A 72,089-nucleotide genomic window follows, 5' to 3' on the forward strand; every position below is an offset into this window, starting at 1 on the left:
AGTACATCCACATCTAGATTACAATAGAAAATCCTACAGAATATCAAATATGATAGATTTATATCACATTTATATATAACTAAAAATGTTGCATATATATTATAAGTTTTAATACTTGGATAGTCAGCATGAGCAAATGATGATTATCGATGGCAATAGGCCTGGACTCCTGAAACATATAGTAACACAAAATTTAAATATTAATCTAGTAAATTAGCAAATCATAATAAATATATTTTGCATGAGTTATGGATGATAAAAAATTTTAAGTTATGGTTGAATAAACCTTAAAAAACTAATGATCATGATCTGATGGATCTTGAGTCTCTTATGGCGGCGGGGGCAAATGACCTACGAACGTTCGCATATGAACCATGAGAGCATCATGATCCTATTTTCTCTTCCGATCATCCTCAGCTCGCTGCCGCTCAGCCGCCATCCACTCATTCATCTTCTGATCCATTGAGGCAACTTGAGTACGCAGTTTCTTGATTTTTTTTCCATCTTAAATACTGCATCTTAGTGGTAGAAGAAGAAGAAGAGGAACCATCATGACCCCTAGGAGTCCTCAAACGATCAAATACGACTTTGGCTTGGGAGCCAAGGCCGTAGAAGGTAGAGTGTTTTGTCCATCCACTGACAACACCATAATAAATATTATTTAGTGCCTAGGTGGATAGAGACTGCGCGCGCGCGGGCCCCCACCCTTTGTTGGTGGTTGAGATGCTTGAGCCACTCTATTTGTAATTTGATCTTGTGTGAAAAAATATAATATGAATATTATTCAATTTAATCATAATTACAAAAGTTAATAATGATAGAAAGTTAAATGTAATAAAGTAAATAATCTTATGTGTATGACCTTCGATCTAAGATCGACAAATATGCCATCTTTTTTCTTGTGAGTCTTTTTTCTCGACAAATATTCATCTTTTTTCCTGCATACACAAATAATTTGGGACAAAATTATATAAATTTAATAATAAATACAAAATTAGTTTAATTAACTTTAAATTAAACTCACAAGATCTATGACATGCTCAAGAATGGATCTGGATCCTGACGTATGCCGAGCAGTTTCGGTGTTCGGGCCACTTGGCTCTGTGTTTCTGTTTGTTCTAGCATTTTCTGCATTTTCTTGCCACCTCTATGCAACGCAGGTGGTCGTCCATGCACTCCATACCACCTCGAAAAGATACGTTGGTCTTGTGCCCTTCTTTCTAATGTAATACATCATGTTTCTGTACAGTTTGGCACAATAGCTATTCCATGTGGCCATAAATTGTTCTTGTTGGCCTTCTTCTCATGTATACCTTTTCTGCAATTATAAGTTGAATATTTAGTATATGAAAGGACAAATATAACATGGAATACCAAATATATTAAATTTTTTACTACAAATTCATTATAGTAAAACGTCTTCATATTGGAATAATCAACCGCATCATTCATTACATCACGAACCATTGATTGTATTCCAATATCATAAGTTGATGATTCAGGCGCAGTAAAAGTTGTACCAGATGAAGAACCACCAGAAGGCTCAATTGGTTCATACAAATCAGGTTACTCATGATAGTACCAATTGTAGTAATTTGGTACAAAACCATTTTTATATATATGTACTTTCACGATATTCTCATCACAAAAGTTCTATTTTGATATTTTATATGATTGCACGAACACCGCAACTCGGCACCATTCATATATTCCGGATGACTTTTAGCAAAGTTCACAAATTATTCTACTTCAACAATAAAATTATCTCTAATAAATCCTTGTTCTAATCGATTATACATCCATGCTTTGTTCATAGACATTGTCACCTAATGGCAATACAATTTAAAACACTATTAAACTTGTACAATTTAATTTAACATTAAATAAAGTAATCAAACATAATATAGTATGGGTAGTTTCCATTTAACAACATAATAGGTTAGATCACACATAACATTCACTTTCTATTGAACATTGAACTTAGTGAACCAAAACAAACCTAGATTGTTTTTCTATATATTAAACATGTAGTTTCTACCAACACTAAAATCACCATATATATGACTATATCATGTTATATATGAAAATACTAACTTAACCTACATCTAAATTCAACCATATAAATTATACATGAATATGTGTAGTCCAACCGGAGAAGAGCGGCAAATGTAATATACTACAAAAGAAATAAAATTTAGAGAAAATTAATAAAAAATATGACATGCTAATATAAAATTTAAAGGAATAAGCTGATGGTCGCCCAACCTACGCACCGGTAGCTGACAAAGAAGCCAACCACGTGTTGCTGGTCGCTATTGGTGCCATAACACCGGCCAGCCGCATGTTGGTGGCTGCCGCAGTCGTAGCCGCGTGCTAGCGGCTGCCGCAGTCGTAGCCGCGTGCTAGTGGCTGCCACAGCCGCAGTCGCAACCACGTACTGATGGCCGCTACAGCCGCGTGCAGGCAACCGCCACAGCCGCGTACTGGCGGCCGCCACAGTCGCTGGTTGGCGGTCGTCACAGCCACGAGCTGGAGGCTGCCACAACCGCCAACCGCATGCTAGCAATCGTCACAGCTGCCAACTGGATGCTGGCGACCGGCACTGCCGACGTTGGGAGGAGCAGGAAAGAGAGGAGAAAGAGGGGATGTACCGAATCACCGAAGATCTGGATCGGAGGAGAGGCCCGGAGATCGGGATCAGAGGGGAGAAGAGAGCAGTGAGGCGAGCGCGCGAGAAAGGGAAAGGGGTCGGGTGCCCTAAAAATCGAGTTTACTGACAGAATTTAGTTTCCGTCAGTAAACACCGACGGAATTTAGTTTCCGTCGGTGTTTACCGACGGAAACCACCGACGGAATTTTTTTATTCCGTCGGTAATCATCGAGGGAATTTAGTTTCCGTCGATAATCTATAATTGTGCCGACGAAATTTAGTTTTCGTCGATGATTACTGACGGAATTATTTTTCGGTCAGTAATTCCGTCAGTATTACTGATTTTTCTTATAGTGATTCCTTGAAGTATGACAATTATTCCCTGACAGGAGGTTGTGATTCCTTGACATTGTTGTCGCCTAGTGCTTTCTGTTCTGACCAAGTTCAGCTACGAATAGCTTGGGGTGACTGTTCAGGTGTGACCCTTATCTTGAGTCTTGGTGAGGGAGATGAGTTGTGGCGAGGGTCCCATCTTTCACTCTTCGTTCACTAAAGGGTCGACCGACAGTTGGCTTACTGAAAGTACCAGACCTGACTTTGTAGACCGGGTTGAGGAAACTTGACCAGTCGGGGTAGGTCAGGCATTACTCCAGGCGACATCTTATGTCTTAGATCTGGGAATCATATCTATCTGTACCCGATCGGGAATTATGCGGCTGATGACGTCAGACGGTCTAATTCCTCCTTTCTCTTCTTAACTGATGACTGTCACGTCCCTTTGACTTCTGATTACCACGCCCTCTTGACTTTGGACTATCATTGACTGTCACATCCTCTTAACTTCTGATTGCTTGACCTCAGTGGACCCCACTTTTATGTACTGTATCATTATATATTTTTCAAACTCCAATTCAAATAATATTTTTATACAATTAAGTTGGGTTCGTTTTTAGATTATCTAAATGAGTTTCTTGATTACTAAGAGGTGCACTAATTAAAGAGTTAATCCATGTTGCTAACTCATCATTCTTGCAGTGTGGAACAACTTAGGAGTCGATTAGATATGATAAAATTAAAACTTTGGAATTTTTAATTGATGAGGAATTTTTTTTTTCAGCGTCTCCAATGGAAAGTTTATAAGGGATATATAAAATCCAAAAAATTGAATAAAATATCTTAAATCAGAGGTAAAGTGAGGTAAAGTTTGAGATTTGTAATTTAAAAACAGTAATGAAAATTTAAATCTTTCATTTATTTTAAAATTTATGTAATATGTATGAAATCATATAAATTATGCCATGAATGAGATAATTAAAAAAACAAAATCTATTTAGAACTCTATCTATTGAAGATATTTTAATAATTTTTTATATTATCGATGTGACATATTAAAATTATATAAAAAAAATATTTAGAAGTCTTATTATTAGAGTGGTCCTTCGTCACTAGAATTTTTTTTTTCCTATTAAATACGAGACTCTCATTCGAGGTGGAAGTGGCAAGGCAAAGCTCTTGCAGCATTATTATCATACATATTTGAATTTCATAAGGAGCTTTGAAGTTAGAAACCATAGGAGACTTCAGTTAATTAATGGATGTTTCCTAAAGTCCCTTATCTCATTTCATGCCCAAACAAGGCATCACTATATCTTCCTCACTTGAACAAAAGGAAGAGACATTTCTCAAGAAAAATTAATTGATCACCTCCATATATTCTCTATATAAGTTTCAAGGTTATTCCTGAAAATGTAATGAATCAGAATTTATAAATTCCACCATTAAAGTTGAGCGTCAAAGTTGAGCATTGAACCAGTCAAATTAAACTAATTGTATTTTTTTGTTGACCAACTGACCTGATTAAATTTTGTTAAATGAATAAATTGAATTGTTACAAAATCGATTAATTTCATCGATAATAAATTTAAATAATCTTTTAAATAATTATTTTTTTGAAAAAAATAATCGGTGTAAAAAAATAGTAATTTGTTAATATTTAAGAAACTCGATTAATTATTTTTGTAAAATCTATAATTGATATTCAATTGATTATGTCAATTAAATCGATAAAATTTCTAAATTAAATGAATTGAAGGTTTGCTCATCCGTACCAGGATAACTAGTTTTCCTATCATCAATGCTGGATCCCTTATCCTTTGAACACAGTCAAATCATCCTTGGAACTTGTCTCCTATCACAACTACTGTTCAACTTTTTTGCTTCAAAAATAAATAAATTATTCGACTGTTTAAAGGCATTTTAAGCCGAATTCTATTAAGAAAATTGTCGCCTTGCCATTATTACTGCCATCATAAAGAACGACTATTTTAGACGCCTCTGGGCCACGATTGGGAATGCTTTTGTCTGAAGTAAACAATTGTTTGGAATTTTTCTACTATCCTACTCTTCGGGGAGGAAACCATGAACATGACCAACATATGCATGGTCGCCCAGAAACACTGCAGAGAAAGTACCTTTTCGCTTTTCATTTATGATCCTCTACTCTACCATTTCTTAATGGTCCTTGCATTCAAGATGATAAATAACTTTGATAGTTTACTTGGCCTAGAAGTTTGTTTCTTTATGTTTAAAGGCTTGATTTTGGATAGGATATTTTCATCGATTTTATCAGAAATTATTGACTCTAGCTCCATCCTATAAATTTATGTGATAATCAATTCGATTATGCCAAAGATGACGGATTTCACTATTACACAGAATGGATTGAATTTGGGTCTAGTGGTTTCATTGCTTTCCTTTCTCCTGGATAGTGGTTGATTGCTGATTCAATTCTACTCCTTACTTTTTTTCTCCTTTACACAAGATTGATGTGTCTTCTCTGAATGATTTCACATGAGCCTGATGCAGTAAGAAAAAGAGCCCTCTGCAGGGATATGGCCTGATAAACTTGTCCTTAGAGCAACAAAAACAGGAGAGTGCAGTTTAATTTAGAAATTAGATTAAGTTTCCACAGAGTTCATTCAACCAACAATATTCCTAAATCATGGTTCAAATGCATAATATTTCTTACAACCAGACTAACTGTTTGACAAACACAATTATAGTCTTAAAAAGCATTGTTTCCTTGTCCACCTACCTCTCTTACCAGACAAACACAATTATACGGCCTTCTTGCTCAGTGAGATGCTTTAGCAATAATATAATTTTGTAGGATTTCTTTTGTTACTGCAGGTGAGAAATCCAATCTCTAATTTGGACACATGCTTTTCCGTGTCTCTCTGACAAAGGTCTCAGGGTCCAGCAGTGTTTATCATCCATCATGATCAAGGAGAGAAATTTTGGGAATGTCACATCTCCTGATCTTCCCTATGCCTCGAGTCTTTTCAGGTGATCCATTCGTTTCTCTCCCGGTTTCCATTGCAAGCTTGTAAGACTGTAAAGCATATCTCTCACCACAGATTCTCTCTAACTCATTTTACTTTGAACTCTGTGTTCTTGAGGTGAGTTGCTGGTAGTGAGAATGCGATCAAATCATTTTTTTTGTCAAACTCAAAAAGCAGCGTATAGACTGACCACTGATAGCTCTGTCCTGTCTTTGTAGCCTCCCATCAGTCTTCCATTTTTCTCTTGCATTGCAGCTTTTCTTTTCAAAAGTGATGGTGGGAACTATGTAAGATGCTACCTTGATCTTTGTTTATCATTTTGTTTGCCCTACCAAGGCAATGCCTAAGCATTTTCTTAGAATGTGACAATTGCTTTTAAGAGTGACCAATCAAAGCCTTCGGTTATGCTTGTGATTGCCAATTTGCCATTGCTGAGGAACGCAGTACTGATTTTTTTTTTTGTAAAGAGAGGCCAGCCTTTTGCAGTCCATTGTAGTCAGTCGAACGAAGAGTCTATGACTTCGATTTGGTTTGCATTATCAAGGAGCTGAGGTTCTCTCAACATTTACAGCCAACGTTTTGAAGCTCCAGGCTCTGTCAGGTTTTTGCCTTCCACTGTTCTTTCCTGTCAGTTCTCATTCATTTCTGTGAATTAGGATCAATCGAGGGACTTGTTTCCGTCTTCTCCTTCATCCCCAAAACCATTGCAACATTCATCATTTGCCCCGCTTAATCACTTGCAGATTGAAAGCAGATTTAAGCTTTTTATCCATGAGTAAGCCTTTTTCAGAATTGAAACTTCTGCTTCTTACTGTTGAATGACTCTCCTCTTTTCTTTCTTTCTCGAAGATAATTTGGTGTTCTCCAGATCAATAGAAATCTCTCTTTAGCTCAGTTGGTCCCTTATCAGGAACCTGTTCTATGCATTAGTCTTCTTCATGTTCAGATGCATAAGAACTGCATGTATGCCCAATCCTGAAAAACATAATAGACACACTTCATCCGCATTGATTAACCAGACACGACGGCGAACAAGGAGTGACCAGTGATACGATGAATGGTTTCGGAGAAAGTTCGAAGCCATGGGGCGGAGATTCCTCCGCTCCATCAGAACCAGCTTACAGCAAAGATGGCTCCTGGAAAGATCTGGGAACATCGATGAGCGCGATATCGTTTGGTTTAGCCGCCACCGCGATCTTGATCGCCATGTTCCTCGTCATGGCGATATTTGAGCATGTGATCAAGCCGAGGGCCTCCTTCCTTCGTCCTCGGAGCATCGCACAGGCCTCCCGGGAGGTGGGACAGCCTCACGGCCACACCATCGCCATCGAGAAGCTTCAGAATACCCACACAGTAAGCTCTCTAGCTCCTCTGGTACAATTTGGGTTCAAATGTAGTAGGCGAAGGAAGGTTAACGAACCAACTTTGGCAGGCTTTGGCCGTCGACTTCCCTGTTTTGATGCCGGGGCAGGCGTTTCCTACCTTCATTGCTCAACCTTCGCCTCTTCCGTGCCAAAGGGAGGGCATGCAGTGGCCTTCCCACGATGCCGGTTTGCATCGCTCAACCTTCCTATAAAGGGAAAGATGTTCAAGTGTTCGGTTCTTTGCCGCAATGTGCATATTTCCAGTTTGAGCTGCTTCTTGTAGCGTACGAGTGTCGAGTTGGCACAGTTCGTTTCTGATTTGATGCTTGTTCAGTGTGAAGTTGGACTATGAATCTGAACGAACGGATCCGACATGGTTCATGATCCGACCCGAAAGAATATTTTGGTAACCTCAGTTCTTCCTAAACTGCGCCGGGTTAATTAAAGTAACAAAAAAAAATTAACACTTAGGGCAAGGCGCGATCCGATTTGGCCCCAATTCTCCCGCCCTCTTTTTCGGAAAATCTGGATTCAACCCTAGTCGGCACCTTTCAATCTTCGTCGTCCCCTCGGCTTCCCCTTCTTTACGAGCCGCGTAGATCCGGGACTCAACCCTCGGTCTGCCCTTCCTTCGTTTCCTCCCTCGCCTCCCTCGGTCGGCCCCATGGTCGTGAACGATCGGCTGCAAAAGCGGGCAAAGCGGCGGGTCGCCGCGGCCCCCTTCGACCTCCTAACCTTCCCGGACGATGACGGCGCGGTGGGGCTCGACGGACCTTTTCGGGAGAACGTCCGGCTGTTTCTCTCGCTCCACGACCGACCCTTGGCGCCTCCTCCGATCCTCGCGTCCTCGTCCACCCCCTCCGCCGATGGGCCGCATCTGCTCACTTGGCGGGTGCCGTTCTGCGTCGGAAGCGTCGACGGCAAAGAGGGAACGCCGGCGCCGGACGTGGAGCTATACGTGTTGGAGGAAGAGGTCCTCCGATCCAAGTCGATATACTGCGACCAACGCCGAGTAGTCGGTGAGTCGATCTTTTTCTCTTCCGCCGTTTCTATTTTTATTTTTTACTAAATTATTAAACTTTCCAATTTTAATTTTAAATTTATTATTATTATTATTATTATTATTATTATTATAAATTATATATAAAAAAAACATGTTTGATTTTTGGACTTTGGTTGGGCAGGGAAGAGATGCCATTTCATAATCCGAAATGACAATGACTCTTTGTCGAGTGCTGGAGTGGCCTGCATCCGCTGTGGGACATTACTGTCATTCTCCAATTCAAGGTGGCAGCTGCAGCTTCTTTAAATTTGCTGCTTGGAGATTTTTTGCGATACACTTATCTGATATTAGAATATTACATTTGTAGATATTCAATTTTCAGGATTATAATGAAAGTTGAATGTAATTTGTGATGTTGTGTTATTAAATTATCAGCTCAGCACATGTATCTTTGCATTTTTTTAGTTGAAACTGGAAAGCCACTGCTTGACTAATTAAATGCTGAGCCATGGATTTGGTTTATCTCACTGACTTCAAAGAAAATACATACCCTAGTAGAAGCAGGTAGTTGTTAAAAAATGATGGTTTGTAGATCACGATCTTGGGTGTTACATGGATAAAAGCATTAACAGAAACAGTAGAAAATGAATCAGTTGAATAGAATACAATGACTTATGCAATTACTAAATATTTTTGGTGATGTGCACTTGAATTCTTATATGAATTCATGTTTCAGGTGTTTCTCATGCCATTGTGAGATAAGTTACGGCAGTTATGATGGCTGGGCAAATTCGCTGTTCAAGGATGATACGCACTTGCTGCATGGAATAGTGCATGCTAATGGATATGGCCATCTTCTCAGAGTAAACGACAGGGAAGGAGGTTCTAAGTATATAACATGATTTGATATTATGAGCTTCTGTGATCGCCTATGCAAAATGCTCCATGTCAGGTTTGTTCTACCTTCCTATCTATCACATTAGATCTCAAATTGTGTGTGTTTTATGTTTGGATCTCCTCGTCAATTGACATTTACTTTACTATAAATTGATCGTGCATTAGTGACACCCTAAAGCAATCCATATAGTTATATATTTTGTCCTTCAGATTTTGTCGCTATGCTTTGTTTGGCTGACTAGGCTATTTGTGTTAACAGGATGGTAAGCGTTATGGATATATCCAAGAAACATGGGATGGACTACCGCCTCTTCATGCTGTCATCGCTGGCCATCCCTGGTACGGAAATTGAGGGTACAAGTTTGGCACTGGCAGCTTTGCTCTAACGGCTGAGTCCTATGAAAAGGCAGTCAACACTCTTTCTGGACTGCAGCTTTCCATCTTCCTTTTTGGCACCAGGTCCCCTCGGACACAGTTGCATAACACCATAGCCTTGTACTGTAGCCTCTCCAACCGTCAGCTATTGACCATCAGGGACCTCTTTGGCTACCTCATTTTTTTTTTCCATTCCCCTACCACTGGAGACAAATCAGCAAAAGTGGCCGCAGTTGGAGCCCTTTGTGCTTGGCCAAGGGAGCAAGTGGACCTAGCTAAGGCCACAGTAAGCAAATTTCTTCAAGCTGTTGTTGGTCCTCGATGGGTGGCTTGGCGGGCCCTTAGACAGGTCATGCCATGCTATTGTGCCACCTGAACTGCTCGACTATTGCCTCAAGGCCACCATTGGGAAACATGTTGGTGATGAATTGGTAGTTGTTGCACTCTACAATCCAGAGTCAAAGACAATAGAATACAGGTAACTTGAAATTAATTTTGTAGCTCTATCCTATGGCAGTTGGCATCATGCTCAGATCCATCTTATCCGGTATGAACTGACACCATGTGAATTTCAGGCTTGAAGCAACAATTTCCAAGACTGCCTACAGAACAGCCCGTCCATGACCTTAAATTCTTATATGACAGTTTGCTCAATCCTACTACCATGCAACCTTACGGGCCTCATGCAATAAGAGAATCTGCTCTCAACTCTGCAGCTAATCTTCTCGACGGTAAGCAATTTATAAGGCACTATGACGAGCCTGCATTAAGCATGTTGCCAACAAATCCATTTGTCATTGCTATATGGTGTTACGTTGAAATAGTCGACAGCCCAGATAATTACGCAGCCCTGCCACCAGAACTTTTGGTGATACCAGTGGATGCAACCATTATTGACCTCAAACTAAAGGTTACAAAAGCATTCCAAGAGATGTACCTGGTATTCCAAAGGTTTCAAGCAGAGAAACTAGTCCATTTCGAAGATGCTAGTGATCTGACCCCCATAAAGACTCTATTTGGTTCCCGTGGGGTGGCTCAGATTAGTGGAAGATGCTATAGCAATGACCAAAGCCTTGGGCAATACAGAAAGGAAAGAGGGTTGGATAACTGGGTTGTTGATTGCTCTTGTGGTGCCAATGATGATGATGGTGAGAGGATGATGGCCTGTGATGCCTGTGGAGTCTGGCATCATACTAGATGTGCTGGAGTTGATGATTTGGAGATGGTGCCTGTAAGCTTTTTTTGTGAAAAATGCACAAATAATATAAAATGCAGACGAAGAGCTTCTGAATGGCAATCCTCTTGGAAGATGCACGGATGAAATGGGATCCGCTTTCACAAGTTCGGATAGGTTGGAATGCTTGACAACTGCGGGCTAATTAGCTTTTTTGCTTGTACAGTTTGGAGCTACATGCATAAAGATCATGAGAGCTGGTGAGTTGAGCCCTGGTCTGTATTGTAATACATTTTTAATGTTAGTATTGAAATCAATTTCTGCTTTCTGGTATCTGGAAAAAATGGTTGGAATAGACCGTTATTGAAGCTTGTGGTATTTCATGTGATACTGTCTTAAAATTCTGTGAATACAAAAGGCTTTACTTAATTCACCTGCAACCTCGAGCATAATTTTCAGATCTGCTATAAGAATTTCTACAGTTCAAATAATGAACAAAAGAAAAGGTTCTCCATAATCTTGGACACAGAAAAGATGCCAGTTCCAAGGTAAAAGAAAAAAATGGTAACAACTGGGCAACTTGTTTAATAACCCTAAATCCTGAGCATGCAAGTGCATGATAGTAACACAAACTCTCAGTTATCTTAAAGCACTTGTCACATATAACACAGCTGAAATGAATCCCTAGACATTCCCGTCACACAAGAAATGTACTGGGTGTTATGCATATGCCTAGCTTCTGCATCCCTTTCTCATATATGCCCCCAGATTTAGTTTGGTGCAAACTACTCAAGTTGTCATTCCAGTGTTGTTCCTCCTACCGTGAAATCTTACATGGACTACTAGGTGCCCCCAGGACGTAACACAAACAATGGGTGCATGATATCTCCGGCGCAATGGTCAGGGGTCGATTCTCATAAACTGACGACCTGGTATTTATCCCACCATGCGTCTGTCATATTCGTGGGGTCGGCACTAGGAGGGCTGTTAATGTAGCGGATCTATATTTAATGTACAACTAGGTTGCCCCCGGACGTAACGTAGACGGTGAGCACATGGTATCTCTAGCGTAATGGCCAGGGGTCGATTTTCAGGAATTGACGATTCGAGATTTACCCCTGTCTATGGCCTGTGTACCTGTATTTACGTCCCTCCATATCCGTGGGGTCGACATAAGAAGGGCCACTAAGGTAGCGGATCTACTTTTTTTTTTTAAATAATATACAACTAGGCGCCCCCAAGGTGTAGCGCAAACGGTAGGCGCATGACATCTCTGACGTAATGGTCAGGGTCGATTCTCAGGAACCCCACCATGCGCCTAACACTTATGTATTTATATTTACCTCATTTCATATCCGTGAGGCTGATATTAAGGGGCCAATAATGTAGCGGATCTATATTTTTTTAATGTAGAACTAGCCATAGTACAGATGGTAGACGCATGATATCTTTGGTGTAATGGTCAGGGGTCGATTTCTAAGAACTAGCGACCTGTGGTCATCCGACCATGTGCCTAACACGTGTACATATATTTACCTCCTATATCTGTGAAGTCAATACTAGGGGTCCGTTAAGATAGTAGATCTACTTTTTATTTTGTTTTTATGTAGAACCATGCCAATTTATTCAGGAGGAGAATATGGATTAGACAATGGAGAGAGAAGAAAAGGGAATAAAGAAAGAATCTAGAATCTTTTTTGTATTGTTTACTTTGGAAGACAAGAAAGAATTTGATATTGTCCTAGTCAATTGCACCCTTCACTCATTTGTCTTCCTCAACAAACAATGCTTACCCCATGAACCCACTACATAAATGCAATATTTTGTGGATTATTTGTTTTCCCACCACCCTTATCTCTTTTCTTGTAATTCCGCAATCATATTATCTCCATGTGTAGCTTTGTAAATCTTTTCCTGTCGACTCCTCTTAACTTCCCACCCAAGTAAACCAACCTAAGTTTTGACATTTTTCTAGCATCAAAAATGTACTATCTCCGGTTTTGCAATCTACTACAGTGTGATCACTCTTAAAAATCTTGAATAGTTTTGCTCTCCAATTCCAATCACACCTTCTGATAGGGCTTCCACCACAAGAAGTTGGATTTGAACTGATATACGTAAAGATGGAATAAGTTCAGCCATACAATATACAATTATCTCAATATCTCCAATTATCATGTCACTCCTTTGCCTATTTTGATTGCTCCAGTTAATGCATTACTCCTCTTTCATACTTTGATTGCTCCAATTAATACATCGCCTCTTCTCTTTCACTCCATTTTTAGTGCATTAACAGATAACATCAAAAGATGAATCGAGAAATTCCCTTGTTGGCAAGTGCAGTTTGTTGCATCCCCTCTTCCTCTCCTTGTAATTCGCCACCTTTAAATATATGCATACCGCTAACTCCTTGCAAGTCGTCACCTTTGAACATATGCATACCATCTAAATCTTTCTTTCTCTTGTTAAAGCTACACGTAATTGTTCCAAATAATATCTTTCATTCTATCCTATTAGGTAATGCAACATATCTGTCTTAACAATTCTTATCTCCATTATGCTTTTTTTTGGTACAATTGTTTCCTTACAACCACATATATGTGTAAAAAACAATTTTAAAGATCTGAAGATTGCTAGGCATATAACTGAATTCAATGGAGGGACAAAATTTCAGCACTATACACAATTAGTTGACACTAACATGATTGGATGATGATGACGATGAGATGCAAATGTCAGTCAACCTAACAGAAATCAGAAAATAAAGCCAATCTTTCGTCACTAAGAGAATTATATCTTCAGCATCACGGTGATTTTTAGTTCCTGATTAAGAGGTTGTGGTTCAAGCTGGGTAGATGTTTCTTGAATACTAATGGATAATTATTATTCTACGATGAGAAAATTAAAGGAAGAATCTAATGTTACTTTTAAAAGGTCCAGAGAGTTCCCATGTTGGACAATGTTAGCTTTCTAGAGATGAAACTCAGAAACTGTTGATTCCGTTATGTCTAAGTCAGAAAAAGATGTTACCGAGGATTAAAAAGACTAGAGACGATAGCAGCTTCAGTAGAGCGTACCTCGGGTCAAAGATCTTTTTCTGAGAGCAGATCATGTGTGGTTGGTAGAGGGGTTGAGGCGTGTAGGCAATCTGTTAACCCTGTTGTTAATATTTACAAGCTTGCTTTAGGATGCTCATCTTGACGTTTCTGACAGAAGGAATTATCATTCAGCGTCAGTCCGTAAACTGAAGTAAAACTTGCAATTTAAAGAAACCCAAGAAATCAAAATCCAGGCGATTCTCATCCAGAAGTCACAAGGTTGATAATATAATTTCGCACATCTATCAGTACAACTATAGTGATCGGTCACATTATTCTCTTAAAAGATACAATTCATGGTTAGGAACTATCCTGCACCATCATTGAACAAAATAAAAAGGAAAGACTTGTTCCATAATTCGACGCGAAATTGACACCGAAAATAAAAAATGTATATCTATCAAAACAGGCGAACACAAGGGGAACAGATCCTATGGCATATCCAAAACGAAATGGCAATCAGACAATCCAATAATCCCCTAAGAGCAATCACGTCGGAAACAAAGCCCTAGGAGGACTAGAAAAGCGCGACTTCCCAATCCACAGACAACCATTACCATCACCAGGAGCTCCACTACCAAGCAGATAACGAACGACGAGGAAAGATAATCGGAGGAGAAAATAAGAAAGTACCTTATGAAATCGAGAAGAGATCGGGCTGCTGCCGCCTCTTCAACCTAAGCGCGGGGTACGTCCGGAGGCGGAAAGGGGGATTCAATGAGTTCCCTCATGAATCTCCCCTTTTAATCCGTTCCACGCGCTTCTTGACCCGGGGCTCGTGTATAATGTTTCCGATAGCCTTTAAGTCCTGTTTACTACGGTGTAGTCGAGGTGCAATGGGGGCACACGGCAGACGCTTCCAAACACAAACCGTGTTCAAATTTGATTACGCCCGGTCCAACTGTAAACGAGCCGGGGCCGGCTTCAACTTGAACGCTCATTTTGAAACATTCGCCGTCCACGACTAAACTCAAACACCGTGTCGCATAGGAAAGAGGACGGAGACCGCGTAATTATATAAAGTCCTGTTGCCGACCGCTCCTCTGACCTTTCCTTTCTAGCTTCCACCTTCGCGGCCGCCGAGGAGGACCATGCGCATCAGTCGCGCGGCGGAGGACGAGGTCGCTGCCGAAGCAGATCCGGCGGCGGAGTGCCCGATCCAGCTCCTTCCCCAGGACGTCCTCCACAACGTCCTCGGCCGCCTCCCTCTCTATCAGGCCCTCGCCTGCCGACCCGTCTCTCGCCTCTTCCTCGACGCCCTCTCCTCCCCTCCTTTCCTATCCTCGCTCCCCTCGCTCCGCCTCCTTGTCCTCCGTCACCCTCGCGCAGCCTCCTCTCCGCACCCTTCCCTCCACGCCTTTGACCCCTCCTTCCGCCGTTGGATCCGTCTCCCGCTCTCATTCCTCCCCTTCCCCTCGGCCTCTCCCGTCACCGCCTCTCCCTCTCTTCTCTACCTCTGGGTGGACTCCGTCCCTTTTCCCCACTCTATCGATCCCGCCTCCAAGAGCCAGACCAAGTCCCTCGTTGTCTGCAACCCACTGAGCGGATCCTACCGTCTCCTTCCCCCGCTTGGCTCAGCCTGGTCTCGCAACGGAACCGTGATCGCTGGTCCTGGCGGATCCGTCGTCATCATAACCGAACTCGCAGCTCTCTCCTATGCGCCTTGCCCTGATCGATGGCTTAAGTTTCCACTGAGTCTTCCCTCCAAACCTCGGAGCCCGATCATGATGGCTGGTTCCGTCTTTGCCCTCTGCGACGTCGGCGCCCTCTGGAGAAGCCGGTGGAAGCTCTTCTCATGTGGCATTGCTGACCTCGGCAGGGCCCACGGCTGGGCTCCGATTGAGCGGCACGAGTGGGGGGACGTGTTCGACATCTTCAAGCGGCCACGGCTACTTGCAGGAGCAGGTGGCCGCCAACTTCTGATGATCGGAGGCCTGAGGTCGTCCTTCGTGCTGGACGCGCCGTGCTCGACGGTGCTGATTATCCGGCTGGATCTGGAGACCATGGAGTGGGATGAGGCAGGGACGATGCCCCTGGAGATGTACAGGTGCTTTGGAGGCGGCTTCTCCAGTCCATTAGAAGTGGTGGCCGCTGGGGCTGATGCAGCTGGCGCCAATAACAAGGTGAAAGTCTTTGGTGGAGATGGCAAGGTATGGTTTTCTGGGAAGAAAATGAGGGGAAAATTGGCAATGTGGGAAGAAGGGGTCGGAAAGAGTGACGGCGGCCTGTGGAGTTGGGTTGATAGTATCCCAGAGTGCCCCGAAGGTATGTACAGGGGTTTTCTCTTTGATGCTGGATTCACCTCAACACCTTGAACGAGTGGAAGAGACGGTGAGATCTTATACCCAGATCTATGTTTTCTGTGGTATACTTATTATTGATTTATGGGCAACTTGGCAAGAACTATACTTCTGATTTATATTTAGGAGGTCAGCGAGATTTTGATTGGACAAATTCTAAAATTATAATAAGTGGTTTATCAAGTGCTTCCATTTTCTCTCGGTTGTTTTTTATCTGATTCAATGGTATTAGTTGTAAAATGAATCTGAAGTTTGCAAATCTTCCTCTATACTCTTTAGTGGATTGGATTTCAATGTCCATCTGGATTTCCCTACATGAAAAAACCATGCTAAATCTGTTTTATTCATGTCATTGATTGTTAAACTATTTTCATCATATCATCAGAAAACACTGAGAAATTTGGTCTGTTATTCATTTGGAAAAAGATTATTGTTTGGGAATTCAGTGATATACTTGGGAAATGATGAATAATACAAATTTCAGTGGGGAACTCTCATTGTTCAAGTCCTTGACAGAGAGTTACAAATTGCAGCGGGGAACTCTCATTGTTCAAGTCCTTGTCTGAGAGTTAAGTTGTTAAAGTTTAGTAGTAGTAGCTATTATTCTCCTTTTTATTTACTGAATTCAATAGAAACTTATTGAGTTATCTCCCCTGGATGTTGTTCTGATAATAAAAACGAGACATTCTCTACGTGTGGGTGTTTTATATACCCCTTCTTAAGTTGGGTTAGGCATTGACAATCTGGGTCAACATTTGCTGCTCCTATTGATTGTGTGTAAAAATCATTCTGGTTGAACCAAAAGGAATCTTTTAAACATGTTGGGAACTTAGATCCACAAAGTGCTGGACACTAATCTGAGTTCATGTTAAATGAGTCGACAGTGTAATGATCTATTTCTGGAGTAGTCTGTGTCTATTAAATTTCAATGCCAATTGAAATGGAACAGATATTGCTATTTAGTCGTTTAACAAAAGTTTCATAAGGAACCTAGATTTTTTTTTTAATATGAATATCATTCATGGTTGGTGTTCTTCATTTGTTGTCATATTGTGCAATTAAATTAGAATTGATATCATTGCCTATATAATTGTAAAAATATTTTCAAGGTAAGAATTTGTTTAACCTATTTTACAATTTGTTAACTAAAGTTTATTATTCATGATCAGATATAATTCCCATTATGAAAATTCACCACAATTGCTGTAATGAATTTGAGTGCTTTAGTCCATTTTTTTAGGTGCTATATTCAGGAAATATTTTGCTAAATTTATTTCAATGTGCTAATTTGGCTGTCAAAATTAGTAAGTTGATCACGTTCTCAACGTTGTAGTTGAGGGCTTGATAGTCACTATTCTATGGCAAAATACATTACGATCCTGGTATTTCTCTGAATTTCAATCAATAGCTCCGTTTTTGCCTCCATGTATTTGTTTATATGCTTGAAATATGAAGTATCTCTAGCAAATGTCAGAGACCAGATCCTTAAGTGACATCCTTATTCTAGTTCAATCTTGAAAGTGTCAAGTCGGACAAATCTATTAGTCGATAATCTACTTTTATGGTTTATGGGTTTTTGAATTTATCTTGGTACGACGTTCTCAATGGATGAGTTGACGTCAATTTAGTGAGCAAATTACTATGATTCATAGTTAAAAAAATAACATTGATATTCATGAAGTAATCTAAACATTCAAAAGTGTGGTGCAGCAATTGATTGATAAAGTTCAGGATAGTATTGAAAATCAGATGGTTGTGTAAATTGATTTTTTTTCACATGGAGGAAGATAACATTATTACCAAGGTGTTTTATGTTAAGAACTTTGGATATATTGCCAAAGTTAACAATATATGATCATGTTTTCAGATGAACCATGCTTAAATAATTTTGGTATGGACCAATTCTAACCCAGGTCAGATGTCTGGCAACTGCATGTAATGATTTCCTTTTTATTTCTGCTTTGTGATTTCTTATGTTTAGAATATGGTTGTTATTTCAACTGAAATCATTCACAATATATTTTATGAGTAAAGTAAATCATTCAAAAAATATAGTGCAGATGATGTTGCAGAACTGTGTCAATTGATGTTTATATGTTGGTTACATAACAAAAATATAAATGCGCATCAATATTCTGGAGAGAGTAAAAAATGGCTGTACTAACTTTCAGTCCATACTAAAACGTTCAAAATGGCATTAGATTGGCATGAAAATACTGTTGACTGTTCTCAAGATATTCTACAATCTTGCATTTATTGGTCAAGGCAGTTTTATTTATTGTGTTATTTAACAAGAGTAAACATGTAGGGCTTAAAATCTAGTAGATCATATTTGGCTTATTGCGTAGCTATTTTCCTTAAATGTCTCAGTTGTGTTCATTTTGCCCGTGAATTGTATGACTAATGTGCCTTCTTTTTTCTCTTGTATGTTAAATGGGGTTCAAATTGACAAGATCTGAGTCCTGTACCTTTATCTTCCACCATGTTCCATACTTCTAACAAATAGCACCCAGGAATTAGCATTAAACACAAAAGAGCATAGTGGATACATGATCATATCCATCAGAGATGTTGATAAAGAAACGAAGAAGTGGTTCCCCTTTGACTAGTGCACTTAAAATTCCTCTATGAAGCATTGATTGTTTGATCCTTGTGTTGATTTCTTTGGCTGTTTCAACTCAGACATGAAAGAATGACCACTGTTATTCATTGGCCAACTTAGAATAGCCGTATGATTCATATTTTGCAACCGGCATACGTGAATATATGTTAGTCATGTATTGGATCTGTAATAATGTCTTTGCTTAACATAAAGTTCAATGCTTATGATTTTTTATTTTTGGCCCCTACGGATCGGCGCAATTAGTACTTACATCGTTGGTTGCTCCAATAGGCCTTAGGGTCAATTTCTAATTGGTACAAAATGTTTCATTGGATGCTTGATTTTCCTCGTGCAAAGAGCTGCTACGCTAGGGCAAATGGCCTCAATGATTTACTCCCTTCTAGCAGGGGCAGAGCTAGGATATTAGTTCAGTGCAGGCAGTCGCTTGTGCAATTTGACGAGGCAACGACATGACAGTACAAGGTAGAGGCCATCTCGCGAAGCGGAGACGGTTGCGTCGGCAATTGAATGGGTGATGGTTGATGAAGAACCCTGACAGGATGAGGGGCATGCAGGAAGAGTTGGCAGCTGTCATCGGCTTATCCAGGAGAGCAACCTTGAGAAGCTCCCCTACCTCAAGTGCGCAGTGAAGGAGACGCTTCGCCTGCACTTGCCTATCTCGCTGATGCTCCACGAGGCAGGGTGCTTGTTTATGGCATGGTCTTGGGTGATAGTCAACGTGTGGGTGATCAGGTGGTAGGTGTCGGTGTGGAGGCGGCGAGGGCCTTCCATCCCGCGTGGTTCACCTTGGGTGGCGTGGCGGCGATGACGACGACGGACTTCAAGGGGAACTTCTTTGAGTTCCTGCCCTTCGGGTTGGGGGCGGCGATCTTGCCCGAGGATGCAATTGGGGCTTTATGGGATGATGGAGTTGGCAGTGGTGTAGATGATCCATCACTTTGAGTGGGCATTGCCCGATGGCATGGAGCTCAACAAACTAGACATAGGAGATGTCTTTGGGTTGACCTCGCTTAGGGCAGTGCGGCTGGTGCCCGTCCCACTTCGTGCCTCACATGCTCCTCGATTGATAGTGAGGATATATATAGTTGCCTATTCCTTAATAGAAAATATTATAAATATGATTATTATAAATAGTAATGTGTAAAAATATATGTATTTTTTTTTTTGTAGCCCAGGCAACTGCCCACACTAGGCCCACGTTGGCAAAGTGTGAGGCTGTCCTGAAGGGGTGATTAAGGTGACGATTTCACCTTTTGCTCCGATACTTATGATTTTTTTTTTTTTTATTTCCTGAATTTGAATTTTTCTCTATCTTCTATCTTCCGGTTGCCGCCATGTTGTTTCAAAAAATTTTGTTTCTGAATACAATGTTCATAACCATTACTAGTAGAAGTTTACTTGAACATCCATTTTTTTTTTAATACCTTAGGCAACATTTAGTAGGAGATAGATGGCTAACTTTATTCGTTGCATTTATGACTCTGTAACGTTGTTGATCTTTGATTGTTTCATATTAACACCACTGCATTTATGCTTATATTATTTCCCAACTGTAATTTGTGGCAGTTTTTTTTTTTTTCAAATGATCATATTCTGCAATTAATTTGTTGTGTTCCTCATTGTGTGAACAGCTAATCCTCTGTAGACTAATTAAGATGTTTTGCTGGGTTGTAATCTTACGTTGAGTGATGTTTGACCACTGCTTGCTCTTTTTCCAAAAGAAAATCTTTGCATATAAAGACATGAACAAATGCAGATCCAGAAATGTTGCTTCTTCGGTTGTGCAAAGGGTGGTGAGTGACACATAATATTTTACTCTGTATAAAATGTCTTTTTTGATTCCTTATTTCATGTGAAGAATGATCATGTTCCAGGACAACTGAAGAAAGCGTGTTAGCTACATTTTATTATGGTATGTAGACAGTAGGTCGCCAGAGTTAATTGACAAAGCTAAACTTATTATGCAGGTTAGCAGTCGGATGAGTACAGGTTTAGCTCGATTAGACCGAGCTTGTGTGTGCAATTTTCCTTAAGTAATGCAGTCCAAGCTATGCTGAATTTGACCGTATGAGGTGAACGGTATCAAACTTGGACACTTCTTTGCCAAGTTGCTGCTAGCTTGCAATGGAGAAATGTAGGGCATGTGAATTCGTTTCTCTCGATCTTCTGGAAGTTGTCAAATTGACACTCGACAAATGCTTATCTGAGCTCCGTGTGCACCTGAAAAATCTGCTGAAGGCCTTTGGCTCCACTATAGCGCTACTAATTTACATCCATAGATCGAGTGTCAGTCATCATCTTTGCATCAAAGTGTCATCTCTTTTCGGATCTGCCTGTTTGGCCGTGGATAACCATTCTAATTTAAACTGTGGATGGAATTAATTTACACGTCATTCATCTAAGACAACTGATTGTTAGGGTTATTTCTCTCCCTCGTCTTAAGTTTTGATAACAGTGTACCTGAGAAATAAGAGAGTTCAAGGCGGGCATTACTAGCGTCGATTATGTAAACAAGTAGGTTTATCACCGGTGTCCAGACGATTTCGGCAATTAAAAAGAAGCCAACGGCCGGATAGCAATTGTCAACAGAATCTTTTGATAGTAACGCAACTAAAAATGGAAATTTCATATCTAAGTTGTTTTTCGCAAGGAAACGAAATAAGAATATTACACTTTAACGCAATTTATTTTGTAAACTTAATTAATTTAACAAGAAAAAGATTTACAATTTGGAACCGCATCTAAAAGTGTCCTACCGGAATTATGATCCAACTGTCCATGAAAACAAAGCTCCCACATCAATTCACGCAACAATATTCACAATCATAGAAATAATCAAAAGATAAAATATGAGTGCTCAAGAAACCATCCCAAAACAGCTCAAAAGAAATGATAATATTGCCGCCCAGAGCCATCACAAATTATATTAGGGCTTGAGTGTGTCTCCCTTGTGAGAGCAAACCTCAATATATCCCACAAGCTTTCAGGAAGCGGTTGTTGTCTTAAATGTGAGATCAGATAAAAAAGGATTTGGATAATATCCAAAGGAAAAACTCAATCAGACCCAAAATAATCCTGATCACGCTCTACAAGAACAAGCCAGCCAATTAAAATCTTTGAAAGAGAGCCAAGAATAGAGACACAACTAATGGAATTGGAGCAAAGAGAAAAGGGAACCCAAATAGCATTGGGGATGGTCACAAGGCCAAGTTGAACCTGCCACAAGGTCAACAAAGTCGTTAAAATAAGGTCCCCTAAGTGACTAAAATGTTTAAAATGGCAGAAAGGATGGAAATTACCCGGTTTCATTCCCATAAAATATTGGTAAGATCAAACTGGATAGGGATCAAAAATAGCAAAAGCAACCATATACTTCATGTTAAATCAGCCATTTCTAAGTGAGAACATTCAATTCCCGAAACACCAAAACCTTCTAGTTCCTGCTAAAAAGCAGAGATCCTGCTGAAGTCACATGTCAGTGTGCTTCTTCCACAGCATCTAGATTTTAGCAATATCCTGAATATCCAAGGAGCCATGCCATGCCATGACAAAACATCTTACCAAACCAGAGGCAAATGCACAAAGATATGTATCAAAAAGCATTAGTTTTCCATCAAGAACAAGGCACTTGTCGAAATAACATTAACATCTGAGTGACATTCAAGAAGCGAGGTGTGGCAAGAGTGGCACACATGACAATTCCTAGGAAAGAACAGTAGAACACCATAAATGAAGCCAGTACCGAGGCCACACTGCAACCTTAATCAGTTGGGATGTTTGAAAACTAGCTTCACACTGCATACTGCATAAACAAAATGTTAATACTTTGGAAAACTGTCAAAAAAAAAAAAAAATAGGCGTTAAGAAACATACCTGCAATGCAAGCAGTAATAGCATGCTAATATCTGTGACCACCACCTTCATTAGGACGCTCATATGGACCAGACCTGTCACGACCATAACGATCACCACCACTGCCCCCACGGCTTCCCCCATCTCTGTTGCGAGAACTGAAGCGGTCCCCATTACGATCAGGTCCATACCGATTGTTACTGCCATGACTACCCCCATACGAATCCTCTCTGCCACCATATCTATCCCCTCTTCCGCCATCACCTGAAGGGCATTCCCTTGCAAAATGACCAGGCTTTCCACACTTAAAACAGTCACCATCCGAACCTCGTCCACGGGCACCACCAAAGTCCTTACCACGACCCCTATCATAATCACGACCACGATCGCGTTCATAGTCGCGTCCTGAATCACGATCCCTGTTACCAGGGCCTTGAGGTTGTGCTCTTTCCACAGTAATTGAGCGCCCATCAAGATCTATTCCATTCATGGCTTCAATAGCCTCTTCCATATCAGCTTTGTTATCAAAAGTGACAAAGCCAAATCCACGAGAACGACCAGAAAACTTGTCGAGAACAATCTGCAGGTAGGAAAATAATCCAGCTAACCAACATTTATCCAAAAACAAGGTAGACTGATAAAACAGCAAAGTCAAATCCACAAGAACCCCTCAGCCCCCAAGCATCAAGCTATTTATCAGATTATATATCTGGTGATCATGACAAAGAGTAACTTGAAATTTCAAATCTTTGCAAAATATTACATAAGAATAAAAAAATGACATGTGAAACGAATATAACACCTAGCTATAATTTTTATAAATATCAATTACCAGAAACAGTATCATATAGATAGTATACCAGGTTATATTGAAAACAAGTACATTAGATAGAAATTTTACCAGACTACCATACCAAGATAAACTGAATACAATCAAGAAAAAAAGTGAAAATAGCAAACAAAAGCATCTTTAGCAGGGATACTGCATAAAAAATGTCTCCTGGTTCTGAAATGACAATTTTTGAACACTAGAATTACCCTATTAAAACACAAGCAAACAAGAAAACGAATAATGATATGGAATACACAGATGTTGAAAAATAGAAAATAAAATATTTGTGCTCCATGAAGGGTAATAAATCATGAGAGAGATTGTAACCTTTGCCTCAGTAAGATGGCCAAATTTTTTAAATGCATCCTTCAAACTTCCATCAGTTGTTGACCATGAAAGACTACCAACAAAACAGCGAAACTCATCTGCTTCAGACATTTTCAATCAATTGAGCTGTGGGGTGAGACAAAAAAGCAAGTGAAAAACATGTCAGCCACAAGCATAAAAATAGGACACGATTGAATAAAAAAAATGATTATGGAAGGATAGGAAATATAACAGATACATCAGAGTATTCAAGTTAATAGAATCATGATCCATTGGTTCACTTCCATGTTGCTTGGAATCATAGATGCAAATTAGATTTGATCATTGTAAGACTATCTTTTATCTTTGTGGATATCTAGATCCATATGAAACTAATTCTTCAAGTGAAAATAAATTAATTAACAAAAACCATATAGCAGATTAGGCAGCTCTGTGAGTGAATTAATTAAAACAAATCATGCAACAGTTAATATAAATCAGTCAATTGAAAATTTTGAAGACAGATTAGTCCCTCATGATGAACAAATTCGTAACATTGGAGTTGGATTAATCACAAAACTTCAATATCAATAGAATGGTCAGATTGGATAAGCATAATCAATATGGGCCAGTATAACCATTGAAAATTTAAATTAAAGAAAACAAAGAATGAACATTAGAAACGATAAGAATACAAAATAAAATGAGTTGATGGTTCAATATATCATAATCTTAACCACTGCCAATAAATATATTCCCACCTTTCAATTTAAAAAAAAAAAAATCTAGCTTAACCTATTTAAATCGCTCACAAATGTATCCCTACTTCAAGTTTGTCATCCAACTATGACTACAAATTGACAAAAGATGATTCTAACTCAATTTCATATAATCATGGATACCTAGATTAAATAGATTTTATTTTAATTGATTAATTTTTATTTATTTTTTGTGTCATGAATTAGCTAAAGATGAATAACATATACTTAAATCATAGAAAAACAAAAAAAACGTATTAGTGGTGGTATAAGATATCAGCATCATCAGTTAATAGATGAAAAACTTAGGGGAGGGATAGAATTTCTAGAGATTTAATAGATTGGAATAGATTTGCAAAAATTGCTGGCAGAAATAGATTTGTTGTCCTGGATTCTATCTAACTGAATAAATTGACTCTGGCTCTTTGTTGGTTCAGACTCTTGAGACAGAATCCATGACAAATGATCTTTCATCAGCAAACGGAAGGTGACACAGACATAGAAAGAACACAACCAACAGAAGCATCAAGTAAACGATAGAGCGCTTCTTCCTCTCTAACAGTTTGTCTCCGCCCCATGTAACTTTATTTTCTCTGTTGTTTCTTTTTCATGTTCTAGAATTCTCCGAAAAATCAATTCGCTAATTCATCAGAGAACGTTTGATCTCCAATATTTGTTTTATAAATCACCTACTATAAACTAAGAATTCATCAGCAGTAAACTTCAGATCCAACAGATCATACCAAATACAGGTCAAAACATGACATAGCATGAGTACGAATCCTCCCTAATACGGCGTCGATAATAGAAAGAAGAAGAAGAAGAAGAAGAGATATCTCGATCCCAAAAACAGCTTTCCGATAACACTTCTAGATTAAACCCCCAACAAACAAGATGAATTAGAAAATGATTCGGGGACGAATTCGAGCTGGTACTTACCTGAGGATGGAAGCGAACAGAAACCCTAGGCGAGGTCGGATCGGGCTCTCCCTGTTTCCAGGACTCGCTATTTATCATGCGAATTGACCTAGAATATCTGGGCCGAATGAAGATATTTTTTTGTGTGCCGGTTCAGAGACGTCCAACCGGACCAAGTGTAGAAATGTTGTCGCACACGCAAAAAATAATTGGTCAGGTAACGATCGGTCTGGATAAATCAGGAAAGTGATCAGGCAGTATACATAGAACCCATAGCAAATGTTTTTTTTTAATAATACATTACAATTGAATTTCAAACTTTAAATGGGAAGGATTAACCAGACATCCTATCCTCAGGACAACCTATCTTCCAAAAAATAATATCACAGCACAAGCTCTATTATATATATATATATATATATATATATATATATATATATGTTTGATATTGTGCACGACTGTGCGCGTCGCGCACAATATCAACGTTTTTTTGTTTTTTTAATTTTTTTTTAATTTGTAAATTACAAAATAATTAAAAAATTTTTTTACGATTTTATTTATAGGGTTCAGGCTTTGGGTATAGTGTTAAAGCTATTTTTTTTTTAGATTTTACCTATAGGGTTTAGGCTTTCCAATTAGGTTATAGTGTTTGGTTTAAAAAAAAATTAAAATAAAATTAATTTAAGTATTTATTGAGTATTGTAATGTGTTTAGGGGATATATTTATATATTAAATTTTAAATAAGGAAATGTTGAATTTTTTAAATTCAAAAAATTTTAAAAAAATTAAAAACAAAAAACGCTGATATTGTGCGCGACGCGCACAGTCGCGCACAATATCAAACCTCTATATATATATATATATATCATTTTGCTATCATTTTCTTTATTTATCAATGTATTCTATAAATAATTAAGTGAAATTTTAGTTTGAGTGCTATATATATATAAGAGTGTTATACTGCACGACGTTGTTTCCGCAGCTTGTGCGCGACTGGCACATGACGTGGCCCACACATTTAATCTCTCTTCCCTATGTTTCATTTTCTTTTCTATTCCTCACCTAACGTGTTGACTTTTTACTGTTTCTTGCTTTTTCATTTTTTCCACAAAGCACATCTTTCATCATCGCCTCGAAAGCCGATCGTTTTTTCCACAGAGCGAAAACTAGGGCAACCCTCTTGCTGCTGCGGCGTCGTCCTCACCGTGCGCCCTTGTTCCTCGCGTGAAAAACCTTCGACGAGAAGCTAGGGCATTGGTATTTTGTCGTCGTCGCCACTGTCCTTGCCCATTTTTGTCGTCGCGACGTCGTACTTGCCGCTCCATTTATCGTTTTTTCCACAGAGCGAAAACTAGGGCTTGTGCGCGACGTTGGATCTGCGCTGTGGTTCCGCCGAAGCTGTCCTTGCCTCTGCGCTGTTATTCCGCCGAAACTAGGCAAATCCTCGCGCCCCTCGTCGTCGCGACGCTGGATCTGCGCTGTGGTTCCGCCGAAGCTGTCCTTGCCCCTGCGCTGTTGTTCCGCCGAAACTAGGCAGATCCTCGCGCCCCTCGCCATCTCTCTGCACCATTGTTCTCGCTGCCGACCTCACGCCACGAAGCCCCTCTCTGTGAGACTCCTTGTTCACAGTTTTGCTTCCTCTTCTACTTCCCATTCTTTAATTTTGAAATTAACAACTGCTGGACAATATGATATTACAACTGTTGGATCTTGTGTGTGAGTTTCATCGTTTAAATATTCAGGACAGCATGTATCAAAATCATACAGGTTATGGTTATTCTTATTTCTAGTTCCATGAGTCTTCAGTGGATGCATTCTTCTTGTTTGTTTGTTTCACATGATAGTACTATGTTAGATTATTGCAACATTCTTTTTTTTTTATGTATATTTGATTTAGTGTGTGAGTTTCATTTGGATGCATTCTTTTTTTTTTTTATGGATCTTGTGTGTGAGCTGCATCGTTTATATGTTCAGGACAGCATGTATCAAAATCATACAGGTTATGGTTATTCTTATTTCTAGTTCCATGAGTCTTCAGTGGATGCATTCTTCTTGTTTGTTTGTTTCACATGATAGTACTATGTTAGCTTACTGCAATATTCTTTTTTTTTTATGTATATTGATTTAGAATGTTTTTTCTGGCTATATGATGATGATATGCAGACTCTCATTTCATATGAATCTGAAATTTTCTATCAATGGATGAAAATTACGGTGAAGATCAGTTATACATTCCACAAGTTGTAGATGCCCAAAAGCCAAAATATGGGATGGAATTCTCATCAATAGATGAGACATTTTCATTCTATAACCAATATGCACGTGAATCTGGATTTAGTGCCAGGATAAATAGTAGCAAGAAAAATAAGATGACAAATGAAGTTGTGTGGAAAACATTTGTTTGTTTTAAAGAAGGACATACGGATAATCAGCGGAATAAACAAGCAAAAGGTGATCAACGGACAAGGGAAAGAGCACGTGGCGAAGTTAGAACTGGTTGTAAGTCAAAGATTTCAATTGTCAAGAAATAAACTGGGCATTCATGGGTTGTCACTAACTTTATAGAAGGTCATAATCATCCACTCTCAACACCTTCAAAGGTCCATTTACTACGCTCACATCGCAATGTTTCAGAAGCAAAAAAAGCATTGACTCAACGATTTTCAGAGGCCAATGTACCAACTTGTCAACAAATACGATTATTAGAGATAGAGTATGGAGGTCCCGAGCAAGTAGGCTGCACAGAAAGAGATATTAGAAACTTTGAAAAAGAGCTAAGGGATCAACAAAAGGGTATCGATGCCGAAACACTAATCGAGCTATTTGCATCTGAGAAAGAGAAAAATTCAGCTTTTTTCTTTGAATATGAGACTGATTCAGATAACAGATTCAGTAGGTGTTTTTGGGCTGATCATGTATCAAGAACGACATATAGTGTATTTGGTGATGTAGTTGTATTTGATACAACATATAACACCAACAAATATGGGTTGATTTTTGCACCATTTTTAGGAGTTAATCATCATCACCAGACAATTATTTTTGGTTGTGGTTTTATAAGTGATGAGAAAACTGAATCTTTTGTTTGGTTGTTCAACAAGTTTATAGAAGTCATGCCTAAAGGTGCACCAAATGTGATCATCACTAATCAGGATCCTGCTATGACCAAAGCCATTGCCCAAGTTTTTCCTCAGACAGTGCATCGATATTGTTTGTGGCATATACTGAACAAATTTCCAGAAAAATTGCATCCTTTGACTTTTTGTGACTACTATCAAAGTATAAATAATGTAATTAGAAATTCTACAACACCTAATGAATTTGAGAATTCATGGGAAGAGGTTATCAAGTGTGCTAACTTGGAGAAAAATGATTGGTTGTCTTTGATGTATGAATTGCGACATAAATGGGTGCCGGCTTATTTTAGCCATGTTTTTTGTGCTGGAATGTCAAGTAGTCAGAGATCTGAAGGCTCACATGCATTTTTCAAGATATATGTCTCAAATAAAAATTCATTGATGGACTTTATTACCCGTTTCAATAGGGCACTGAGACATCAAAGACACAATGAGTTAGTTGCAGATCATATTGATTTGAATGAGCATCCCAGGGTTAAGACAAACTGGCGAATGGAAACTCAGATGGTTAAGATATACACAAAAAAAATGGATGGAGTTTCAAGGTGAATTGAGTGAGAGTCATGGTTATTATGTGCAACAATTATCTATGGAAGTTGACTCAGTAGTTTATCATGTGATGAATTTTCAAAGTTGTTCTTCCACCAAACCAAGGGTGCTTATGCATGACAAGCAAAGGGACCACATATTCTGTAGCTGTAGGAAATTTGAGTTTGATGGCATTCCATGCAGGCATATGTTAGCTTTTTTTCGTATCAACCAAGTATTTCATTTGCCTGATAAGTATATACTCAAACGATGGACACGAGATGCAAAGGTTGGAGCAATATATTCTTTGGGGGTAGAAAATTTCATTGATGATCCAGATAGGGTTTTGATGTCAAGGCACTCAAGGTTATCCTTTAAAGCTTCAGTATTAATTGATGATGCATCTTTGACTGATGAGGGGACAAACTTCTTAGATGAACAATTGGATTGTATCTACAGTAAAATTCAAGAGATGAACATTAGTAGAACATGTAACAATAGAGGCCAAAGTAAAAAATCTATGAATGAGTCCCCTAATATTATGGATCCTTCTTTAGTAAGAACAAAGGGATGTGGGAAGAGGTTGAAATCATCAAAGGAGAAGTCAACCTCAAAGTCTCGATTATGTCATGGATGTGGCCATCGAGGTGTGTCACATGATAAGCGTAATTGTCCAAATTTACAAGGGTATGTGTCAATTAATTCTCTATTTGTATGATAATTTTATTTACAAATTAATTACCTTTATTAAATTGTATAAATATGCTGATTAAATATGTTGATTGACAGATCAACTTTAGATAATCATCATAACAACGATGATGACACATACGAAGAAGAATTGACATCAATAGCAGGCAAGGACTATCCAAGTTTAATTTAAAATTGCTGGTTGATTGACTGAAATATTAATAATAATATTTGTCTTTATTATTGTAGGTTCTAACAATATGCGCTAGCAATTGACAGATCAACTTTGAAGGTTTCTTTTTTACTTTTGTTAATTATGTCTATTTAGTTCCATAGAAGATGCATGTACAATTTATTTTTAATTTGTTGGCTATTACACTTATGTTAGCTTTAGTTGTGCATATAGATGTTCATGGAGGAGTTGCATAGACAAACACCTGAAACTGAAGATGCTGTATCTAACGGTAGAGAAGACGATGAAGTCCCAGACCTCGTGCTTGGAGAGACATTGAACCAACTTGATACTTTTCACATTTGAGGAGACTGATATGACCTCTTTAATTATTTCTGTATATGTTTAAACAAGCTTCATATGTTTCACATTTGTGTATCTGTTGTGAACTCTCATTCTGTATCTGTTGTGAACGCCGGGATTGATTCGGCTAGGGTCCAAACCACCAATCTACTTAGTTTTAAAGTATGTTCAGTGATTTGAGACTAGATTTAAGCTCAAATTATGGCACTACTAGATTCTCTCCAATGGAATTATGACAGTTGCAGATTTTCTCTTGGAGGGATTTTGTATTTGTCCTGGGATGTTTATTTGCACTTGCATCTATGTAATTATACACTTAATCCTTTTTAAAGGTAAAATGTTGCTAATTGAAGCATCTCTCGTTTTATTTACAGGAACTTGGTCTCAACCCTCTGTACCTGTTCATGTTGTTCTACATGATTGGGTAAGGCACACAGATGGGAAACTAAGCTTCCTAGGATGTGTTAAGCTCTTGCATGGTGTCTCTAGTCGATCAACCCAATCCCTTCAGAAGGCTCAATAAATGTATGTATTCCTCTTCCTTTTCGTTTTGATTAATTGGCCTGCCATTAATGTCTCCTTGCTGATCAGCACATCTTAACGTCTTGCTTGTCGATGCCATCCAATTCCATAGTTGTGAAGTGATCAGAAAGTCTTGCTTGTTGATGTCATCCGATTCTATAGCTGTGAAGTGATGGAACCAGTCCATTTCTAATGTCTGTTTGTTTCGTTTTCCACAGTTGGGAGGTAAATATGCCTCCTTGCTGATGTAATTTGTAATGGATTGCAGTTAGATGGTTAATAGCTAACGATTTAGGTTGCAATTGTATGAATCTCAATTAACATTGAACTATCCCATGTGTATACGGAAGTAGAAAAAAATGTAAAAAAAAGTCGAATTGCCACCTCTATTGCTAATTGTATCCTGTTAATCTCAAATTGAAGGAAAGGTATTTGATTGTGTGACATTCCATAGACAATGCTTATTTTTATTTAATTCTCCGTTTATTTCTTGAACATACATTGCAATAAGTGATTGCTACTTGATCTTGGACCATTCTGTCTCCTATCAACATCATCATGGAGACTTTTATAGGCCAAGTAATTGATGGCTTATGGCCTTTAACCAATCAATAAGCAAAAATATATAGCTGTGAATGTGCAAGAGTTAGAGGAATTAAATGTGATAAGCTGTGGAATTCTTAGAGTGCTTTGTACTGAGGGAGTCATTTCACGAAGTATTTCGTCTTCGTATTGATATTATCTTGTGTTGTTGATGCTTAGGAATTCCTATGATAAAAGACATGTTCTAAAGTAATTGAAATGCTTTATCCTGTGAATTTAATGACATGTTGCTGGAAAATTGTTGGTATTTGATGCAAGTGAGCTGGAGCAGCTTTTTAAATTGCAGGATATGCTGAAATTGTCTCTGTAGGTTGTTGCTATTTGTTCGTATTTGATGTCGAATTCCTCAACTCTTGCTTTGGGTGTTGGTTTTTATAATGAGAAGCTGGGTGAAGTTCGCTGATAAGGCTGGGAGTCATTTGGCTGGTTGTTTTAAATATGAAGTCGAATAAGATGGAAAATATTATTTTTGGAAGTGTTCGGAGGATCAAGTCGTTACAGGTGGATTTATGCTGTTAATTATGTGGTGACAAGGTGTAGTGCTGGAATTTCTGCATTACTGTAGTGATGAATGCATGTGGCGGTCCCATGCTTAAAAAGCAGTTGTAATATGTTTTTGAAGCACATCCCATGAAGCACATCCACAACTTAATCACATTACTTATAACAACATAGATAAAGCAATTTAGATTGTTTCATCGTTTTAATTTCGATACAACACTTGTAATTAACAACTCAAACTAAAATCAATGTTTGAACGTTAAGTCATATAACGACTTCAAACAACATGTCTAATCATCATCATTATCATCACTGATCATAAGAGAATCTAACTGATGCTCTATCTCTTTTAATGCATCTTTCAACTTAATAATTTTTTCAGTTTTTAAAAGTTTTCTCTCCAAATCTGAACTTGGCCTTGAACTTGAAGTTGCACATGATATTTTATTTGGACTAGATGCAAAGGAAGTTGGTGCAGATCTTATTTCAAAGTATTCCTCATAAGCTTTTTGTGCCTCCTCTCTCGTTTTGAAAGATTTGTGTATGGCGCCCTTAAAGCCATTAACATGATCAGAAGGTTCTACCCACGTTTCATAAATTTCTGGTTTACGTCCAACAAATACAACATATGTTTTCCCTTGCATTTTAAAAAATATTCAGAATCTTATATAAACAAAATATTAGAACTTAAATCAAATGATTTACCATAGATTGTCAGTCAAAGTTTTGTAAGTTTCCTGTAAATTGTAGAATAAAAAGAATATAAGTTATCACTAGTTTCTTATACCAGGAATATTTCAACCGTTTGAGATTATAAAAAATTCTCTAATTTTCAATATGGTAGTAAATAACTAAAATGAAACTCACACACAAGATCCATAAAAAAAAAAAGAAGAATGCATCCAAATGAAACCTCACACACTAAATCAAATATACATAAAAAAAAAATGTTGCAGTAAGCTAACATAGTACTATCATGTGAAACAAACAAACAAGAAGAATGCATCCACTGAAAACTCATGGAACTAGAAATAGAATAACCATAACCTGTATGATTTTGATACATGCTATCCTGAACATATAAACGATGCAGCTCACACACAAGATCCATAAAAAAAAAAGAAGAATGCATCCAAATGAAACTCACACACTAAATCAAATATACATAAAAAAAAAAGAATGTTGCAATAATCTAACATAGTACTATCATGTGAAACAAACAAACAAGAAGAATGCATCCATTGAAGACTCATGGAACTAGAAATAAGAATAACCATAACCTGTATGATTTTGATACATGATGTCCTGAACATTTAAACGATGAAACTCACACACAAGATCCAACAGTTGTAATATCATATTGTCCAGCAGTTGTTAATTTCAAAATTAAAGAATGGGAAGTAGAAGAGGAAGCAAAATTGTGAACAAGGAGTCTCACAGAGAGGGGCTTCGTGGCGTGAGGTCGGCAGCGAGAACAATGGTGCAGAGAGATGGCGAGGGGCGCGAGGATCTGCCTAGTTTCGGCGGAACAACAGCGCAGGGGCAAGGACAGCTTCGGCGGAACCACAGCACAGATCCAGCGTCGCGACGACGAGGGGCGCGAGGATTTGCCTAGTTTCGGCGGAATAACAGCGCAGAGGCAAGGACAGCTTCGCGCGGAACCACAGCGCAGATCCAGCGTCGCACACAAGCCCTAGTTTTCGCTCTGTGGAAAAAACGATAAACGGAGCGGCAAGTACGGCGTCGCGACGGCAAAAATGGGCAAGGACAGTGGCGACGACGACAAAATACCAATGCCCTAGCTTCTCGTAGAAGGTTTTTCGCACGAGGAACAAGGGCGCACGGTGAGGACGACGCTGCAGCAGCAAGAGGGTTGCCCTAGTTTTCGCTCTGTGGAAAAAACGATCGGCTTTCGAGGCGATGATGAAAGACGTGCTTTGTGGAAAAAATGAAAAAGCAAGAAACAGTAAAAAGTCAACACGTTAGGTGAGGAATAGAAAAGAAAATGAAACATAGGGAAGAGAGATTAAATGTGTGGGCCACGTCATGTGCCAGCGCTGAAGTCGCACACAAGCCGCGAAAACAACGTCGCGCAGTATAACACTCTTGTATATATATATATATATATATATATATATATATATATATATATATATATATATATATATGAGAAATGATATTCATCTAGAATTTTCATCTAGAAAATTCATCTAGATAGACACATAAATGATGGGCCCACAAAAAGTGAAATGGTGGGTCCCATCATTTATGTGTCTATCTAGATGAATTTTCTAGATGAAAATTCTAGATGAGTATCACAACTCTATATATATATATATATATATATATATAGAGAGAGAGAGAGAGAGAGAGAGAAATGTTATGCTACGGACCATTATTTACGGATTGATACGGACTAAATGTCATGTCATTGTTTTATTATTTTTTTATAAAATTTTTTCTCTTTCTTCTTTGTTTATTTTTTCTTCTGTTTTGTTCGTTTTCGTTTTGTCGAGAAACAGTTCACTGTGCGCACCCGCCACCCGCCCCGCCGCCGGCCATCTGCCCACCGCCGGCGGCCTTCGGCCGCCTGGACCCACCCACACTATAGCCCACGGGGTGAACCCATCGGGGATCACGACATGGATTCCGGCTGCTGCCGCCTGCCCGCCGCCCAGATTGGGTTCCTTCTCAGCTCGATTCCAGCCGCGATCCAGCGCTATCGCGATCGTGTTGGGTAGGCGACTGGATTCCGACACCATAGCGACCGGATTTTGGCGCCATCGCGTCCGGATTCCGGCGCCATCGGGTCCAAACTATAACATGAATTCGATCCATTTATTCTTGTTGCGGCCGGAATCAGGCGCCATCTCGGTCGGAATCCGGTCGCTGCTAGACCCCGCTGGTTCGCAGCAGGATTGCAACCGAAATCCGACTGCGATCCGACCACCATGCTAGCGACCGTGATCGTGGTCGGATTTCGGCCGGGATTCTTGCTGTCGGCGGGTGGCCGCTGGGTGGTTGGCGGGTGGCGGGAGGCCGGAGGCAAGGCGATCGATGGGTGGTGGCCGGCCGGCCAGAGGCGAGGAGTGCTGGCACAATTGGCACATAGCAACAAGAATGACGATGGTAAAAAAATAAAAAATAAATTAAATATCAAATTGCATGTGTGGGCGGCGGACAAGTCCACATGTGCATGTCCGTACTTTAACAAAATCGTGTTATATATATATATATATATATATATATATATATATCAATTAAATATGATTAAGTGCTTATTTTGCTATCATTTTCTTTATTTATCAATGTATTCTATAAATAATTAAGTGAAATTTTAGTTTGAGTGCTATATATATATATATATATATATATATATATATATATATACACGATTTTGATATACTGCGCGATATGTACAGTGTGCAACTGTGCGCGTAGCACAGTATATCTTGATTTTTTTTATTTTGATTAAATAAATAAATAAATAAAATATAGTTTTTATGATTTTATTGGTAGGGTTCAGGCATCCTAATTGGGATATACTTTTTCAGTTAATTTTTTTTTAAAGATTTTACCTCTAGAGTTTAGATTTTCCAATTTAAAATATTAAAAAAATAAAAAACTATTAATTGATCTCCTGCGCAACGTGCACTGTGCGCGTCGCGCAGGAGATCAAAACTCTCTCTCTATATATATATTTCGTGACCCCTTGTCCACTATTGGATCGGGGTCATTCATAGGTGCGGTTCTATGGATCCCACCTGTTACATAGATGGGATCCATAAAACTCCACTTATAAATGAACTGATTTACCTTCTAGATTAGAAAGTACGATTTAGAAAATCCATACTCTTCTCAAATGATATAATTTATCATCCTTTTATTTCACGATAATAATTTTTTCTTAACTAGTATTAATTATCTAGCTCAATTGATTAATCTAAAAATTTCTTGATCGGATGGCTCAACAGTTTATAGTATCCATATCAATTTCTCTATTTTTATATTTAAAATTTAAAATAAATAACTCATTTTATTAAATTTAAATAATTATTTTTCACTACATACTACATCAATTACATTAAAATTTTCATTATCTTCAGTTTTATATTATTTTTTTCTATTTTTGTATTATATTTATAGAAAGAGGGGAAGGAGAGAAATTGAAAAGAAATATTATTTTATTTTTAGGATAAAAATTTCATTCCCTAAATTTAGAGAATCATTATTCATCAAATCTAGATTTAGGAAATATATAGAGTAACTGATGCAAGAATTTTTTAACTATCTTATCTAAAATTTAGAGTGAAATATTTATATAGGGATAGTTGATATGGATGCTCTATATGAACCATGATACTTGCGAGACTACATAAAAAAAAATATAGATCCGTTATATTAACGACCCCATAATACCGACTTCACGGATATGGAAGGAGATACATGCAGACACACAGACGTCAGACTCATGATGAGATAAATCCAGATTGTCAGGTCCTGAAAATCAACCCCTAACTATTAGGTATATTATGCGTCCATCATTTATACTCCAATTTGAGGCCGAGACTACGGCCATAAACTCTCGGAGACAGTGTTTCATTACAGCCATGAGAGACCGCATGAGAGACTACTCGACCGTTGCACCATAAGCCGGTAACAGCCTTTATTATGTTTCATTATGTTCAACAGAATAACTTCCAACAGTAGCTAGTGGTTCATTATTTAGATCTACAGAATGACCGGAGATGTTTTACAAATGTGCAGCCGCAATTTGTTCTCAGAGCTTCACGCACAGGAGCGTCAGCCTCTTCGTTGTCATCTTTGCTATAGGAAACGATGGTCGCTCCACAGTTGACTTACAACATGCTGCGACTATCAGTTGACCAATGCTCTAGTACTGCGTCCACCTCTGTGACCAAGAAAGTCTTTAACTCAACAAATATTTCCCTTGTTTACGATTCCTTGAAAGGGAAAAACCAAAGCGTGAAAATTTAAATGTACAAAAGATTATTGTTTAAAAAATATATAATCTACCAGTACTGAAGTTATTCCCCCAACGCATTTCCTTTCACATGTCATTCCGCCATAGGAAACTTGATCGCCAACAACTGAAGCATTTGCACCACTCATATAATCTGCACTCATTCTGCAGTTAGCATGTGCATGAATGATTCTGTGTATCCCTGCGCTTCAATCAACCTCACCTACTCTGGATTTCGTCAATCATCTGTGGGGATGGATAGCCTTGAAAAGTTCCATAACTTTGCATTAAGAACTTAAATTAATACACATTTTGCCTCATCCATCAGATTTCATGCATGGCTAAAAGATTTATTTAAGCTGTGGTTGCTGGGATCGACAACAAGTGGAAAAGGAGGGCCACAACTTGGTATACAAGTTTAAAGTTTAATCTGACAATTTGGCCTAATGACAAAGACAGATTGCATTATGTTAAGTATCCTTTCTGATTAACAAGGATTTAAAAGCTCTGTTCATTTGATCCTTAAAGCTATAACTCGGTCGACTTTAATCCATAAAGAAGCACAGGCCTCGAGGAGAATTAATGAGGCTTAACATCCGATGACAGTCAAACACAAGAGAAAAGTGTTCTCTTGTCACGATCTCTAATGAGATACGACGCCACGTTTATGGAATTTAATAAGGCTAATGCGTTTCATGCATGCATTAAACATATATATACCTCTAGGTGGAGTACAATACTAGTGCTGATAATCTACAATACTAGTGAACAATCAACAACACCTAGCACGAAAGTTCTAAAGAACAGGAAAGAAAGAGGGAGAGAGAGGTCGAGCATTGAAGGGCCAAAGATCAGAATTGAAGGACCAATTCTGATGAACAATGAAGCTTAATGATGAGAATTTTGGTGGCTGGAATCCATGCAGCTCACCTGAGTCTGTCACCAAGATACCGGAGAGACAGAAGCCACGAGGGATGCGGGTGATGAAAAAGGTTCACCAAGTCAAGCCTGGTAAACTGCACGCGATGCAAATCCTAGATAATGGGGGAGGGAGCAAGCAAGGAGGATTTGATTTGATTCCATCCGAAAAGGTCGTTTATTGTTTAGACGTGGTAGGAGTACGTGCAGGCAAAACAAAACAGAGGACAATAGAATACTGCAACTTAACTTTTGGGCATTAATGCAACAGGAGTAGAATGCAAGGGCGGCCTCGGGAGAAGGTGGCCAGGTTAGCCTTCTCAATAATGGAGGCAAACCTCCCTTCCATTTATTACTGCAACATTGCCTTGCCAATGCCAAGGGAACTCTAATTTGCCACCCATCTTCTTCTTCTTCTTCTTCTTCTTCTTCTTCTCCTCCTCCTCCTCCTCCTTAGGAATCGACTCATTGCTGTTTTCTTCAACTCGTCCCTTCCAAGATATATCCACAATTTACAGGTTCATGATTTCCTTGATGATTAGCCTGTAGACTTTCTGTGGAACAACTGTTGTCTTTCTTCGTGATTCGTGCCGTGATATTTGGTGTCCATTCTCGTGGAAGTTTCGATCTTTCTGGAGAAAGAGAGAATTGTTAAGAGCTTTTGCTGAATTGTTCTCTGCGCAATCCCTTATTAAATTATTGTTTTTCACATTTTTGTGTTGCTGCAATCGTTGTTGCAAAACTTCAACCATGTCAGATTGCCTAAAATATTATATCAGAGAGAAAATACATGAACTAAACAATCTGCTCACGAGTCACGAATGCTATTTGATTTCTTGTACCTTCTGTTCTTTAATCAGTCATTGCGATAAATTTCTAAACTTTGTTCTTTGACATTGACAGAGGTAGATATATTGACTGTAAAAGACGCATTGCTGGAAGAGCTTTCAATATGTTGTCTTGTGATCAAGTTTCCATTCGCGATTTTGAGCTTGATGATGATAGAGAAGACATCTTCTTCGACTCATTTGACTCTCTTGAGACTTCTCTGAATTCTAAACCATCTGCATCAAACCTGGTAGAAAAGCCAGAGTTGGAATTGAGAGAGAATATTTCCAATGAGTTCTTGGCGAAAGAAATTTCGGCTGTTCATGAAAGATGTAAAAGGTTCCTACGTGAAACAGGCTTCGATACATTATTCTTGTCGGAAATGAGATGCACAGAAGAACCCAAAGTAAAAATAAATACTTCATTGCACCAAACGGAATTGGAGATGATGTCTGATTCTTTATCGATCCCTGAATACAGTGGAGAGGAGGATTCCGTTTGTATGAGCGCTGAAGATACAGAAAATGATGTTAATGCTATGCTTCATGAAGTTGGCCCGAATAGGACCATGGCATGGCTTGAAACTGAAACCCAAATCGAGTCTCATGTTGATCAGCGATTGTTGGATCAAAAACGCACTGTGAAAGGAAACACAAACCTAAGAAAACGATGGTGGGCAAGATTGTCGACAAAGAGGAGTGATAGTGATTTGCTCACAAATGATGCCCTTTTGAGAAATTCACTAGCATCAAAAGCATTGGTGAAAAAAGTAGGTTTTCATAACAGTAGAGAAATCACAGAATTTCGCATGATACAGGAAATTGCTGCACACAAAGGTCTGATTAGGACCATGAAGTTCAGCCCATGCGGGACGTATCTGGCCACTGGTGGTGAAGATTGTGCCGTTCGGGTATGGAAGGTCAGAAAACTTAGTACAGATGATCTTAGAAGAAAAGGCTTCAACTTTTCTTCGACTCTTAGCCCAGATGATCTCCAGGTCGAGGAAGTTCCACTACATGAATATTTTGGACATACCAGCGATATCTTGGACCTCTCATGGTCTAGGTCTAGTGTAAGTTGCTTTTATTCCCAACCTTCCTAAATCACCTTACCCTGTTGGCTTACAATACAGTTTATTTTGTTCCTTGTTCAAATTGAGCATTTTGGTGGTACTATTTGACAATTGTGCATGATTTGTTTAATGCAGTGTCTTCTTTCAGCATCGAAGGACAAAACTGTTCGAATGTGGAAAGTTGGCTGCGAGAGCTGTGTTAAAGTTTTCTACCACAATGATTATGGTACATTCTTGACTACAAGGCTGCAGCTACAATAGCTTACTCTTTGTTTAAACTAAAAGGTTGCATGGCATGATCAGTGACCTGCGTTCAGTTCAATCCTCTTGATGATGCACACTTCATAAGTGGCTCACTGGATCGAAAAGTGCGCATATGGAGTGTTGACAAGAATATTGTTGTTAATTGGGTTGACACAAGGAGCATCATAACAGCCATATCTTACCAAGCTGATGGAAAGGTTTGCCTGTTTTTTAGTTTTTGCGAGTGTTTTGGTGCAATTTCTTCTCGTCTTATAATCTTTTTCTTTTATTTGAGCAGGGTTTTGTTGCCGGGACTCTAACTGGAAACTGCCGCTTCTATGTTTGTTCAGGTACTCTAGCCACGAGAATTGATCACTAGTTACCAGCCATCTCATTCAACCACTCAACATTAATAATTCCTTTCATTCTTAGGTACAGGCAACAACCTGCAGTTGGACAAAGAACTATATGTGTGGGGCAAAAACAAGTCATCTGGCAAACAAATTACTGGTTTGCAGGTACCGTAGAAGCTAGCATATGGCTTGCATTATTCCTCAGTATTCAATACAGAAGATATCTTTATTCTTCAATCTGTTCATCAACAGTGCACTGGAGATTCTAAGGTCGTGATCACATCAGTTGACTCTAAAGTTTGCATTTTTGACGGATTTAAGGTCGTACAGAAATTTAGAGGTGAATCACTACTTTCATTTTCTGTTCCTGATTAGTTACCTCATTCATGGAGTTACTTATGTTGAGGCAATCCCATGCAGGATCCTGGAAATCTAAGAGTCACGTGGCTGCATCTGTTACAGCTGATGGTAGATACATCGTTTCGGTTGGTGAAAAATCAAACATCTGCATCAGGGATCACTACAGTGACATGGGCATTCCTTCTAAAAAGGCGATGAAGTCTGTATTTTCCTGTGAGCATTTCTTTCCTGAAGGTGTAACAGTGGCTGTTCCATGGGTTACTGTAGAAGGAGGAGAAGCTTGTTTACATAAAAGCCAGATGGCTTCTTCAGTTCCATTCGAGCAAAACCCCGAGATATTCGTTAAATACCGGAATCAAAATTTATTCTCTCTTGGATCCTGTTTACGGACCACTGGTGCTGCAAGCATTTCAGCAACATGGCCAGAGGAGAAACTTCCAGCGTCTTCAACGCAAGTGAAACTTCCTGACTTGTCTGATTGCCATCATCAATCAGGCCAAGAACCAGCATTACCTGTGGCCACATCAAGTCTGGTTTTTGTTACTGGAAGCTGCAGTGGAATGATCAGGTTGTTCAGGTACCTTAGATCACCTGCTAAAGTCTGCTAATCTACAAATCGTAAAAACTTACTGGAAGGTGCAGTTAGTTCTTTAGCTAATAAGACATTGGTGGAAGACGCTGCTAGGCATGGTTGTTCTATACCCCAGTATTGGGGTTTTTTCCCCAAGCAAACAGTGTTCTTCTTTCGGCTTTGGTTGACAGTTTAATTTTCAGTGTTACAGCCCTGAGGTCACACAAGAAGTTCTACTTTGGTGATCAAACTTCCTTCCTGAAATCAAACCAGGACATAAATAGATTATTTCAGAAAATGAAATTGTAAAGTTTCTATAGATTGTCTTCACGGAAAAGAATTTTTCATCCCTTGTTAAGGGAATTGCCTGTGTACCTTGTAATCAATCAAGGCTTCGATTGGTTTGGAAGGACCATTTTGTATGTCTTTTGTGTACCTCACTGTTCTTGATTATGCTTAAAGGTTTTATAGGGAGTCTGTAGATATTGCAATAAAAAATAAAAATACTTTATTTCTACAATTAATACGTAGAAATAGAAATAATCAAATGTAGACATGCTACGCATATTCTTCCCTTTATTATGTGTAGAGACATTGTCTAGACTTGTGAAAATGTTTGTCGAGTGGGCATGTCAAGTTGATGAATCTAGGAATCAGACTTATTGGGGCTAACTTAATGTAAAAATAATAATAATATACCTGATTTGTTGAACTTATTTGTTTGAAGACAATACTCCAACCAATAAAATAGTTTGAATCATATTTTGACTTCCAAATTTTGGATCAGAACACTCTAATATATCTAGTTGATATGATTTTATCTTTAGTTATAAACGTCTTGTCTTATCTTATTTTGTATATGATATTCATATATCTATTTTTTTTAATTTAATCTCATTCACTATAAATAACTGATGATCATTACCAAAAAAGGAAAATTGAAGAAATTTAGACACGAGAATGAAAAGATTTTCACTAAATTAATGTTGCATTGTAGAGACGGTAGAAAATATTTTTTATTTAAGTAATTCAAGTTATATTTCTAAGTAAATAAATAAAATAACAATCAAATAAGTAAACAAGTAATAAGGAAAATGAAAGAAAAAAAGAGAATGAAAGTCTTATCTTCTTTTCTGACCGTCTTGATTAGTTATGATGACAAGAAAAGGTAAAAGAAAGGCTTCTCTTGTTGAAGAGGAAAAAAAGACTAGTATTGTTTTTGGTCGGTTGGAAAACAATAAAAGGAAGGGAAGAAAGATGATTGCTGCTCTTAAGAAGGGAAGAAGAAAAGAGAATTGATGTTGGAGAATGGAAGTCTTACCTTCTTTTCTAATGGTCTCGGTTAGTTCTGATGACAAAGAAAAGGCAAAAGAAGGGTTGCTCTTGTTGGAGAGGAAGAAAGATTGGGATTGTTGTTGGTTGGCTAGAAAACAACAAAAGGAAGGAAAGAAAGATGATTGCTGCTCTTGAGAAGGGAAGAAGAAAAAAGAATTAATGTTGGAGAATGAGAAGGAGAAGAGAAAAACAACTAAGCAACACATGGGAAGAAAAAAACAGGGAGAAGGAAGGAAGGAGAAGAAGAAGTTTGCGTGTGGAGTATATATATACACACAGAGTTGTTCCCCTATGGAACAACTCATGCGGAACGCTGCGGACTTGTCCCCGTGGAGTTTTCGCGTCAACTTCTTCTTTTCTCACAGTAGTTTTTTATCCTAGCCCTAATTTCTCTCATTGCGTCATTATTTTCTTCTCCTCCTCGCCTTTCTTCTCGCCGCCGCCGCCCTCAACTTCTCTCACTCGCGGGTTCTGCCCTAACGCGCACAAATCTTTCCCTCGCCTTCCTTCTTGCCTCCGCCGCCCTCTACTTGGGGTTCTGCTCGCGTGTCTTGCGTCGAGAGAACAGAAGACTCCGCCGCCCTCCACTTCCCTCCCTCGCAAGTCCTGCTCGCGATCGACACCGTCGCGGCCTTGTGTCTCCCTTTGTTCTACAGTCTGACTCCGCCGCCTCGCACTTCTTCTCACTTTCGCCGTAGGCAGAACAGAAGACTCCGCCGCGCTCCGCTTCCCTGGTTGGCAAGTTCTGCTCATGACCGACCCCCCCACGGCCTCGTCTCGGCTTGTGGAACGGAGCTAGGGTTCCCGTCCCTCACTTGCCGCAACCTTCCTCATCCAAAAGTCGTCGGTGTATCTAGGGTTCCCGTCTCTCAACGCGACGAGTTTCGTTGCAGGTAAAACCTTTATGTTAGTTCGATATTGATTTTACCTAATTTGACTTCTTCAAATTTTTCTAATGATAATATTTTGTTCAAGTAAGAGAATTTAATTGAACTTGCAGTTTTGATTTTATAGTAAGTGCATGATCAATGTGACATCAATTAACAATATCAGTGTAGATGAATCTGTGATTTGTTATGTGACATCATTTAAATTTTTTTAGTTCACACTGCATCATCAAGTCTAATTGAAATTAATTGTATCATATTATACATTAAAATGATATATAATTATTGAATTATATTTTTGTACTGTAAGGAGTGACTATGAATGACTAGCACATGAACTAAAGATGATTATTTCATTTTCAAATAAGTCCTCTTTAACATAAAAAAAAGTATGTTGTATTAAAAATGTTTCACTTTTTTGTGAATTGAAGGAAATTTTAGGCCTGATGTGATGTATGAATTGCTTATTTCCATCATGGTGACAACCGTGTGTTTCCCAACCTGCTACTTTTTTTGTTGACCGTAACATTTATTTTTTAGTTGGATAACATCAGTTGCCTGATTATTATATAGCATCTATTCATTATCATTTCTTAATCTTCCTGATTGCATTCTTCAAAATGACACTGGTCCGTTATCATGAATCTGTTACTGCTTCATGACACTTTTTTATTAATTTGTCTCACTATAAACACTGATATTTACTTATTACAAAATATGATGTCATAAAATTTAGGTATTTTAATACAAATTGTGGCTACTTTTAATGCAAATTGGTCAAATTTATCATAAAATTGTGTGATTTCCCATTACTTAAGCAAATTGCTATTGTTTAGCTTAATTGGGTCAAATTTTACATTTTAGGTTGTGATTGAATGACATCATCAAGTAACAACAACATCAACCAAATCAAATATGAAACTGTGCGATGCAGGGATTGCGGACTAAGAGCATTGGTGCTAGTGTCTAGATCGATCAAGAACCCAAGAAGACTATATTATGGATGTAAGTATCATGGATGGTTAAAGTAGGTGAGGTCTGATACTGGACTAAATGAAGACATTAATGATATACATTTTAGGATGTTGCCAAGAGCGGAGTCAAGGGTGGGGAGTGAACACATTGCTTATCCTGGTCATAATATGGGGAATTGAAATGTACCGCTTATGGTCTGGATATTAGTGATAGTGAACTTAATTCTTTTGGCTATATACTTATTTTGTTTGTTGGTTGGCCTAGTTAAGTAGTACTAGTGTTGTAATGTAATAAAGAAATGTAATTATGGATGATGTTGACATTTGTTTTTTTTATTTATGGATGATGTTGACATTTGTTTCCGAAAATTTATGTTGTAAACATGTCTCTTGAACTTGTTCAGATTGAATGAAGCTTGTGCTATTGAGCTTGGATTCCACCAACATTATTCACTCTAATATTGTGAAATGAGATTTTGACAACCTTGCATTTATCTTTTCTTTGGGAATTTGAGGATGAAATCGTAGTAATTGTATGTATTGATGGTATTCGATTCCTATCTATTTACTGATCAAGTTAGATTCATGTCTTTTTATTTCCACGAACTTAATACGAACACCTATTCATCTAAACCATCATCCCATGGCTTGTTCTCAAATATTTATTTATCTTGAGTTTTTATATATCTTAAAACTGAATTAAACATTTCACAAAGTGATTTTTCCTATAAAAATTGTACTGTCAGATGGGCATCAGTTATACGGTACAGCTCACTTTACAGTAATTGATACTCATATAGTATCAACTAGAACATGAATTTTAGCAGAAGTTGCAGAATATAACACTTTGCAACCACTATAAACTTTAGGGAAGTAAATGCAATGCTCCTGTGCTCAAACCATTTCAGCGCTCCCCAGCTTGCTTTCTTTTTTTTTGCTTGCGAAATATCAACACTCTTGCCATGTGGGCGGACCTCCTGACTGGCAATGAGCATAGCAGGAGATTATGAACACGCATGTGGAGGTGCTGGTTGGCAATGCTTGCAGAAACTGCGACCTATAACCTGAATTAATCAAGCATTATGAGATCAGATAGTTTCAGGGAAAAAGAGATTCTATTCTAAAAGGCCATTTCTAGTTAAAAGTTATCAGAACTGCCAAAATTAACCTTGCAATGTCTGCAGTTGAGATGAAGAACACTTCTTAATATCAAGCTTGCACTCTGCCCAAGCTTGTCTAGGATCTGCAGAACTTGGAACTAAAATATTCCTGATCTGCAGCGAGATAAACATGAATATATAATTAAATACACATATCAAGTGTCCAGGGGAAAAAGAGAAATGCTTATCATGGATTTGTTACTTGCCATGAATCATAGGCTGAGTTAAGTATGAAAAGGGGAGTGCTCATCTCAGGCACCACATTTTGTGGGAAGAAGCACCAGCTTGGACCTTGCCTCCAATTGCAAGTATAAGATGAAAACAAATCAGAATAAACATTTCATTGTGCCACTAAATTCAGAAGAAATCTAAACATAACAAAGACGAACAGACTAAAATTTCAGTAACCAGGATTGGTTTTCTGATTGTCTCCTAAAATGCCAGAGAATGAGAGCTCCTTCATAACTCTTAGATGAGCCTCTGGAATTACCTGTTCGTTCTACACACTCTGTAACGTTCCTGCAGCATCCTCCTCCCTGAAAATAGCAGAAAGTGTGTCATTCTTTGAAATTATTAAATAGAAATCGACTGCATGAACTTTATCCTTCCTTTTACTGAACTCTACAAATAGCTTATCAATATGTTATATGTTTTACGAATGATGCAGTAAAAAAACTAGTGTTCCATTTGCCCATCTTGCATGTCCTCTTATCCACCTCTCATTTTTGTTTTCTAACAATGGTATCAAAGCGCCAGGTTGACGTGTCCTAATTTACTTGTAATAGCAATCAATAGAGTTTCTTAACCCCTCATCCTCCATTTTCAAAAGAGAGTGCTATGAATTTTGGAGTATTAAAATGAAGACTCTATTTATATTTCAAAATCTTTGAGATTTAGTAGAAAAAAACTTTGACAACGAGGATGCCAATGAAGGTCGATTAAGGGAGAACAGGAAAAAAAAATTCAAAAGCACTATTCATTCTTCAACAAGCAATTCATGAGACGATTTTCTTAAGAATTGTAAATGTCTCATTTTCCAAAAAAGTGGAAAATATTATAGAAAGAATTCTAAAGCTCATTCAAAGTGATAACAGTGAAACTCCTGACTCTCATAAGTGAGTTTGAGACCTTGCTTATGAAGGATAATGAAATTTTACAAGACTTTTTATTTAGAGTAATTTTGATTGTCAGTCAAATAAGATCTTATGGAGAAAAGAGTACGGATGAATTATTGTTTTAAAAGTTTTGCGAAGTTTGACTCTAAATATAATTACATAGTAACTGCGATTGAGGAGACTAAAGATCTTTCAATTTTTTCTTTTGATGAACTAATGGGTTCTTTGCAAGCTCATGAAATAAGGCGAAATAGATCCACTGAGAAGAATGATGAAAAGACTATTGGTCCTCTGGCGGCCGACTAGAGGGGGTGAATAGTCTTGAAAAATAAACGAATACCCTTTCTCGAACTACGAACTAAGTTAGGCAAAATACTTGTAAAACAACAGAAAGGAAATGAATAAAATAAAGATAGAGGCAAGAAAGATTTACTTGGTTTGCAATCAGAGGATTGCTAATCCAAGACAAATAAAACTCTCTAAGGTCTTCTTCCAAAGGCGGAGTAGCCTCTTACAACGTTGAAAGCGTAAAAAGTAGAGAACAAAACTAGAAGTGTAAGCACATAAGTTGTTACAAGTGTTGTACTAACTACAGAAATCAGGACTACATTTAATTTATAGGCCTGATCCGGGTGTCTGAGTGTGAATAAAATTTTATCCGCGTTGCAACGAATCACAATGGAACGGGTCTGGATAAAATTTTCTATCCAGACGCCTGAAAGGTTCTGGGTGCCCAGACCTCCTTCGCACAGGGGCTCCTTAGTGAGGCGCCTCGGCTGAACCAGATCGGTCTGGATGCCTGGACCACAGTCAACTTCAAGTTGGCTTTTTGTCCGGGTCTTCCTCTCCGGCTTCGCTCGCTTGGATAATTTTGGTCATCCAAAATAGGGCTCACCCGAACCTATTTTTAGGCCTTCTCAAGCAATCTTCCGCTCCAACTTCTTGTCCCTTGGAAATGTCGTGTGCCTCCTTCTCATCCGCCAACGTACTCTTCTGCAGCGCCTTGTCCCTCAGACGCACCGAGCCCGTCGGCTTTCTCCTGTGCTGCCCTTCTCACTAGCTGCTTAGTTACTTCTTTCGCTCGACTTCCTGTGCTCCTAAGTTCTTGCACACTTAGACACAAGACATCAAAATAACAACAAGACCTAACTTGACTTAGTTGATTACATTAAAACCATCACGGGGTATTTACACAGACATTTCAAGCTTCTCAAGTGAAGGGGGAGATTGAAAAAAAGGAATACTTCGCTAGCAAAGGTCTTGGACGAGAAGGTTTTCATGGTAGAGGATGTGGCAGAGGAAGAAACCATTTTAATAGATAACAAAAACAATTTAATGGGAATAAAAAATAAAATAAAAATTTTATTCAATGTTATAGTTGCAGAAATGGCTCACAAACAAATAATGTGAAAGAAGAAAATGAGGAAAATAAGTTATTTAATGAAATTCAAAATGATATTCGATTTTTGGATAGTGGATATTTGAATCACATGACTAGCAATAAGTCATTATTTAAAGAGCTTGATGAATCATAGAAGATGCTAGTAAGACTTGGTGATAATAAGCAGATACAAATCAAAAGAAAAGACACTTACCGTGAAGACTAATGATGGTAAAGTAAAATTATTTTACAATGTCTATTTTATTTCTAGTTTGGGACATAATTTATTAAGTGTTGGACAATTGATGATGGATGACTATGCTATTTTATTTGATAATGGAACTTGTGTTATTTTTGACAAAGATTCTGGATAGTCTATTGTTAGCATGTAAATGATAGAAAATAAGATGTTTTGTTAGTGCAATATCCCCTGGGTCAAGGTTGATTAGGTTGACTGAGCTCGAGTTGGCTCAAGCTTGAGTCTCAGGGTTTCGATGTTTGATAATATATGGAGATTGCAGGTGTAATCACCCGAGTGGGGAGATTGATATAATTCCCTTCTGGTCAAGGTTTGACCAGGTTGCTGTGAAGAAGAGTCAAGTAAGTCAAGATTGACTAGATACTTGACTGAAAAGTCTTAACTAGAGGTTAGGCAAGGGAAAGTCCAACGGGAAGGTTGGCAGAAGATGAAAATCCAAGTGGGTCAATGTTGACCGAACACTTGGTGATGAAAGCCCTAGTGAGTGAAGCTAGGCAGAGGAAAATCCTAGTGAGTGAAGCCATGTGAACGCCCTAGTGAGTGAAGCTAGGTAGAAGGAAAATCCTGATGAGTGAAGCCAGGTGAAAGTCCTGGCGAGTGAAGCCAAATAGTAGAAATCTAGGTGGGTCAAGGATGACCGGACATCTGGTGAATGGAAGTCCAAGTGGGTCAAGGTTGACTAGACACTTGGCATGAGGATAAAAATCCAAGTGGGTCAAAGGATTGATCGGGCCCTTGGTGAAGAAGTCCTAGCAGGCCAATGTTGACCAGATGCTAGGCAGAAGGAGTCCCAACAAGTCACGGTTGACCGGATATTGGGTTTAGGAACCTTGGACTTGAGTTTTGACAAGTCAAGGTTGGGCCAATTGATCAGCTGATTGATTGACATAAGCTCAATCAATCAGCTGATTGATTGGGAGAGTGCTACGACAAGCAGCGACCCAATTGATTGGCCGATCGATTGGGAGCAATTGTCACGAGCACAGAGAGTTTCCCAATCGATCAGCCGGTTGATTGGGCAACATCAATCTATCAGCCGATCGATTAGGGGTTGATTCTCGTGAAAACGCGAGGAAGTCTAAATTGATTGGTTAATCGATTTAGGCCTCTCCAGCGTGAGCACAGAGGCGCTCTGAATCGATTAGCTGATCGATTCAAGTCTCCCTAATCGATCAGCCAATCAATTAGGATATGATCGTTGCACAGGATGTAGGTTTTGGACGGTTGGGATTGCGCTGATCTGACGTGGCAATCGATTGGGAGTAAGCCCAATCGATTAGGAGCCCTAGAAGCGTAAGGTATAATGTTATGGTGAGCCTTCATCTTCTCAACTCTTCTCCTGATTTTCACGAATTCTTCTCCACCGAGCTCACACACACACACACCAGATCTTAGAGGCTTAGAGAGGAGTGTTGTTGCACTTCCAAGCAAGTCAAGAGGTGTATTCAAGCTAGAAGAAGAGTAAACTAGGGTTTCTTCATTGTAAATCTTGTAAGATTTGCTATTGTATTAGCTTGTATTTCATTCTTCTTATATATCTTGTTGTGTGAGTCTTGTACGAGGTTTCTCGACCTCCGGTAGTTAATGAAAAGGAGTGTTTTTATTAGTGGAGTGTGTGTCGCGTATGGATTCTCGGATTAGTCACATCTTCTTGAAGTGGATACCAAGTAAATCTACGTGTTAGCGTTGTGAGTCTTGTTTCGAGTTCTTTTCGCTGCATATCAACAACACCGAAGCAAGCAAACGGAGCGTGATGAGCTATTCACCCCTCCCCCCTCTAGCACCAACTAACCCTAACAAGTGGTATCAGAGTGAGGTCGCTTTTCACCGGAATCATCGTCGGAAAGGGCAACAAGCTAGAGGGAGAAGAAGTTGAAGCAAATTTTAACAAGTCAAAGACTTCATCAAAAGATCAACTTCAAGATGGATTTTTGAGATGGACTTGGATATGATACAAGGGTGTCTCCACCATACGTATCCACAAGTTTCAAATTTTGGAATTCAAGAATCCAAAATTTTTTCATGATGGAGATAGAGCAATGGTTTGCTCTAATGGAAGGTTTTGAAGCTCTAAATAATTCAAAAGGTAAAATCATCAAGAAGAGCAAATGGAGTCGAGAGCAAATTCAAAGGAGCGAGGCAAATGACAAAGTGACCAAGCTATTGGCTAATTTATTGGCAAGCAATAACTTGACTCAAATTGGAGATTTTGAAGATGCTAAGGAGCTTTGGAGCAAATTGACTAATTTACATGGGGTTCCCTCCACTGTACCAAACCAAGAAGAATCCAAAGAGGGTAACTCATTGGATAAAGAGGAAGAAGAAGAGAACTCGGAAGTTGAGAGATACTCAACATCCGAAGAAGAAGTCCAAGAAGCTTCATCTTCAAAAGAATGCAACGAAAAAGGCAAAGAGAGAGCATACTCTTTGTTCCATTTACAAGATGAAGATGAAGAAGTCTCCACCTCTAGGATTGAGGGGGAGCAACATTCATTGACACCGAGCCAAGAAGAAGGAGAAGCTAAGCTTCTACTTCCGGGTCAAGTGAAGAAGAAGAGGATGAGGCAACCTCCACAAGTTAAGCGAAATTAATTGGAGGATCAAGTGTCATCCCTACACGTGAAGATATAATTAGTTCAATTAAAAAAAAATCATATTATATATTTTGAGCGTAGGGAACATGGGCACTACAAGAATAAGTGTCCTAAATTGGCCAAGAAAAAGGGTCAAGTGGCACCAAAGGGCAAAGAGAAGCCCAAGGAGACTGCCCCCGCGGCAAAAAAAAAAAAAAAAAAATCAAGGATCATATTGCGTGTTTTTCTTGCAACCAAAAAGGACATTAATGGAGCCAATGTCCAACGGGAAAGAAATCGGTCAAGCCTAAAGGAGGGATCTTAACTCAAGGGGGAGTTTATAAGAGCAAACCCAAGGTATCATTCATTGAACCAATTCCTTTAAGTAATGGTAACAAGCATGCTAGTTTTAGCTTATATCATTTTAATTCTATTTACCATAAAAATAGGAGGCATGATAGTGTTAAAGGAAAACATGCAGCTCTTTATGCCAAGACTACCTCACCTAAGGTTAGGAAGGCAGATAACAATCTAGGAAATAGCTCTAAGGACCTTAGGTATAAACCCAAAAATAGAAATGCTCAAGGATTTAAAGAAAAATCCAAAACTATGTATTTAATGATGGAAAATCAAGTCTTGAGGTCAAGACTTGATAAAATAGAAAAGACTCTAAAAATGATGAAAAATATCCTTAAGGGACAAAATGAGCACAAACTAGGGCTAGGAACACAAAGGTCATCCAATGATCATAGGGGTTTGGGATACAAACCTCAAGCTAAGAAGGATGTTCCTTCTTATCATGGAGTACCATACTTATAGAACAAATCCTAGGTCGAATGGTCAAGTCAAAAACACAAGAGAAGTTATCCCTAAAAGTGTTTTTGCAAAGAGTACAGTGACTAAGACTTCTAAGAAGTCTAACAAAGTTACTATGAATGTCACAAGGGAAGCTATCCCTAGAGTTGACTAGAGGAAGTGACCAAGGCTTCTAAGAAGCCTAGAAAGTTCATTAGGAAGGTATCTAGGGAAGTTATCCCTAGTGAATACCTTAAACATCCAAGGAGCACCAATAGGTGTTGGATTCCTAGGAGCATATTCTCTACACCTTAGAGGGTCAGAGAGTGTCAGCTCAAATTGGAAGGGTGGTTAACCCAACTTTAATGTACGTAGTTGGTACTTGGAGAGCATTTTCAAGGTTTTTGTAAACCTTTGAAAATGAAATGAATCATATGTTTACTCTTTGAAAGAGTAAAATGTGTCATACAACAACAACCAAGCCTTTTCCCACTAGGTGGGGTCGACTGTATGAATCTTTTTACGCCATTGAGCTCTATCTCCTATTATATCATCATCTATATTTAAACAAATTTTATCTTGTTTTATTGTTGCTAACCAAGTCTTTTTTGGTCTTCCTCTTCCTCGTTTGATATGCATGTTTATCATAGTTTCACATCGCCTAACTGGAGTATTTATTGGTCGTCTAAGTACATGTCTGTACCATCTTAAACGTGTCTCTCGGAGTTTGTCCTCAATAGATGCAACTCCGACTTTCTCTCTAATGCTCTCATTCCTTATTTTGTCCATCTTCATATGTCCACACATCCACCTTAACATCCTCATCTATGCAACTCTCATCTTATGCTCATGTGCTCAAGTCATAGCCCAACATTCAGCTCCATATAACATAGTAGGTCTAACAGCAGTTTTATAGAACTTACCTTTAAGTTTAAGAGGTACTTTACGGTCACATAAAACACCCGACACTCCCCTCCATTTCACCCATCCTGCTTGTATTCTATATAAGACGTCTCTCTCAATCCCTCCATCATTTTGTAAAAATGATCCTAAATATTTAAATCTCTCGGTTCCGGGCAACTTGTCCTCTCCTATCTTAACAATTGTTTCATTACTTCTAATATTGCTAAACTTAAATTCCATATATTCTGTCTTTAATTTACTAAGCTTAAAACCTTTCCCTTCTAGTGTTTCCCTCCAATATTCTAGCTTAGCATTTACTCCTTCACGTGTCTCATCTACCAAAATAATATCATCTGCAAACAACATGCACCATGGTACTGTGTCTTGAATGTGTGCAGTGAGTTCATCCATAATTAGTGTAAAAAGATAAGGACTTAGGGTTGATCCTTGATGTAACCCTATCTTTATTGGAAATGCTTCAGTTACTCCGCCTGAAGTCTTTACTCTGGTCGTTACATCCTCATACATATCCTTAATTAGTTCAATATATGTTACGCTAACACCTCTCTTTTCTAAAATTCTCCATATAATTTCTCTTGAAACTCTATCATAAGCTTTTTCTAAGTTAATGAATACCATGTGTAGATCTTGTTTTTGCTCCCGATATTTTTCAATTAATTGTCGAAGGAGATGTATAGCTTCTATTATCGACCTTCTAGACATGAACCCAAATTGATTTTCTGTCACTGTAGTCTCCTTCCTTAATCTTTTTTCTATTATTTTTTCCCAAAGTTTTATAGTATGACTCATTAGTTTAATACCTCTATAGTTTGCATAATTTTGTATGTCTCCCTTGTTCTTATATAAGAGAACTAGAGTACTTATCCTCCATTGATCAAACATTCTTTTCGTTTTCAATATCATGTTAAATAATTTTGTAAGTCATTCAATACCTTGTTTCCCTAAGCACTTCCATACCTCTATTGGAATATCATCTGGTCCAACGGCTTTTCCATTGTGCATCTCATTTAAAGTTTGTTTTACTTCTGAAGTTTGAATTCTATGCTAAAAATTAAAATTTCTATGCTCATTTGACCTAATTAAATTACCTAAGTTAAGTTGGTCACCTAACTTTCATTAAAAAGTTGATGAAAATACCTCTTCCACCGCTCTTTTATTTCTCCATCATTTACTAATACCCTATTATATTCATCTTTAATACATTTTATATGGCTAAGATCTCTTATTTTCCTTTCTCTCACTTTAGCTATTCTATAAATGTCTCTTTCCCCTTCTTTGTATCTAATTTTTGATATAACCGTTCAAAAGTTTCATTTTTTGCTTCACTCACTATTTTCTTAGTTTCTTTCTTGGCTATTGTATATTTTTTTAAGTTTTCCTCGTTCTTACAAATATATAATTCCTTATAAGCTATTCATTTTTCCTTCACTTTCTCTTGTAGTTTCTCATTCCACCACCAAGATTCTTTACTTAGTGGTGCATGTTCCTTTGACTCACCGAGTACACTCTTAGCTACTATTTTCAACTTTGATACCATCTTATCGCATGTTGTATTAGAGTCATCGTATATTTCACCTAGTGCTTGTACTTCTACCTTCTCCTTAAATATATTTTGTTTCCCATCCTTTAACTTCCACCACTTAATTTTAGGAATTGTATATATTTTCTTTCTATTGATACTATGTTTGAGGCGTATATCCAAAAATGTCAAGTTGGGTTTTGGCATTTTCTTGAAAAAAATTGGGCAATCTAGGATCAATTTTAGGTTTAGCATTTATTTAAGGAAACTTAGATAGATAATCTAGGTATATCATTTATTCTAAAACTTGCTATGATTGATTGTTCATCATATGTCATGACATCATAATTTGCATTCATTTTATTATGAAAAATATAAAAAAATATCATGTCATGTCATACATACATCATGTAATTATAGGATATTTTCTTTTGAAAATAACTCATTTTGATGTATGCCATACAAAATCATGCATTATTTTAAATTCTTTGCAATTAAGGATAATGACATTTACTAACAAGTGACATGTTAGGTGGATGTTCACAATTCACAAAAATATCTAGATAGATATGCATGAACCCTTAGTTAGGGCAAAAACCAAACTCTACATCTCACAAAGAATCATAATGTGACTTGTATGTGTTTTAGTACACATTAGATACAAGTGAGATACTAGGATGATGAACAAAACTCAAGATGTTGATTTAGTGCATCTTTTTGAGTTTTAAGTTCATCAAAACACATAGTTATGTGTTCTCTAATCATTGGAAAAACTAATGTACAAGTCATGTGCATTGAGCCCAAAGAACATAGTTGGAAATTGGTTTGAAAAAAGTTTTAAAAACATTTTGGAAAACCTTAGTGAAGGCTATCTTTTGATAGTAATCACCATTGCAAAATTGGACACAAACTAGAAGAAAACATTGAAGTTTTCAAGAGTTTTCAACTTTGTGTCAATCTTTGAAAATTGGAATTATTTTCTTAGAAAATTATTTTTCCATGATAGTATATGACATAAATAATGTCTACATGAACTTTCATGATTTTTAGAGTTTTGTAGAACTATTTATTCATTTCTGAATTTCGCTAAAATTTAATTTCAGGAAATCAGAAACTCAATCGATCGGCTAATCGATTGGGAGGTCTCAATCGATCAGTCGATCAATTGAAAAGGGACTTTCTCGCGAACAGAGCATCCCAGAATCGATCAGCCAATCGATTCAACTGTGTTGGATCGATCAGTTGATCGATTCAAGTAATTTTTCCATGAACAGAAGCTCGCGGAATCGATCAGTGGATCGATTGAATGGTTTCAATCGATTGAGTCCCAACTTCAATCGATTCAGAAGATTATTTTTGACTATAAATGTCCGATTTAAGCACTCTAAACCATTTTTAGTCTAGGTAATCATTCCTAACCCCTTGACATACATTTGTATACATTTAGGAGGAGTTTTCATGATGAAAACAAGGATGGATTGGTTAAGGAAGACTAAGTTAAAGTTTAGGTTGAGGTTTAGTTTCAATATTGGATTTTTGAACTTCAAAACTTCTAATTTTGGATTTCCTAAAGGTTTATGGATTCCAAGTCATTGTTGGTGCAATGATAGAAGTTTGAAGCATATTTTTAGGGGGAGCTACTCTTTGAAAACATGGAAATATTTTTCCAAAATCATTGAAGGTGGTTGATCCTATCCGAGAGTCGAGGCAATGGATGCTGAGGACGTGGCACTCCCGTTAACCGTTGATGGACTCCTCGTCAATGAAGCCTGCAACCATAGCAACGTCAGTGCTGAGCCGAGAGGGGTTCCCCGGCGATGGCCCTCCGATGCTCAAGTCAAACACCGGCGATGTAGAAGAAACGAGGAAGCAAAATGGCAGAGTAACTGTAGCTATAGTAGAGATTATGCATACCTCCGTTGAAGCTTGGGGGTCTTTATATAGGACTCCCTGGGAGTGCGTGCATGCTCCCTGATGCGTGCACACTCCTCATGTTGGTTGCTACTCGGAAAACCTAATGGTTCCACTGTACAAAAATTTTGTACAAAGGTCTGAACCTTTTCCTAGCTACCATGTGTTCTTTAAAATTAAACTTGGATCTCCTGCGGAACTTAACACGTTTGATCCTAAGTTTAATTTATTTGTTCTTTTAGGTTTAGACTTGGATCTCCTGCGGAACTTAACACGTTCGATCCAAATCACCTAGGTTATTAATTCCATTAAATATTAATTTCCAAAATTGGCTTCCAGGACTGCATGGCGAGGCACATGACCTTCTTGGATATGAGAACAACCACCGCCGCCTAGACAAAGTCTTTTAAGGAAAGCTAATATTTAATTTCCTTAAATAACTTTAGGTCAACCAAAAGGAACAATCAAATCACAAGGAAAAGAAAAATAAAAGAACACAACATCGAAAACTAATTCGAAATACTAGAATCACATGCCTCTTGTATTTGGTATTTTTACATGGAGATAAAACTAACATGATGCGGAAAACTATATTAGTTATACCTTACTTAGTAGATAATGACCTCTTGATCTTCTACCGTATTCCTCTTCTAATCCCGGACGTTGTGTGGGCAACGATCTTCCGAGACGAGAACCACCAAGGCACCTTCTTCTTCTTTGCAAGGTTCGGCCACCACATGACTCCAAGAAAGGATGAGGTTCGGCCACCACCACCAACCTCCAAGGGATGCAAGAGCGAAGCCTCCTTTCTCTCCTTTTCTCCAAGCTAGATCCGGCCACCACAAGGACTCCAAGAGAACAAGATGGTTCGGACACAAGAAGGAGAAGAGAGAAGAGGAAGAGGCCGACCACCAAGGAAGAGAGGGAGGAAAAGAATAATAGAGTTGTTCACCATAAAGCCTCCTCTACCCCCCTCTTTTATAATCCTTGATCTTGGCAAATAAGAAAATTTAAATAAAAACTTCCTTAATTCTTTTGCCATGAAAAGGAAAAATTTATTTAATTAAAAATAATTTTTCTTTTCATTATAACATGGCCGGCCACTTATTTCCCCAAATCAAGGAGAGTTTTAATTAAACAAGAATTAAAACTTTCTAATTTGTTTTCGGAAATTTATAAAAATTTCTCCAATAATTTTTATTCCTTCATGATTGGTTTATAAAAAGGAAATTTAATAAATTAAAATCTTTCTTTTAAATATGTGGATAAAAAGAAAGTTATCTCTAAAAATTAAAATCTTTTTTAATCTACAAATAAGGAAAGATATCAAATCTTTTCTTAATCTTTTGTAGAAACTTATAAAAGAGAATATTTAATTTTTAAACTCTCTTTTAAATCATGAACATGGTTAAAAAGGAAAGTTTTCTTAAAATTTAAAATCCACCTTTTAATCAACAAATAAGGAAAGATTTCAAATTTTAAACTCTTTTTTAAACATGTAGATGATTTACAAATAAGGAAAGTTTTACCAAAAATTAAAACCATCCTTTTAATCTACAAATAAGGAAAGAGATTAATCTCTTCTCTTAATCTTTTGTAGAAAGCTATAAAAGGAAATTTTTAATTTTAAACTCTCTTTTAAAACCATGATATCCACATAAGAAATAATTTTAATAAAAATCCTTTTTAATATTTTAGTGGCCGGCCACCTAAGCTTGGGACCCAAGCTTTGGCCGGCCACCAACTTGGCTCATCCATTTGGTCTTGGCCGGCCCTAGCTTGGGTTCCAAGCTAGCTTGGCCGGCCCCATTGGATGGGTAAGAAGGTGGGTATGTGGTGGGTATAAATCTCTATATACAAGAGGCTATGGTAAGGACCGAGAGGAGGAATTGGTTTTGGTCTCCCGATAAAATTAAGCATCCCGTGTTCGCCCCGAACACAGAACTTAATTTTATCAATAATAATTCATTCCACTAGAGAACTATTATTGAACTACCGCACCAATCCCAAATTACATTTTGGGCTCCTTCTTATTATGAGTGTGTTAGTCTCCCTGTGTTTAAGATGTCGAATGCCCATTAATTAAGTGAGTTACTGACAACTCATTTAATTAATATCTTAGTCCAAAAGTAGTACCACTCAACCTTATCGTCATGTCGGACTAAGTCCACCTGCAGGATTTAACATGACAATCCTTATGAGCTCCTCTTAGGGACATTCTCAACCTAGATTACTAGGACACAGTTTCCTTCTATAATCAACAATACACACTATAAGTGATATCATTTCCCAACTTATCGGACTTATTGATTTATTGAACTAAATCTCACCCATTGATAAATTAAAGAAATAAATATCAAATATATGTGCTTGTTATTATATTAGGATTAATAGTACACACTTCCATAATAACTGAGGTCTTTGTTCCTTTATAAAGTCAGTATAAAAGAAACGACCTCTAATGGTCCTACTCAATACACTCTAAGTGTACTAGTGTAATTATATAGTTAAGATAAACTAATACCTAATTACACTACGATTTTCCAATGGTTTGTTCCTTTCCATTTTGGTCGTGAGCTACTGTTTATAATTTATAAGGTACTGATAACATAGTCCTCTGTGTGTGACACCACACACCATGTTATCTACAATATAAATTAATTGAACAACTACGTTTATCATAAATGTAGACATTTGACCAATGTGATTCTTATTTCTAGATAAATATTTATACCAAAAGCTAGACTTTTAGTATACATCCTAACACCTCAAAGCATACCCTGAAAAGACGTGTTAGAAAAGTGTCCCTGACACCATACCTTAACGACTTGAGCATATCTCTAACAAGACAGCGGAAGCTTCCATCGTACGATCTTCTACTTGACCGGCTGTGGTCAAGCTTTATAAAGCCGCGGTGTCGGCTTCTTCCTCTCGCGTTTTCTGCGAAGGCTGTCGACGAGTTCCTGCGTAGTTGGTGCTCCGGCGACACTCCGCTCCTGTTTTCGGCGATTTTTTCTTCTCTTATAAGCTCTCTCGTTCCTACCTCTCTCCAATTGTTCGCAGCCCTCTTCGTTCCTTGTAGTTTTCCTAGTGTTCGTTTTGCATTTCCTGCTTATTGTTCCGTTAAACTTCTATCGAACCTCCTATTTTTCATTTTTCGATGATGGCGAGCTCTTCCCGGTCGTCCGACCCGCTCCTGGTCTCTAGTACACCACCACGGAGACTAGGTTTGACGAGGGTGACGCCGAGAACCTCCGAAACACTTTTGAAATCCCCCTGACCATGAACTCATTTTGCCCTCTTCATCCGATCGGCCTAATGATCCGTTAATCGGCACAATATGTTTGTTTAGAAACCAGTTTGTGGTCGATCTTCGCTTCCCAATCCATCCTTTCATCCTTGAAGTTTGTAATTACTTTAATGTTCCTCTCCCCCAACTAGTACCCAATTCCTTTCATCTACTGTGCGGCGTTGTCGTCTTGTTCCGGCTGCACGACATCCCTTTAACCCCTTAACTTTTTCATTATTTCTATTACCCCAAGCAGTCCGAGCTGGGGACCTATCTCTTTCAGTCTCGGATCGGTCTAGTATTTTTTGATAAGATGCCAATTTCGAATAAACACTGGAAAAAGTATTTCTTCTTCATGCAGCTTCCCGAATGGCCAAGCTTCCGGACCCAATGGCAGGTCGGACTACCACCTCAGTCGGACCTGAAGAAGTACAAGAGCCGATAGGATTGTCTTCATGCAGTGAACATGCTGGCCGGTCAGAAGTACGACATCCATAAGCTATTGTTGGAGGGTGTTATGTACATCTTTGGGTTGAGTCTGATCCGCACGAGGCTCCCGAGCGGCTTAGGTATGAAATTTCTCGGCTCCTTTCTTTTGATTCTAACTAATTTGCTTTTTTTTCCTTTTGTAGCCAAAATCATGATGCGAGCACTTGCAGTCGGCCTGACAAAGCTGAAGGATGCTAAGATTGAAGCGACTGCTGCCAAAGAAATGGCGAGCCTTGGCCTGACACCGATCGGCTCCCACGAAGGCACGCAAGCCGAGAGCGGGGAGACCCCCACCGCCGTTCAGACAGCCAGCATCGAAGAAGTTACTTAGCCACTCCCAACTCTCGGAGCACAACCCACCGCTCAGATCAAGGGTATCAAGTCTTCTGATGAAGGGTTGCTACTCATCAAGTGCAAGAGGCACGATACGGAAAACACCTCCCGATCCGCCACCTCGGCAGTGGGTGCCACCGAGGGCACTTCTTCTCCTATGGATGCCCCAACAGTGGAAGCTACCTCATCCAATCGGACACCATCCCTAACCACGCCACCGTTAGAGGTCATCGCTACTCCCCTAGTCTCCTTTTTACCGCGGCCCTGAACCCTACGAAGACCGCGGGTGTCCAGGATCGATCCGGCGTCTACCTTCACTCCCTCGGGTCCGGTGGTCTCCTCCTCATCAGACCCGAGCAGCCGACGATCGGTGACGGTGACTATCAACCTTCCGACGGAGGACTATCTTGAGCAGTGCGCCCGCTTGACCATCCCCGAACACAAGATTATAATTCGTGGGCCACTTGCCGACATTTGGGAGGAAGCATGAGCCCGAGCGACAACGATATCGCTGTTGGTTGCTACTCGGAATACCGTCCTAGTTCCCCTGTATAAAAATTTGTACAAGCATAGAACTATCCTAGCTACCCATGTACTCTACTGAAGTTAAATTTGGATTACAAATGATGCTTAACATTATTAATCCAAATTGTCCTTCAGAAGTTAAACTTGGATTGGAAACGATACTTAACATTTTTACTCCAAGTTTAACCGATATGATCTTCCTAAGTTAAACCATATTACAGAAGTTAATCAAATATCTATTTCAAAGATCGACTTCAAGGTTAAACATGGCGAGACACTAGGCCTTCTTGGGTATGAGATCATTCACCACTTTCTAGACAAAGTCTCACAAAGAAATCAGATATTTAACTTCGTACAGTAAACTAGGTTTAACTATAGAGACCTCAATAGAAGCACATTATCGAAAATAAAATCAATAACAAAAATAATAACTTAAAATCGATAGTCTCTTGTATTTGGTTTTTCAAGATCTATACAAAGAACATGAACTAGTTATGATGCGGAAACAAATAACTAGTTATATCTTTCTTTGTAACTTATAGACCTCTTGATCTTCTGTTGTATTCCTCTCCTCTTCTTGGACGTCGTGTGAGCGACGATCTACCAAGATGAAATCCACCCAAGCTCCTTCTTTTCCTCCAAGACTCTTAAGCCACCAAGGGATGTCAAAATAGGAAACTTTCTCTCTTCTTCCTCTCCAAGTAACCGGCTACCAAGATAGAGTCTTCTCCAATTCTTTCAAGTTTCAGCCACCAAGAAGAGATGAGTGCCGACCTTAGAAAGAAGAAAGGAAGAGAAGAAAGGATGGTTTGTCGCCGGCCTAAAGAAGAGAGAAGAGAGAGGGAGGAAGGGCCGGCTACACAAAAGAAAAGAGAGGAGAGAATAGGGTTGTGTGTCTCATGAGGCACCCTCTCCTTCTCTTTTATAATCCTTGATCATGGTAAAAAAGGAAAGTTTTAAACATAATTAAAACTTCCTTATTTGTGGCTTCCCTTTAAAAAAAGGAAATTTTAACAACAATTAAAATATCTCTTTTCTAAATTTCCTATTGTACATGGTAATAAAGGAAAGTTTTACAATTAATCTCTCTCTTTTAAAACATATAGATAACTACAAAAGGAAAGATTAATTAAAACTTCTCTCTTTAAACCATGGTTACAAAAAAGAAAGTTTTATCAAAAATTAAAATATTTCTTTTAAACATTATAGATAACTACAAATAAGGAAAGATTTTTAACAAAATTAAAATCTCTCTTTAATCCTTTGTAGATAGCTATAAAAGGAAAGATTTTAAAATTTTAAAGCTCTCTTTTAAAACCATGAGGATGACTATAAAAGGAAAGTTTTTAACAAAATTAAAATCTTTCTTTTAACCATTGTAGATAACTACAAAAAAGAAAAGATTTTAACAAAATAAAATCTCTCTTTTAACCATTGTAGTTTACTACAAATAAGGAAAGATTTAACAAAATTTTGTTTATAAAACTTCCTTTTATTTTACTTTGGCCGACCCCATGCTTGGTCACCAAGCATGGCTTGGCCGACCCCTACTTGGGCTCCATGAAGGGCTTGGCCGACCCTAGCTTGGGCTCCAAGCTTGGCTTGGCCGACCACAACAAGATGGGTAAGAAGCTTGGCTTTAAGTGGATATAAGACTTTATAAATAAGAGGCTACAACAGGGACCGAGAGGAGGAATTGATTTTGGTCTCTCGATGAGCTTGAGCTTCCCGTGTTCGCCCCGAACACCCAACTCAAGTTCATCATTAATAACTCATACCACTAAAGAGTTATTATTGCACTACCGCACCAATCCCATATTACAATATGGGTTCCTTCTTATCATGAGTGCGTTAGTCTCCCTGTGTTTAAGATATCGAATGCCCGCTAATTAAATGAGTTACTGACAACTCATTTAATTAATATCTAGCTCCAAGAGTAGTACCACTCAACCTTATTGTCATGTCGGACTAAGTTCACCTGCTGGGTTTACATGACAATCTTTATGAGCTCCTCAAGGGGACATCATCAACCTAGATTACTAGGACACAGTTTCATTCTATAATTAACAACACACCTTATAAATAATATCATTTCTCAACTTATCAGGTCTATTGATTTAACGAACTAAATCGCACCCTTTGATAAATTAAAGAAATAAATATTAAGTATACGTGCTTGTTATTATATCATGATTAAGAGTACGCACTTCCATAATAACAGAGGTTTTGTTCTTTTATGTAGTCAGTATAAAAAACAACTACCTCATATGGTCCTGCTCAATACACTCATAGTGTACTAATGTAATTTTATAGTCAAGATAAACTAACACCAAATTACACTACAACCACTCCAATGGTTTGTCTCATTTCATCTTGGTTGTGAGTTACTATTTATAATTTATAAGGAACTGATAACATGATCTTCTGTGTGTCATCTCACACCATGTTATCTACAATATAAATTAAATGGACAACTACACTTAGCATAAATGTAGAGTTTTGACCAATGTGATTCTTATAAATGTTTATACAAAAAACTAGGCTTTTAGTATACATCCTAACAATCTCCCACTTATACTAAAAGACTATGCTGCTATATATGCTGCCATATATCTGATTCCTATCCCTTCAACATGCCCATCAAAATCTTTTGCCTTAAGGGCCTTAGTGAAAAGATCCAGGTTATCTGCTGATGCAATCTAGGCGACAACAACTTCTCCTCATTATACGATGTCTCGTATTGGGTGGTACTTGCACTCTATGTGTTTACTTACCTTATGGGCTCGTGGTTCCTTCGAATTTGCTACTGCACAACTTATTATCACAATCCACTGTAATAATTTTGGACAAACCAGGAATCACATCTTCTATGGCTGCCTCAGAGGCTGCCACATACTCAACTTCCATAGTGGAGTCTGAAACACATTTCTGCTTAACACTCCTCCATTGTTATGACTTCACTTCCTAAAGTAAACACAAAACCGCTAGGTTGACTTACTATTTTCCCTATCTGATTGGAAATTCGAATCCGTGTAACCCACAGGGAGCAAGTTATCTGCTTGGTAAACCAGTATATAATCTCTAGTCCTTCTCAGGTACTTTAATATATGCTTTACGGCAGTCCAATGCCCCTATCCTGGATTACTTTGATATCTGCTAACCATGCCCACGACAAAACAGATATCTGGTCTCGTGCATAACATTGCATACATTAGGCTTCCTACAGCTGAAGCATAAGGAACTGCCTTCATTTCCTCTATCTCTTTTGATGTCTTAGGAGACATCTCTTTAGATAAAGATACTCCATGCCGAAAAGATAGAAAACCTTTCTTGGAGTCTTGCATGCTAAAATAAGCTAGGATAGTATCAATATATGACGTTTGGGATAAGCATAACATTCTTTTCTTGCGATCCCTTATTACTTTGATCCAAGAATATGTCCGTATTCTCCCAAGTCCTTCATATCGAATTACTTGGACAACCATGCCCTTACTTCTGACAACACTTTAATATTATTGCCAACTAACAAAATGTCATCTACGTATAGTACAAGAAATACCACTACATTTCCGTCATACTTCTTGTATACACAAAACTCATCCGGACACTAAATGAATCCGTAAGACTGGATAACTTCATTAAATCGGATGTTCCAAGATCTTGAAGCTTGCTTCAGTCCATAAATAGACCATTTGAACTTACATACAATATGCTCTTTGCCTTTCGCAATGAATCCCTCTGGTTACTTCATATGGATGTTTTCTTCAAGACTTTCATTAAGGTAAGCTGTCTTGACATCCATTTGCCAAATCTCATAATCCATATGAGTAGTAATAGATAAAAGAATCCGGATAGACTTAAGCATGACTACCGGTGAAAAGGTTTCCTCATAATTGATTTCCTCTTTCTGAGTATACCCTTTTGCAACAAGCCTTGCTTTGAAAGTTTCCACCTTTCCATCTGTCCCTCTTTTTCTTTTGTAGATCCATTTACATCCAATGGATTTTACACCATTTGATGGTTCTACTAGCTCCCAGACCTGATTAGAATACATAGATTCTATTTCAGAGTTCATTGCAGTTTGCCAAGATGCTGCATCTTTATCTTGGAGTGCTTCATCATATGTCCGGGGATCAAGTTCATGTTAACCAGGGATCAAGTCCGAAGACTCTCCTAAAAACATGAATCTATCAGGTTGCCTCACAACCCTCCCACTACGACAAGGCACTTCTTGTAGTTGTGCATCATTTGTGACATGTGTTACAGTTTCTTGTGGTATCTCATCTTGTACAGTTGGTACTAGTTTAGACGTGTCTTCTCTAATTTACTTAAGAACCATTTTACTCATGGCTTGTGGTTCATTACATAGCCCTCTTCTAAAAATCGAGCATTGGTGCCAACAATGACCTTCTGATTTTTAGGACTATAAACCTCCTTTCGTTTCTCTAGGATAACCCAAAAACAAGTGAACTCCTGTTCATAATTCCAACTTATCAGTGTCTCCTTTCAGCATATGTGTTGGACTACCCCAAATCCAAATAAGCTTCAAACTAGGCTTACGCCCATTCCACAATTCTATGAGAGTAGAGGGTACTGACTTAGAAGGTACTATGTTCACTGCCATTTCTAGAGTATATCCCCAAAATGAATTTGGTAATTCTAAATAACTCATCATTGATCTAACCATTTCTATAAGAGTCATATACCTTCATTCTGCCACACTATTCTGTTGGGGTGTACCAGGTGCAGACAGTTGGAATTTAATCCCAGCCTCTGATAAGTAACTCCTAAACTATCCTAAGAGGTACTCTCTACCACGATCAGACCGTAGTGTCTTGATATTTTTACCATGACGTTTCTCCACATCAGCCTTGTACTCTTTGAACTCATCAAAGCACTCAGACTTGCGGTGCATCAAGTAAATGTACTCGTATCTCGTATAGTCATCTATAAAAGAGACGAAATATTCGAAACCACCTCTTGCCTGGAGAGTCATAGGTCTACACAAATCAGAATGAACTAATTTCAACACATCTTTGGCTCTATACCCCTTAGCCTTAAAAGGTCACTTGGTCATTTTTCCTTCCAAGCAAGACTCGTAGGTTGGAAAGTTTTCCACTACCAATGAAATCAAAAGTCCATTGGCTATTAACCTTTGAATCATACTCAAGTTAATATGACCTAGCCTTAGATGCCAAAGATATGTTTGGTTCATTTCCGAAGGTTGCTTTCTCTTATTTGAATTAGAAGATGTGTTATTAATTTCCATTTGTTGTATCGTGGGAGTTATTAGATTTAGAGTATACAAATTGCTAACTAATGTACCAGAACAAATAACCACTCTATTTTCTTGACAACTACTTTGTCATCAAAAGAAACAGAATATCCATCCTTAAATAGTTTAGAAACTGAAATCAAATTCTTTCTAAAACTTGGTACATAAAGGCAATTTCTCAAAATCAATGTTTTTATTCCTATCAAAGGATAAACATCTCCCACTGCAACAGCCGCCACTTTCGTAGCATTGCTCATATAAACAGTGATTTCTCCTTCATGTAGTCATCGGGTTTCCTAGAACCCATGCAATGAATTACAGACATGATCAGTGGCTCCCGTATCTACACACCAGATATAGGTAGATAACACCACTAAACATGTTTCAACAACTAATGAATAAGATACACCTATATTGTTCTCATTTCTGAGAGGACAGACCACCTTAGTGCCCAAGTTTTATTTCCAATCATTATAATTAGGATTAGTAAATCTATTCTCTAGTATAACAGCTAGGGAATTGAAAACCATTTAAAATCCAAAGAATCACAAAATATTTGATCAAGACCAACACCTCAAAACCCATGAATTTTGTATGCCACGTTAGTGTGGACGTATACAAATTCAATCATTAATTTTATTATCTTGTCATCCTAACTTTATGACAAATAAAATTAATAGTTGATCTATCTTCGATCAAATATTTGGTCAAAACCTTAGAATTTAAAATAATATTGATTCCTCAAACAATATCATTTAAATTCACCAACATCTCAAACACCATGAATTTTGTATGCCACAATAGTGTGGACGTATACAAATTCAAACATTTGTAAAAGGAGGGTTTTACCCATTAATTATCTTGTCAACCTAAAATTACCTCAAACACCATGAATTTTGTATGCCACAATAGTGTGGGCGTATACAAATTCAATCATTTGTAAGAGGAGGTTTTACCCATTAATTTTATTTTACCAATCTAACTTTATGACAAATAAAATTACCTCAAACACTATGAATTTTGTATGCCATGATAGTGTGGACATATACAAATTCAATAATTTATAAGAGGAGGGTTTTACCTAGCTTTATGACAAATTAATAGTTGATTTTTCTTCAGTCACACAAATAATAGCAGTGACTCCGATGGGGAGGATACTATTAAATGTGCCTAAGTGTATACCATTACTTGATACTAAGTCCACTAAATAGAATTGTGCCCCTTCAAATGGAGAAGATCACATACATCCTAAATAATTCCTATAATCATCCATTAAGGAAGTTTGATCTAGTAATCCGCAAACAAACTCATCCGATGTGAAGGCACTCAGAGTCAACGCGCAAGTTTGAATGCATCACTTACAAACCAGTAATTGAGACCGTGGAATTTAATTAAATTCCTCTCCCACTTAGTTATTTAGAACGAGGAATTTTAACATGCACACAAGCACACAAACACAAGAACACACAGCATAAAAGGCAATAAATAAGAAAAGTAATTTTCCAACTATTATGACCTTTATCCATAGCTGTCCTCTGTGTGCCATCAACCCTAGCTGCTACCATCTTTAGCCACCGCCATCGAGTCTAGTCGTCGCATCTATCTTGCTTCTTTTTCTGCTGCGCCTCTGGCCCTCAAATAGTCCCACGCCTCGCAAGGATACGATTTGTGACAAAAATAAAATTTTACATTTATCGATCCTATATTCCACGAAGGAATGTACATATAATTTAAATCGAACAAAATGCAAAATCCTAATAACTAATACAGCTCCTGCTATATTTAATATTACAATCATGCACACATATAAAATGCCCTCGACATGTCTGAGGGTCCAATCACACACAAACACAATATGGCCATAATAGTTGGATCTAGGATGCCTGCGACCACAGAGTTAATCTATTTGCACATCCTACTATTATCATACCTAAATTATGTATGACATGTGCATAATTAAACTAAAAACCAAACACACAGAGGTTAAAACCTAGCTCTGATACCAATTGTTGGTTGCTACTCGGAATATCATCCTAATTCCCCTATACAAAAATTTGTACAAGCATAGAACTATCCTAGCTACTCATGTGCTCTACTGAAGTTAAATTTGGATTGCAAATGATGCTTAACATTATTAATTCAAATTGTCCTTCAGAAGTTAAACTTGGATTGGAAAAGATACTTAACATTTTTACTCCAAGTTTAACTGATGTGATCTTCCTAAGTTAAACCATATTACAGAAGTTAATCAAATATCTATTTCAAAGATCGACTTCCAAGTTAAACATGATGGGCACTAGGACTTCTTGGGTATGAGATCATTCACCACTTCCTAGACAAAGCCTCACAAAGAAATCAGATATTTAACTTCTTACAGTAAACTAGGTTTAACTATAGAGACCTCAATAGAAGCACATTATCGAAACATGAAATAGAAAAATAAAATCGATAACAAAAATGCTAACTTAAAATCGATAGCCTCTTGTGTTTGGTTTTTCAAGATCTATATAAAGAACATGAACTAGTTATGGTGCGGAAACAAATAACTAGTTATACCTTTCTTTGTAGCTTATAGACCTCTTGATCTTCTGTTGTATTCCTCTCCTCCTCTTGGGCATCGTGTGGCCGACGATCTACCAAGATGAAATCCACCCAAGCTCCTTCTTTTCCTTCAAGACTCTTGAGCCACCAAGGGATGCCAAAATAGGAAACTTTCTCTCTTCTTCTTCCTCTCGAAGTAACCGGCTACCAAGATAGAGTCTTCTCCAATTCTTTCAAGTTTCGACCACCAAGAAGAGATGAGTGTCGACCTTAGAAAGAAGAAAGGAAGAGAAGAAAGGATGGTGTGCCACCGACCTAAAGAAGAGAGAAGAGAGAGGGAGGAAGGGCTGGCCACACCAAAGAAAAGAGAGGAGAGAATAGGGTTGTGTGTCTCATGAGGCACCCTCTCCTTCTCTTTTATAATCCTTGGTCATGGCAAAAAAGGAAAGTGTTAAACATAATTAAAACTTCCTTATTTGTGGCCTCCCTTTAAACAAGGAAATTTTAACAACAATTAAAATCTCTCTTTTCTAAATTTCCTATTGTACATGGCAATAAAGGAAAGTTTTACAATTAATCTCGCTCTTTTAAAACATGTAGACAATTACAAAAGAAAAGATTAATTAAAACTTTTCTTTTTAAAACATGATTACAAAAAGAAAATTTTTATCAAAAATTAAAATATCTCTTTTAAACATTATAGATAACTATAAATAAGGAAAGATTTTTAACACAATTAAAATCTCTCTTTAATCCTTTGTAGATAGCTATAAAAGGAAAGATTTTAAAATTTTAAAGCTCTCTTTTAAAACCATGAGGATGGCTATAAAAGGAAAGTTTTTAACAAAATTAAAATCTTTCTTTTAACTATTGTAGATAACTGCAAAAAAGAAAAAATTTTAACAAAATAAAATCTCTCTTTTAACCATTGTAGTTTACTACAAATAAGGAAAGATTTAACAAAATTTTGTTTACAAAACTTCCTTTTATTTTACTTTGGCCGACCCCATGCTTGGTCACCAAGCATGGCTTGGCCGACCCCTACTTGGGCTCCATGAAGGGCTTGGCCGACCCTAGCTTGGGCTCCAAGCTTGGCTTGGCCGACCACAACAAGATGGGTAAGAAGCTTGGCTTTAAGTGGATATAAGGCTTTATAAATAAGAGGCTATAACAGGGACCGAGAGGAGGAATTGATTTTGGTCTCTAAATGAGCTTGAGCTTCCCGTGTTCGCCCCGAACACCCAACTCAAGTTCATCATTAATAACTCATACCACTAAAGAGTTATTATTGCACTACCGCACCAATCCCATATTACAATATGGACTCCTTCTTATCATGAGTGCGTTAGTCTCCCTGTGTTTAAGATATCGAATGCCCACTAATTAAATGAGTTACTGACAACTCACTTAATTAATATCTAGCTCCAAGAGTAGTACCACTCAACCTTATTGTCATGTCGGACTAAGTTCACCTGCAGGGTTTATATGACAATCTTTATGAGCTCCTCAAGGGGGCATCATCAACCTAGATTACTAGGACACAGTTTCATTCTATAATCAACAACACACCATATAAATAATATCATTTCTCAACTTATCGGGCCTATTGATTTAATGAACTAAATCACACCCTTTGATTAATTAAAGAAATAAATATTAAGTATACGTGCTTGTTATTATATCATGATTAAGAATACGCACTTTCATAATAACAGAGGTTTTGTTCTTTATGTAGTCAGTATAAAAAGAAACTACCTCATATGGTCCTGCTCAATATACTCATAGTGTACTAATGTAATTTTATAGTCAAGATAAACTAACACTAAATTACACTACAACCACTTCAATGGTTTGTCTCATTCCATCTTGGTTGTGAGCTACTATTTATAATTTATAAGGAACTGATAACATGATCTTCTGTGTGTCACCTCACACCATGTTATCTACAATATAAATTAAATGGACAACTACACTTAGCATAAATATAGACTTTTGACCAATGTTATTCTTATAAATATTTATATAAAAAGCTAGGCTTTTAGTATACATCCTCACAATCGCCAGGAGCGCTCGGGAATAGCCATCTACAAATGTCCACTAGGGTACGTATTTCATCATTTCATAATTTTCTTCCGATCGACATTAATATTTTTCTGTTCCCTTGCAGTACTGGGTGGAGAGTGTGGTCATGTACCAACGGCTCGCCCTTATGGACGAAGACTGAAGAAGCTCAAAATTTCTGGTGGCACCTCTTCCTGCTAGGGGCCATCGGTCGCCCAGCTACAGGCGGACTGGAAAAGGCCCAACAAATCCTCGTGGTAGAGCAGCAGAAGTCGGTCGATCAGACTAGTAGGTTGGGCCAAATTGAGACTCAGTTGAAGACCTATGACAGAAAGCTCGAGCTGACCATCATAAGGAAGCAGCGAGCCATCGCCGACCTAGAACTGAAGAACCAGGAGGCTCGACGGCTCACCCAAAAGCTCAAAGAAGCCGAGAACTATCTAATCGCCGAGCGGGCCTGCTGAGCGGTTGGAGAGGAGTCTCTGAATAAGAAGCTCAAGGAGGCTAAAGATGCCCTGGAGGTTTCCCGTTCTGCCCTGACGGTCTACCAATAGGAAGAGTCGAGCCGATTTGTAGTGATGAAATAGGAGTATCTCTGCTCGGACCAGTTTACTAAAAAAGTTGTCCAGCGGATCATCCGAGCATTCGAGTCACCTCCCCGAAGCCCTGACAGACGACATTATCAGCCATAGTCAACTGAACAACTCCATGCCTGATGATGTATTTGATTATATAGAGTGACCTGGAGTCCTGTAAAAGTTTGGAGTCTTAAATGTAATCCTGCTGCTCGGTAGTATCCTTTTGTGAAATGAATGGTTCGCCCGCTTAGCGGGGCTTATCCTTGTGATTTGTTTGCTTCCATGCTTGGCACCAGTTTTCCCACTCGGCTATAATCATGGTCTATCTTCAGTCTATCCCGGTGACTTGCGGGTCATCGATCGACCATTTGACGAATTCAAACAAGGTTCATACCTTCTCCTAGGTTTAAGGTCGCCGCTCGACCGTTGATGAAGACTGGAGTTTAACATTGTCGCTCGACGGTTCGATGAAGACTGGGGTTTAATATCGTCGCTCGATGGTTCGGTGAAGACCGGAGTTTAACGTCGCCGCTCGACGGTTGGTGAAGACTGGGGTTTAACGTCACCGCTCAACGGTTGGTGAAGACTGGGGTTTAACGTCGCCACTCAACGGTTGATGAAGATCGGGGTTTAACGTCATCACTCGACGATTTGGTGAAGACCAGTGTTTAACGTCGTCGCTCGACTATTGATGAAGACCAGGGTTTAACGTTGCTGCTCGACGGTTCGGTGAAGACTGGGGTTTAATGTCGCCGCTTGACGGTTCGGTGAAGACAGAAGTTTAAGGTCGTCGCTCGACCGCCGATGAAGACCGGGGTTTAACGTCGC

General features: G+C 38.3%; 4 protein-coding genes and 1 pseudogene across 4 annotated transcripts; 4 read left to right on the plus strand and 1 right to left on the minus strand.

Annotated features, from left to right (window-relative positions):
- Positions 1-5,954: 5,954 nt before the first annotated feature.
- On the plus strand, positions 5,955-7,851 carry LOC121997010. Its single transcript, XM_042551217.1, has 2 exons — positions 5,955-7,344; positions 7,424-7,851. The coding sequence occupies exons 1-2, from the start codon at positions 7,045-7,047 to the stop codon at positions 7,565-7,567; spliced, it is 444 nt and encodes a 147-aa protein (XP_042407151.1). The 5' UTR covers positions 5,955-7,044; the 3' UTR covers positions 7,568-7,851.
- Positions 7,852-8,005: 154 nt separating this feature from the next.
- LOC121995068 lies at positions 8,006-11,166 on the plus strand (annotated as a pseudogene).
- Positions 11,167-14,904: 3,738 nt separating this feature from the next.
- LOC121997009 (SKP1-interacting partner 15-like) lies at positions 14,905-19,038 on the plus strand. Its single transcript, XM_042551216.1, has 2 exons — positions 14,905-16,233; positions 18,656-19,038. The coding sequence occupies exon 1, from the start codon at positions 14,994-14,996 to the stop codon at positions 16,215-16,217; it is 1,224 nt and encodes a 407-aa protein (XP_042407150.1). The 5' UTR covers positions 14,905-14,993; the 3' UTR covers positions 16,218-16,233; positions 18,656-19,038.
- Positions 19,039-22,413: 3,375 nt separating this feature from the next.
- Positions 22,414-25,667, minus strand: LOC121997011 (glycine-rich RNA-binding protein RZ1A-like). The gene is made up of 4 exons (XM_042551218.1): positions 25,513-25,667; positions 23,837-23,962; positions 22,699-23,257; positions 22,414-22,627 (listed from the first exon to the last, which is right to left on the minus strand). The coding sequence occupies exons 2-3, from the start codon at positions 23,945-23,947 to the stop codon at positions 22,724-22,726; spliced, it is 645 nt and encodes a 214-aa protein (XP_042407152.1). The 5' UTR covers positions 23,948-23,962; positions 25,513-25,667; the 3' UTR covers positions 22,414-22,627; positions 22,699-22,723.
- Positions 25,668-37,873: 12,206 nt separating this feature from the next.
- Positions 37,874-41,374, plus strand: LOC121995069 (uncharacterized WD repeat-containing protein C18H10.05-like). The gene is made up of 9 exons (XM_042548907.1): positions 37,874-38,120; positions 38,182-38,212; positions 38,814-39,810; positions 39,946-40,036; positions 40,114-40,271; positions 40,352-40,403; positions 40,486-40,571; positions 40,659-40,746; positions 40,827-41,374. The coding sequence occupies exons 1-9, from the start codon at positions 37,874-37,876 to the stop codon at positions 41,372-41,374; spliced, it is 2,298 nt and encodes a 765-aa protein (XP_042404841.1).
- The last annotated feature ends 30,715 nt before the right edge of the window (positions 41,375-72,089 follow it).

This window comes from Zingiber officinale, chromosome 6A (assembly GCF_018446385.1).
Source record: "Zingiber officinale cultivar Zhangliang chromosome 6A, Zo_v1.1, whole genome shotgun sequence".
Lineage (NCBI taxonomy): Eukaryota > Viridiplantae > Streptophyta > Magnoliopsida > Zingiberales > Zingiberaceae > Zingiber > Zingiber officinale.

Bases quoted from the DNA above. Each gene is read 5' to 3' on its own strand.
- LOC121997011 (XM_042551218.1), bottom strand. From the start codon at position 23,947: ATGTCTGAAGCAGATGAGTTTCGCTGTTTTGTTGGTAGTCTTTCATGG. The intron at 23,258-23,836 runs GTTACAATCTCT...TCCTACCTGCAG, and splicing joins GCCATCTTACTGAGGCAAAG to ATTGTTCTCGACAAGTTTTC.
- LOC121997010 (XM_042551217.1), top strand. From the start codon at position 7,045: ATGAATGGTTTCGGAGAAAGTTCGAAGCCATGGGGCGGAGATTCCTCC. The intron at 7,345-7,423 runs GTAAGCTCTCTA...CAACTTTGGCAG, and splicing joins AGCTTCAGAATACCCACACA to GCTTTGGCCGTCGACTTCCC.
- LOC121995069 (XM_042548907.1), top strand. From the start codon at position 37,874: ATGAAGCTTAATGATGAGAATTTTGGTGGCTGGAATCCATGCAGCTCA. The intron at 38,213-38,813 runs GTGGCCAGGTTA...TGACATTGACAG, and splicing joins AAGGGCGGCCTCGGGAGAAG to AGGTAGATATATTGACTGTA. The intron at 40,404-40,485 runs GTACTCTAGCCA...TTTCATTCTTAG, and splicing joins CCGCTTCTATGTTTGTTCAG to GTACAGGCAACAACCTGCAG.
- LOC121997009 (XM_042551216.1), top strand. From the start codon at position 14,994: ATGCGCATCAGTCGCGCGGCGGAGGACGAGGTCGCTGCCGAAGCAGAT.